At 35.0% G+C, this 72,089-nt stretch overlaps 1 protein-coding gene, 1 long non-coding RNA gene and 1 pseudogene across 2 annotated transcripts in view; 2 read left to right on the top strand and 1 right to left on the bottom strand.

Moving 5' to 3' along the window:
* The window catches only part of LOC143245280 (innexin shaking-B pseudogene), a 5,952-nt pseudogene extending 2,293 nt beyond the window's left edge, over positions 1 to 3,659 (top strand).
* A 19,181-nt stretch (positions 3,660 to 22,840) lies between these two features.
* On the bottom strand, positions 22,841 to 54,011 carry LOC143245277 (uncharacterized). The gene is made up of 3 exons (XR_013025548.1): positions 53,859 to 54,011; positions 52,445 to 52,516; positions 22,841 to 23,401 (listed from the first exon to the last, which is right to left on the bottom strand). It is a non-coding gene; the product is annotated as an uncharacterized LOC143245277 (long non-coding RNA).
* Positions 54,012 to 59,666: 5,655 nt separating this feature from the next.
* The window catches only part of LOC143245275 (uncharacterized), a 13,086-nt gene continuing 663 nt past the window's right edge, over positions 59,667 to 72,089 (top strand). The window contains exons 1-3 of the mRNA XM_076491438.1: positions 59,667 to 59,924; positions 65,042 to 65,141; positions 67,324 to 67,493. Coding sequence (XP_076347553.1) covers positions 59,877 to 59,924; positions 65,042 to 65,141; positions 67,324 to 67,493 — 318 coding nt within the window. The 5' untranslated portion in view covers positions 59,667 to 59,876. The remainder of the gene's footprint in view (positions 59,925 to 65,041; positions 65,142 to 67,323; positions 67,494 to 72,089) is intronic.

The raw sequence follows: 72,089 nt of genomic DNA, 5'->3' as shown, positions 1-72,089 counted from the left end.
TCAGTCTTAGGTTAGATATAAACGGTGTTGTGTTTTTTTAATTTTAAAATATATATATATGCTAAGAGAAAATACGTTCTGATCGAACCAGTTTCGCACTTTAACTGTTAATGCAAGAACTACTTTTATGCCATTATTAAACTGGAATTAACCGTTTTAATTAAGACACACTATCCAGGCGTTAGAAATGTTTAGACTAAACTATTTTATGTGTTAATGTCATAACATATACCAGAAATAATTAGTTCAATTCTTCGTCAAAGGTATGTGAAATGAAACAACGGATTGGTATGTATTTCGTTTCATGATAAACCAGCAGTCGTATTGCATTCAAGTTTCAAAAATATAATATCTTGTTCCATGACCCGTAATTCTTAATTAATTGATAAGTGTACTGACTTATGTTTTGTCCTTTTGTTGTGGAAAGTACTCTTTGCAATAACTAAAACAGTTTTAATGCGATATACAATATATATATATATATATATATTGTTTAAAGTTCAATATAACATGCGTTATTGAATAAACACCGTTAAATTAATACTAATATTAATAAATGTTAAAAATACGGTGAAACTAAAACATCTTTAATTATGGACTTTTTCAGAATCGCTTCAGTTTTCTCGCACCATCAAAATTTTAGAAACTTGTGAGAGTTTTATCGACAGAAAACACTTTTGATTCAATCCAGACGTCCTTCCATTAATAGGTACAATGCCTGACCCCTTTAACATTTTATTATTATTAATTACGATTTTGTCTGTTTTATCTTATTATCATCAAAGACTCAAAACTGTTCGACTATACTTCTGTCAATGGCTGAATAATATATATATCCCGTTTTTACTAACTAGTATTCTACAAGTGATATTTTACTGTTATTTCAAAACAGTTTCAAACCAGACTTCAAACACAACCTTATTGTAAATCTTCCAAACAGAATATGTAACATTCATTCTGTCTTCACTGAGAAATTTCAGAAATTCTCAACATATTACGAAATAATGGTTATCCCTTTAAGTTCATACACTATCACATGAAAACTGTTAACAAATGAAGTTAGAGCAGCTAAAAAGTTACCCACTGTCTCAAAGTATCCACTAGTTCATAGTCTTCTTTCACTGGCAAGCAAAGTTTTCAACTTAGGTTCTAAATATAAAACATATTACCCAGAAATTAATCAGTGTTTAGTATTTACGTCATTAGTTGAAAATTTTTAAAAAAATTGTTTAAAATCAATGACATTGCCTATACCTATGCATACGTGGGTTGTATATAAATAAATACGCTTGTAGCAGCTGTAAAGTTACCTAAATAGGTAAAAATATACGTCACGTACAAACACGGGCACGTGTGAATTTTAGCAAGAAAGCGATATTTAAGCTAACTAATCCACCGGAGACTTGTACTCGATTTGCCGTGAGAATAACCACTACCCATACTTCTAGAAGAATTTAAAACTGTCGACTCCAGAACCATAGATTAGGAACTCTATTAAAGAAAGCGTCTCCATTTTGAGTGACAACCAAACACTAAATAATAACATTAACTGTTATTCCCCGTTGTTGTTAATGTAGTAAATTCCGGATTCTCGGTGATTTATTTGATATTATTATTTTAAAGGTGGAGTGTTTGTACTTTTAGTTAAGCCTTTCTGTACAATGTTTTCTCTTTTTGTGTTTACGTACTGATTATAAGCATTATTTTATTATAAGTTATAATAACTTTTGTAGTAAAGAAAAATATTTAAAAAACAGGTACAACGCTTCGATCACTGGACTGCAAGCATTCTCAATGTCCGTTGGTGTTCGACGAATTTATTTTTATTAAGTTATTGGTTAAAGTATTTGCTATAAAAAACGTTTTACAACTGGAATAACAAAAAGGGTGGCCCGGCATGGCCAAGCGCGTTAAGGCGTGCAACTCGTAATCCGAGGGTCGCGGGTTCGCGCCCGCGTCGCGCTAAACATGCTCGCCCTCCCAGCCGTGGGGGTGTATAATGTGACGATCAATCCCACTATTCGTTGGTAAAAGAGTAGCCCAAGAGTTGGCGGTGGGTGGTGATGACTAGTTGCCTTCCCTCTAGTCTTACACTGCTAAATTAGGGACGGCTAGCACAGATAGCCCTCGAGTAGCTTTGTGCGAAATTCCCAAACAAACAAAATAACAAAAAGGCGGGAAAAGGTTTGGTGTTTTATGGACGTCAAGAACATAATTGTTAATTTATCATAAACATTAAATACATACCAACAATTGAAACGTTAAATCGTGTACCTTTAAAATGTACTTTATAATGATCGCACCAGTGTTCGAAACGTCCTACCTTTTCTAAAAACTGTTTTTCCCCCACTGTAAAAACAGTAACTTATAATAAAACAACTGCTGTTACAGATGAAAAAAAAGGCCTACGTTTATGTAATACGTTTTAAACAACAGTTAAATTATTTCTTTAAAAGAGGTGTTGAAAAAACGTTTTGTGGGATTAAATATGTGTGTGTGTGTTTCGTATAGCCACAAAGGGCTATCTGCTCAGCCCACCGAGGGGGAATCAAACCCCTGATTTTAGCGTTGTAAATCCGGAGATATACCGCTGGATTAAATATGTAAATCGATAATGTGATGAAACTGGTGTTGTTAAACATGGACCGGTTTTTGTTTTTAGTATTCTAATTTGAAACAGTTCACTGCAGTCATGTTTTGTTCGTGTTTTATTTTAAATTATAAGGTAGCTCTCTTTCTTCTGTGTTGTACAGCGGTAAGTTACGGATTTTCAACACTAAAATCAGAGGTTCGATTCTTCTCGGTGGAATCAGCTGATAGCCCGATGTGGCTTTGCTATAAAACACACACACACACATTTTTGTGTAACGTATATTCCCGAGTTACCCGAGCAGTTTACGCTAACCGACATTGTATTTAGAATAACTTAGTTAAATGTTAACTGAGTTTACGTTTAATCTGGTTTATATATATATATAACATAAATTCTACACTCACTATAGTTCCGAATTTCACGAGTGGAATAATATATTGTATTAGCTGTTGCAGTAATTAATTTGTATAGGATAAGTTGTGTTCGAGTTAGTTTCATTTTAAGCCTAACATACTATCGTGTTATTCTCGCGTACATTGAAGGCACATAAATTAAAAAGTGATTTGGTATTAGTTTTGTTTAGATTTTACGCTCTTTTCTTGTATTTACAACTGATATTTTCTTATTTATAATTAAAACAACTTAACGTGTGATAAAATAAACTTAGAGAAATTGCAAAACTATGGAGTACAGATCACATTTGCAGTAAACGAAATATTTTGCAAATCTTACAATTTGAATATTTTTATGTAGCAGGAGAGAGGTTTTAACTGGTTCACAGTTAAAGTGTGTAATTAGTTTAAAATCTGGGTGTTGAAGTCTTACTGAATATAATTATTTCAAATATATTTTCTTATTTTTTGTGATAAAAAGTTAGTTGTCGTTAGAAACGTAACTACTGAAATGCGTTTTTTGTTACTGTAACGAGTTTTACTTATTTAAGCAGTCATGTGTACTATTATATAGTTACTGTTAGTGTAGATAAGTTATCCATTTCAAATTTCATGTAATAATCGATACATTTACATCTGTGCTTTTCTTTCCAATAAAGATTTATTTGTTAACAATTTTTGAAAACAAAGGTTATCGTGTTATTTTATCAGGTTGTCAGAAGTGTGTCTCATGGAGAAAGGATATTATTTTGAGAGATTTGAAACTTTTGGTGGGTGTGGGAAGCGATATGTATTATATGTACAGTTTCTTAAGATATATATACATGTAAGTGGAAAGGGTTAATACACGAGAGAGAGCGAGTGTCGTTCGAGAAATATATATCAGTGCAAAAACGCCATTCATAACTAGGAACAGTAGGAAGAATGATATATATGTAAAAAAACTGCTTGTTTGGGTTGAGAAAATATTTTACGTAGAGGAGCGAACAACGTTTCGACCATCTTCGTCAGGTTCACAAAGAAAGGAAGAGGTAACTGACCGGAAGCTGACCACATGTTTGAAAGGGGTTGTGTAACTGAGTGTCGGAATGTAGAGGGCGTGCTTAGATGTTTGAATATATAATTTTATATTATTATTATTTATTATATTATTTTTAATATAGGAATAAAGTTGTTCCTTTGTATTGGTTTATTTTGGGCTTGAGTTGTTGTTTTAGTAAGGCTTCTTTAATTTTGCGTTTGTTTATGTTTGTTTCTTTATTTAGTATTTGAGTGTTTTCTATGGTTATGTTGTGTTTATTTGACTTGCAGTGTTCGAAAACGTGTGAAGATGACTTTTTATGTTCTTTGAATCTGGTTTCTATTTTTCTACTTGTTTCTCCAATACAGAAGTCGTGGCAGTTATCACATTGTATTTTATAAATAATGTTGGTGTGGTCTTTGTCAGTGTAGTTTTTACATAGTATAGATCTCAGTTTTGTGCCTGGTTTTTGAATAAATTTGGTATTAACTGGAATGTCATATTTTGTTACTAGTTTTTGCCAAATGTTGGTTATTTGTCTGCTGATGTCAGGAATATATGGTATGCAGCAGTATATGGTTTCGTGATTTTTTGATTCGTGAGATGTATTTACTTTAGTTGGTTGATTTTGCTTTCTGTCTAGGTGTGTGCGTATAATGTTTTCTACGGTTTGTGGGGGGAAACTTATTGATGTTGATGAAGTATTGTTTTATTTTGTCTAATTCATCGTTAATTTTATCTGATGAGCATAGTTTTATGGCTCTGTTTATTTGGTTTCTTAGTATGTTGAGTTTTTGTTTTGTTTCATGTGCTGAGTCCCAAGGAATGTATAGTCCAGTATGGGTGATTTTTCGGTGGATTTCTGTTTTAAATTGTGTGTCGGTTCTTGTAATTTTGAGGTTAAGAAATGATATTTGATTGCTTTCTTCCTGTTCACATGTGAAGTTAATGTTGGGATGTATAGAGTTAATGTGATTGAAAAAATTAAGTATGTGTTCTGTAGATCTGAATCCCGCAACCGTGTCGTTTACATATCTGTACCAGTATAGTAATGCTGTGTTAATTGCTTGTGTTTCAATTTGTGTCATAAAAATATTGGCTAGAACTGGTGATACTGGGTTGCTCATGCTTAGGCCATTTGTTTGTATATAGTTGTGGTTGTTGAACATGAAGTTCGTCTTTATCGTGGTGAATTCTATGAGGGTTGCTAATTGGTTGCTCAACCCAAACAAGCCGTTTTTTACAAATATATTTCTCTACAAGTGGGTTTTCTTGACATCACTGAGTAGGAAGAATGTTACTACTCGAGGGTTACACGTTATATGTACAATTTATACACAAATACACGAAGAAGGACAGAGTACACTAGTCTTAGTTACCGTACCCTGGACGAAAGTTACGTAACTTCATTATTAATGTCTTAAAATTGCTTCCTTTATATGTAATTGTAAAAAAAAAAAAAAGTTTATAAATGTAGCAAAACACAAAACGTGAAACGGCGTGTATATTCCCATGGGTCCAACAAACATTCATGGCCAAGTTTGTTGGACATCTATCAATAGGGGGCAAAGTAGTGGTAAATATCACCCATAAAAGCCACAAAATGTAAAACTAATAGACTTCCACACAAGTTTTGGCGAAGGTACATCCACATTCTGTGAGGTACTTACTTGAACAGGCAATAGACAGCACTATTATATTAATAATGATATACAGTTCTGAATTTTAAACAATAGACAATTTGTTCTTTGAGCAATGCATGTTGCATTGTGCTCGAGCCCAATTCTCCTCCAAAAAATAAATGTTAAATATTAAAAATGATGCAGGACGAAAATAGACTAGTGTTAGAGAAATATATTATAGATCTATAAATTACCTTTACAATATCGTTCGTAATCTGAGGATCGCGGGTTCGAAACCTCATCGCAACAAACATGCTCGCCCTTTCAGCCGTGGGGGCGTTATAATGTGACGGTCAATCCCACTATTCGTTGGTAAAACAGTAGCCCAAGAGTTGGCAGTGGGTGGTGATGACTAGCTGCCTTCCCTCTAGTGTTACACTGCTAACTTAGGGACTAGAATATCGAAAATATCCGTCTTCGCACGTGCTACTAAACTAATATATTTTAGCAAGTGCATAAAATGTATCATGAAAACATCGATTCAAGTTTACAATTATTTGTTTGTTTTGTTTTGAATTTCGCGCAAAGCTACACGAGGGCTATCTGTGCTAGCCGTTCCTAATTTTTTACCAATGAATAGTGGGATTAACTGTCATACATATTATGACGTCCCCACGGCTGAAAGGGCGAGCATGTTTAATGTGACGGGGATGCGAACCCGAGACCCTCGGATTACGAGTCGAATGCCTTAACCACCTGGCCATGCCGGGCCGGATCTTAATGTGTAACGTCATACGCGATTCAGAAACCAGAACTGAAATGCTGTAATTATTTTAAGACGAGAGAAACATCTTCAAAGATTGGTGTCAGTACATTTTAATACAGCAGTAGATATGCGAACCTTCCAATAACCCGATGAACTCTTCTCCATACAGCTTTTCTGTTTTAAGTGCCAGGGTTTGTTAAATGAGTTTATTTTTAAGTTAACTGAATCTACGCTCAAAACACAAGTGTTTCTAATCCAAGCCCTCTCCACGATGTGAGCATGTTCAGCTATATGGAGCAGCTAATATATATATGTGTGTGTGGGCTAATAAATAATTTAGAGCACGAGCACCAAAACCTGCGAAAACAAATCATTACAACTGAATAAATTATTAATGAATACTTCAATTATCTCAGATATGTTTATCTGTATTTTAACAGAAAGTTTCGGGTTTCCTGTGTATAGTTTTCCTATAATTATTCCGTGAGTAAATATACTGCATAAGATAAACAAAATTATATATATGTGGATATTGTGCTCTTTCAGTTTCTCGCCTTATTTTTGTATGTATTTATACTATTCACAATAGAAGCAGTTATCACATGTGTGTGTGTGTGAGTGAGTGTAGTAATTCCAATAACTAGAGGAGAAATTACTTCCTCTTGTAGCAATCAAAGTTGAGACAACTTTTGTAATAACAATACTTCGTTATTTCGCTTTTCATTAGTTAAATATTATTCAAAATTGAATAACATTTTACAAAAGAAACGTTACGTCTCACATTTTACCTAAAACTGTACAGTTTTTTTTTTATGTCAGAAATTTCATATTAAAGTCTCTGAGAAGACGGTTTCTGATCTTTCCAACACCTCACATAAATTACATTGTCTGTGTAGTTCATTTGTAGTTCTTGGTAGATGATGTTTCCAATCAAAGAATGCATTAGGCCTCTACAGTACAGACGATTTCAAACCGTGAAATAGGAAGATGGTTGTTGCACCGTTTTCTTTACTGCTTGTGGAATGTTTTTCTATTATATTAAATTATTTTCAACCCTACAACACGCATATGTGAAAAAACGATTACATCTCACGAATGATATTTTTTGTTATATTTTAATAAAATATTTTTTAATTTTGTGAAAGAACAATCGCCATTTAACAGTTACATATAGAGTAACAAGTACTAATGATATGTTCCAGTTCCTTGAAATGATATACAATACTTAGAGTTACATACATTCTCAAATGACACCACCAAAGGTTGCTCTAAGCTACTGGGAATCCATCTGCAGAGAAGAAAATAATCTTTCTTCACAACCGTTTCCAAATAGCAGGGTGTATGAATATCAGACCATTATACTTTAGGAAGAAATAGAGAATGTCACTTGTTAGAACTTTAAACTGGGAAGAAATAGAGAATGTCACTTGTTAGAACTTTAAACTGGGAAGAAATAGAGAATGTCACTTGTTAGAACTTTAAACTGGGAAGAAATAGAGAATGTCACTTGTTAGAACTTTAAACTGGGAAGAAATACAGAATGTCACTTGTTAGAACTTTAAACTGGGAAGACATAGAGAATGTCACTTATTGGACCTTTAAACTATGGGAAGAAATAGAAAATGTCACTTGTTAGAACTTTAAACTGGGAAGAAATAGAGAATGTCACTTATTAGAGCTTTAAAGTTTGGGAAGAAATAGAGAATGTCACTTATTAGAGCTTTAAACTTTGGGAAGAAATAGAGAATGTCACTTGTTAGAACTTTAAACTGGGAAGAAATAGAGAATGTCACTTCTTAGAAATTTAAACTTTGGGAAGAAATTAAAAATTCCTCTCCTTAAACCTTTGAGGCAAAAATAAAACTACATTGAGTAGGTTTTGAATATTTAGTTTAAATTATATTAGCAAACTCGTTGTTTTTCTATCATAACGTTTTCCCTAGACAAAGTTAAAGCATGAAGACAAGTCGTAAAACTGGATGCTAAGATAGTCAGCCCTAGAATTACAGTAAATTAAAATGTGTTAACATTACATTCATAAAAAGATACAATAATATGAATAAATTTTCTTTAAACGTTTTTAGTAGTACACACAGGTTGTTATTTTAGTAGTGCACACAGGTTGTTATTTTAGTAGTACACACAGGTTGTTATTTTAGTAGTACACACAAGTTATTATTTTAGTAGTACACACAGGTTGTTATTTTAGTAGTACACACAGGTCGTTATTTTAGTAGTACACACAGGTCGTTATTTTAGTAGTACACACAGGTTGTTATTTTAGTAGTACACACAGGTTGTTATTTTAGTAGAACACACAGGTTGTTATTCTAGTAGTACACACAGGTTGTTATTTTAGTAGTACACACAGGTTGTTATTTTAGTAGTACACACAGGTTGTTATTTTAGTAGTACACACAGGTTGTTATTTTAGTAGTACACACAGGTTGTTATTTTAGTAGTACACACAGGTTGTTATTTTAGTAGTACACACAGGTTGTTATTTTAGTAGTACACACAGGTCGTTATTTTAGTAGTACACACAGGTTGTTATTTTAGTAGTACACACAGGTCGTTATTTTAGTGGTACACACAAGTTGTTATTTTAGTAGTACACACAGGTCGTTATTTTAGTAGTATTTATTATTTTAGTAGAACACACAGGTTGTTATTTTAGTAGAACACACAGGTTGTTATTTTAGTAGTACACACAGGTTGTTATTTTAGTAGAACACACAGGTTGTTATTTTAGTAGTACACACAGGTTGTTATTTTAGTAGTACACACAGGTCGTTATTTTAGTAGTACACACAGGTCGTTATTTTAGTAGTACACACAGGTTATTATTTTAGTAGAACACACAGGTTGTTATTTTAGTAGAACACACAGGTTGTTATTTTAGTAGTACACACAGGTTGTTATTTTAGTAGTACACACAGGTTGTTATTTTAGTAGTACACACAGGTTGTTATTTTAGTAGTACACACAGGTCGTTATTTTAGTAGTACACACAGGTTGTTATTTTAGTAGTACACACAGGTTGTTATTTTAGTAGTACACACGTTGTTATTTTAGTAGTACACACAGGTTGTTATTTTAGTAGTACACACAGGTCGTTATTTTAGTAGTACACACAGGTTGTTATTTTAGTAGTACACACAGGTTGTTATTTTAGTAGTACACACGTTGTTATTTTAGTAGTACACACAGGTTGTTATTTTAGTAGTACACACAGGTTGTTATTCTAGTAGTACACACAGGTTGTTATTTTAGTAGTACACACAGGTTGTTATTTTAGTAGTGCACACAGGTTATTATTTTAGTAGTACACACAAGTTGTTATTTTAGTAGTACACACAGGTTATTATTTTAGTAGTACACACAAGTTGTTATTTTAGTAGTACACACAGGTTGTTATTTTAGTAGTACACACAGGTTGTTATTTTAGTAGTACACACAGGTTATTATTTTAGTAGTACACACAGGTTGTTATTTTAGTAGTACACACAGGTTGTTATTTTAGTAGTACACACAGGTTGTTATTTTAGTAGTACACACAGGTTGTTATTTTAGTAGTGCACACAAGTTGTTATTTTAGTAGTACACACAGGTTGTTATTTTAGTAGTACACACAAGTTGTTATTTTAGTAGTACACACAGGTTGTTATTTTAGTAGTACACACAGGTTGTTATTTTAGTAGTGCACACAGGTTATTATTTTAGTAGTACACACAAGTTGTTATTTTAGTAGTACACACAGGTTGTTATTTTAGTAGTACACACAGGTTGTTATTTTAGTAGTACACACAGGTTATTATTTTAGTAGTACACACAGGTTGTTATTTTAGTAGTACACACAGGTTGTTATTTTAGTAGTACACACAGGTTGTTATTTTAGTAGTACACACAGGTTGTTATTTTAGTAGTACACACAGGTTGTTATTTTAGTAGTGCACACAGGTTGTTATTTTAGTAGTACACACAGGTTGTTATTTTAGTAGTACACACAGGTTGTTATTTTAGTAGTGCACACAGGTTGTTATTTTAGTAGTACACACAGGTTGTTATTTTAGTAGTGCACACAGGTTGTTATTTTAGTAGTACACACAGGTTGTTATTTTAGTAGTACATACAGGTTGTTATTTTAGTAGTGCACACACGTTGTTATTTTAGTAGTACACACAGGTTGTTATTTTAGTAGTACACACAGGTTGTTATTTTAGTAGTACACACAGGTTGTTATTTTAGTAGTGCACACAAGTTGTTATTTTAGTAGTACACACATGTTGTTATTTTAGTAGTACACACAGGTTGTTATTTTAGTAGTGCACACAGGTTGTTATTTTAGTAGTACACATAGGTTGTTATTTTAGTAGTGCACACAGGTTGTTATTTTAGTAGTACACACAGGTTGTTATTTTAGTAGTACACACAGGTTGTTATTTTAGTAGTGCACACACGTTGTTATTTTAGTAGTACACACAGGTTGTTATTTTAGTAGTACACACAGGTTGTTATTTTAGTAGTGCACACAAGTTGTTATTTTAGTAGTACACACAGGTTGTTATTTTAGTAGTACACACAGGTTGTTATTTTAGTAGTACACATAGGTTGTTATTTTAGTAGTGCACACAGGTTGTTATTTTAGTAGTACACACAGGTTGTTATTTTAGTAGTACACACAGGTTGTTATTTTAGTAGTGCACACAGGTTGTTATTTTAGTAGTACACACAGGTTGTTATTTTAGTAGTACACACAGGTTGTTATTTTAGTAGTACACACAGGTTGTTATTTTAGTGGTACACACAGGTTGTTATTTTAGTAGTACACACAGGTTATTATTTTAGTAGTACACACAGGTTATTATTTTAGTAGTACACACAGGTTGTTATTTTAGTAGTACACACAGGTTATTATTTTAGTAGTACACACATGTTGTTATTTTAGTAGTACACACAGGTTGTTATTTTAGTAGTGCACACAGGTTGTTATTTTAGTAGTACACACAGGTTGTTATTTTAGTAGTACACACAGGTTGTTATTTTAGTAGTACACACAGGTTGTTATTTTAGTTAGTTTTACACAGGTTGTTATTTTAGTAGTACACACAGGTTATTATTTTAGTAGTACACACAGGTTATTATTTTAGTAGTACACACAGGTTGTTATTTTAGTAGTACACACAGGTTATTATTTTAGTAGTACACACAGGTTATTATTTTAGTAGTACACACAGGTTGTTATTTTAGTAGTACACACAGGTTATTATTTTAGTAGTACACACAGGTTGTTATTTTAGTAGTGCACACAGGTTGTTATTTTAGTAGTGCACACAGGTTGTTATTTTAGTAGTACACACAGGTTGTTATTTTAGTAGTACACACAGGTTGTTATTTTAGTAGTGCACACAGGTTGTTATTTTAGTGGTACACACAGATTGTTATTTTAGTAGTACACACAGGTTATTATTTTAGTAGTGCACACAGATTGTTATTTTAATAGTAGACACAGGTTGTTATTTTAGTAGTACTCACAGGTTGTTATTTTAGTAGTGCACACAGGTTGTTATTTTAGTAGTACACACAGGTTGTTATTTTAGTAGTACACACATGTTGTTATTTTTAGTAGTACACACAGGTTGTTATTTTAGTAGTACACAGGGTTATTATTTTAGTAGTACACACAGGTTATTATTTTAGTAGTACACACAGGTTGTTATTTTAGTAGTACACACAGGTTGTTATTTTAGTAGTACACACAGGTTATTATTTTAGTAGTACACACAGGTTATTATTTTAGTAGTACACACAGGTTGTTATTTTAGTAGTACACACAGGTTATTATTTTAGTAGTACACACAGGTTGTTATTTTAGTAGTGCACACAGGTTGTTATTTTAGTAGTGCACACAGGTTGTTATTTTAGTAGTACACACAGGTTGTTATTTTAGTAGTACACACAGGTTGTTATTTTAGTAGTGCACACAGGTTGTTATTTTAGTGGTACACACAGATTGTTATTTTAGTAGTACACACAGGTTATTATTTTAGTAGTGCACACAGATTGTTATTTTAATAGTAGACACAGGTTGTTATTTTAGTAGTACTCACAGGTTGTTATTTTAGTAGTGCACACAGGTTGTTATTTTAGTAGTACACACAGGTTGTTATTTTAGTGGTACACACATGTTGTTATTTTAGTAGTACACACAGGTTGTTATTTTAGTAGTACACACAGGTTATTATTTTAGTAGTACACACATTTTGTTATTTTAGTAATACACACAGGTTGTTATTTTTCACTTCTTGTAAAATTATTTGTTTACTGAAATATTATAAACTTCACTGAACTTTATCACAATACTGACAGGACGAATGAAAGGCATAACGTAGTTTCATAAAGTAACCAACAGTGAAACTTAAGTAAAAGAGAATGTCACTTGTTAGAACTTTAAACTTCAGGAAGAAATTAAAAATTCCTCTCATTAAATCTTTGAGACAAAATAAAACTACATTGAGTAGGATTTGAGAATTTAGTTTAAACTAGTTTATTCTACCATAAAGTTTTATCTAGGCAAAGTTTATAGCTATAAAAAGTCTTTTGTATATGCCTGAAAAGCGCTAACACTTAGTTTGTGTAATTCTAATTTACTCAGGAACCGTAAGTTGTGATCGGTAGTTGGTTAAAAGAAATAAACTGTTAGCACGTGTTTCTCAGAAACCAAGAATAAATAAGATTAACAATATTTGATTGTTTACTAGTTGGAGTACCCGTATGTTAAACAGGTGAACAAAGAAACAACAATAAACACTAAAAATACACAAAGGTACCAATGATGAAAATAAAAACACTGTTTTCAATAATTCTAACAATAGTGGTAACGTAGTGTATTCAAATACTGAGGGATGTACTGTAGTGGTAGTTTTACCGAATTAGATTTATCTATTTTCTTTAATTTGTTTAAATCTTTATATATACATAATAAAACTGACATAAGCTTTACCTCTGATTGTCTTTGGAAAAACCTCGTTTAGAAAAGTTTTTTTTTTATGCATACGTTTGTTTGTTTCAAAAATTTGCGCAAAGTGAATATGGGTAAACAGTTTCAGATACTAACTAAGAAATCACGCCAGGATAGTAATTGTACGCATATATTTTTTGTTTTCTTTTCAATTTCGCGCCAAGCTACTCGAGGGCTATCTGCGCTCGCCGTCCATAATTTATCAGTGTAAGACTAAAGGGAAGTCAGCTAGTTATCACCGCCCACCGCCAACTCTTGGGCTACTCTTTTACCAACGAATAGTAGGATTGACCGTCATATTACAACGCCCCCACGGCTAAAAGGGTGAGCATCTTTGATGTGAAGGGGATTTGAACCCGGGATCCTTGGATTACTAGTCGAGTACCTTAACGACCTGGCCATGCCAGGCAGCTCAGGGATTTGAAGGAACCTTTGAATGAATTTGTTTCGCTCAACGAATGAAGAAGAAAACAGGAATCGCGAAGCTTAGCGGACGTCATCAAGTCAATTTCACTACTTATGTAATCGACGACCAATATCTACTCTTTGTTATGTTGTCATTTTAATGCAAATATACTGTATATCCATAAAAACATATTTGATGAGAACTGCGTTTCATTTTCATTCTGATTTTTCCTGCTTCATCTTACCGTGTGAAAAGCAAAAATTTAAAGAATAAATGTAACTCTTTCATTTACGTTATAATGGTTCAAAGCAAAAACGCTTCTAAATGTTTCCCGCTCTAACTCAGAAAACAAGAAAATAGATAAAACTACAACATGATCGCTTTGAAGGTTAACCCTCTTTCTTCATGATTTCAGAATCTATGGAAATCGAGAGTTTTCAAATCGTCAAACGTCCCTACTTTTAAGGGTTTCAGAAACCCGATAATGTGAATCCCTTTGATTTCCAAAAGTTAAATAATCTGATATAACTTTCAACACTTCAAGGGGTCGTGAAATCGTTATAACTCTGAAGCTTTTCCCAAGAACTGGAAACTGATATCAGTTATTACAACTGGAAACTGATATCAGTTATTAAAATTCACTTTTCCTTCTTGTCGTTTTTCGTCACAAAATAACAGAATAACTTCTACCGCTTAGAACGTGAACTACAAACGTACGTCATGAGTTTGTTTGTTTTTGAATTTTGCACAAAGGTACTCGAGGGCTATCTGCGCTAGCTGTCCCTAATTTAGCAGTGGAAGACAAGAGGGAAGGCAGCTAGTCATCACCACCCACAGCCAACTCTTGGGATACTCTTTTACCAACGAATAGTGGAATTGAACGTAACATTATAACGCCCCCACGGCTGAAAGGGCGAGCATGTTTGGTGCGACTGGGCTTCGAACCCGCGACCCTCGGATTACGAGTCGAATGCTTTAACACGCTTGGTCATGCCGGGCCACGACATGAATTAAAGAACCGTTAAAGTCTGAATTTTACCTGTATTAATTTAAGACTTAAATCTCTTAACGAATGACACTTATATGAGACGTTTCATTGTACGTTTATTGTTCTGTTGTGTTCCTGTAATTAAAATAACAAAAAATAAGTTCTTGATAGCGAGGAATATTTAATATTTAAATATATATCTTGCGAAATACAGTTGCTGGAAACTTCAGTTAAATAGAAGTATGAATTAATTATTGATTAATAAAATAAAAGTATGTTATCCACTCTTGGGTATAACAGCAACACATCTTTTCTAGATACCTGATAGAGAGTTTTTGTTATATGAACACAAAACTATTTTATCCTGTTTCACTCTATCACTGTCACTGCAAAGCTACTACAATAGGCTGTTTGTGTTGTGCCAACTACGGGTATTGAAAAACCGGTTTATAGGGTTATAAGCCTTCAGACTTTACCGCTGTGCCACTGGAGGAGTTGTGATCATTGTCAGAACACAATTCATCCTTTTCACGCTAATACTATGTTTCTTAGTACGTGCGTGGCAGCTGTAAGTTTACGAGATGGCAAATATCGAGTTCAGTTGAAATGTGAGCGCCGAGAAGAAAGTGTGGTAAGTCTAGACAAATTCAGTTATTTTCAATACCTACGGTCTCTGTAAATGACAAGTTTATTTTTAGTTTGATGACAGGAGAAGAGAAGATAACGGTATATTTTTTACGTTATGTTTGAGTACAAGCCAATCATATGAAACGCTCAGTTCAACGAGAGTATATTCACATATGTATGTTTCATAAAACTGCAAGCAAAACGTCAGCATAATTTTATAATTATATAATGTGAATTTCCACCGAATAACAACTTAATGTCGAACTTCTATTGTGAAAGTAATACCCACGCACAACTATTGCTTTGAACAATATCATGGACGATTGCCACCTGTCTTGAATTATCAGGTTATTGTGTATAAAAGTCAGAAGTTACTTGTAAGCAAAACAGATGTCATATAGATATATGAAAATGCTATCTCCAAATAATCATATCTCAGTAGATCTGATGAACTGTGGTATTTGACGGAAGACCTCATTGGCTTTATATATGGTAGATACAGCTTGTTTGTTTCAGTCCAAAGCTGCGTAACGGATTATCTTTTCACTGTCCACTACGTGGAATCGAACCTCGGGTTTAAGTGTTCAAAGTCCGTAAATTTACCTGTCAACCACCAGAATGCAGACAAATACAGAATGGTTGACGTATTGTTTTGCATATTTTCAATGATAACTTCTTTGTAAGTATTAATGCAATCGCCCGTTGACGCGATGGTTACTTTACCAACTCCTTTCAAAATAAAGCTAGTTTGCTAGTTCACTAGTTCTGTCCCTCGCTAGTGCAGCAGTAAGTCTACGAATTTACAACGCTAAAATCAGGGATTCGATTCCCCTCGGTGGGCTCAGAAGATAGCCCGATGTGGCTTTGGTATAAGAAAACACACACACTCATTAATTCTAGATGATGGCTCCTCGGTGGTTTAGCGTTAAGTCTGAAGACTTATACCGCTAAAATTGAGTTTTGATACCCGCTGCGGGTAGAGCACGTGTCTAGATAGGCCTATGTAACTTTGTGCTTGACACCCGAATAGAAGAATATTTTCAAGAGGCATACATTGTTAACACGAAGAAACAGACACTTTAATATTAAAAAGAAAAGACAGAACAAAACTCTTGACATACGAAGTGCGACATGAAATCTACAACTGACCGACCACAAACTGTTTTAGTTTCCCGTTAGCGCTACGAAAAAGAAAGCTTCGTTTGTTGACTGACGCCTTTAAAAACAGCTTCTCTGTATAACACATCACTATCACATTAGGCCTAACTACGTTTTGGTTCCCAGGAATCTATATCTGGTTGTCGTTTGTTTGATGATTTCTAATAACCGAAACTTGACACTTCAGTTGAGTCATTATTTTATTTATTTAAATACGCTTTACTTGGATTATGTCCACGATTCCACTGGTCTGATCACGAGATGTCTCTAGTGTCGCGATTCACTTAGCTGAGACAACACCAGGGAAACACCACGTCTTCCTTTCCTTCATCCAACCTGCTAGATAGATAGAACGAGGACTTTTGGAAGCAAAACACAATTAAAAACTACCCAATGTTTTAATTAGATACTTTTATGTTTTTAAAGCTTTTTAATGTATATATATTATTGACATTTGTAACGACAAATTTATAAACAATTTTTTTTTGCTGATGAGTACAGAGCTGCATGATAGAATTTTTGTGCTTCGCCCACGACGTGTATATCAAATCTAAGAGACTTCCAGCATTATAAAATCCCAGATTTACCGGTTCGACACCTGGGGAGCAAAACAATTAATATTTAGCGTGTTTATCTCGGTATTTGTAATTATTGAATAATTAACTTTATATAACTTTGATATTTTATAAATTGTTTAAAACTCTGAGATTAAACAATATTTTACAATGCACGTATGTCCTGATTCGTTACCTTATTCTTCCCCACCATTCACCCACCTAGTATAGGGTTGTTCCATTTTTCGCTGCGACAGAAACAAAATCTGGACTTGGTGTGACATGGACTACACAAGATGCTGAAAAATTTTCTGTTCAGTTACCGTCCATTTGGTAGAGAGTGTGTGATCTGATGTTGGAAAATCATTAGATGGCGAATGTGTGAATCCAAAAGATAAGTAATTATACTGGGATCCGATGCTTCTGCTGGTACCTTGATATAATTTCGGATCACACAAGTACCAAATCTTGTTCCATTATCGTTGGGATCCGATGCTTCTGCTGGTACCTTGATATAATTTCGGATCACACAAGTACCAAATCTTGTTCCATTATCGTTGGGATCCGATGCTTCTGCTGGTACCTTGATATAATTTCGAATCACACAAGTACCAAATCTTGTTCCATTATCGTTGGGATCCGATGCTTCTGCTGGTACCTTGATATAATTTCGGATCACACAAGTACCAAATCTTGTTCCATTATCGTTGGGATCCGATGCTTCTGCTGGTACCTTGATATAATTTCGGATCACACAAGTACCAAATCTTGTTCCATTATCGTTGGGATCCGATGCTTCTGCTGGTACCTTGATATAATTTCGGATCACACAAGTACCAAATCTTGTTCCATTATCGTTGGAATCCGATGCTTCTGCTAGTACCTTGATATAATTTCGGATCACACAAGTACCAAATCTTGTTCCATTATCGTTGGGATCCGATGCTTCTGCTGGTACCTTGATATAATTTCGGATCACACAAGTACCAAATCTTGTTCCATTATCGTCTGGGTAATACAGTATTGAGAGATGGATCCTAGAAGTTAAAACCTTTTGGAAAAAGATAGTAACCCTAAAATCTGTCGATATTGGTTATCTGACGTCATTATGTAAACAATAAGACACTACTAATGAGACGATATCACATGCGTTGACCCAATTTTTGTCACAGTCTTGTCTTTTATCTTCGCTTGTGAGATAGGACTTTTCTGATTGGTTGTTTTATTTGTTGAATTTTACGCAAAGCTACTCGAGGACTATTTTCGCTTATCGTCCATAACTTGGAAGTGATAGACTAAAAGGAAAAACAGCAAGTCATCACCATCCGCTGGTAACTCGTGGGCTAGTCTTTACCAACAAATAGTGGAGCTGACCGTCACATTTTAACGTTGTAGGGTGAACATGTTTGATGGCTCACAGAGTGCTACAATAACCAGGCCTAGCTACTCATGAACACTTTGTTTGGGGCCCGGCATAGCCAGGCGATTATGGGGCTAGACTCGTAATCTGAGGGTCGTCACACCAAAATGCTTACCCTTTCAGCCGTGAGAGCGTTATAATGCCACGGTCAGTTTCACTATTGGTTGGTAAAAGAACAGTCCAAGCGTTGTCAGTGAGTGGTGATGACTTCCCTCTTGTGTTATACTGCTAAATTAGGGATGGACCGCAGGTAGCCCTCTTTGCCCAAAATTCAAAACAAACAAAAACTTCTTTTTTGTAACGTCCTTTACAGCGTAAGGTTACAAATAGCCGAATTCTGTTCATTATTCAAACAGTCGATCAATCGATACACGACTGACTGTTATTAACGAGCCTGTTCGTCTTTTGTCTCGGTGTTGTAGTTGGAGACATATCTCCTCGTGATGAATACATGCTCCATCCATTGACAGTTTGACAGATTGTGACGACAGAGGCCTTCGAAGAAAGCCACGGAAGAAGTTTACTGTCTTTACATTACGTTACGTCAAAGAAAAGATCCATCATCTGTAAAGTCCTGGCCCGTTAGCTTTCAAATACAAGCCTTTATTATGTTTCAAATAATTTGTTGTACTTAAGACATCACTTTCTCATATTTTGATTATTGGGTTGCAAATCTCAGACCCATGTTTAACAAAAGTGAAAGTTTTAAAACCCAGTAATATCGATATCCTCTGGATCGTATACCTTATACACATTCAGCTAGGCCTGCTATTGTTGATGTCCTCTGGATCGTATACCTTATACACATTCAGCTAGGCCTGCTATTGTTGATGTCACCTGAATCGTATACCTTATACACATTCAGCTAGGCCTGCTATTGTTGATGTCCTCTGGATCGTATACCTTATACACATTCAGCTAGGCCTACTATTGTTGATGTCATCTGGATCGTATACCTTATCCACATTCAGCTAGGCCTACTATTGTTAATGTCATCTGGATCGTATACCTTATACGCATTCAGCTAGGCCTACTATTGTTGATGTCCTCTGGATCGTATACCTTATACACATTCAGCTAGGCCTGCTATTGTTGATGTCCTCTGGATCGTATACCTTATACACATTCAGCTAGGCCTACTATTGTGGATGTCATCTGGATCGTATACCTTATCCACATTCAGCTAGGCCTACTATTGTTGATGTCACCTGGATCATATACCTAATACACATTCAGCTACGCCTACTATTGTTGATGTCATCTGGATCGTATATCTTATACACATTCAGCTAGGCCTGCTATTCTTGATGTCCTGTGGATCGTATACCTTATACACATTCAGCTAGGCCTACTATTGTTGATGTCATCTGGATCGTATACCTTATCCACATTCAGCTAGGCCTACTATTGTTGATGTCACCTGGATCGTATACCTTATACACATTCAGCTAGGCCTACTATTGTTGATGTCATCTGGATCGTATACCTTATACACATTCAGCTAGGCCTGCTATTGTTGATGTCATCTGGATCGTATACCTTATACACATTCAGCTAGGCCTACTATTGTTGATGTCACCTGGATCGTATACCTTATACACATTCAGCTAGGCCTGCTATTGTTAATGTCACCTGGATCGTATACCTTATACACATTCAGCTAGGCCTGCTATTGTTGATGTCACCTGGATTGTATACCTTATACACATTCAGCTAGGCCTGCTATTGTTGATGTCACCTGGATCGTATACCTTATACACATTCAGCTAGGCCTGCTATTGTTGATGTCACCTGGATCGTATACCTAAAACACATTCAGCTAGGCCTGCTATTGTTGATGTCATCTGGATCGTATACCTTATACACATTCAGCTAGGCCTGCTATTGTTGATGTCACCTGGATCGTATACCTTATACACATTCAGCTAGGCCTGCTATTGTTGATGTCATCTGGATTGTATACCTTATACACATTCAGCTAGGCCTACTATTGTTGATGTCACCTGGATCGTATACCTTATACACATTCAGCTAGGCCTGCTATTGTTAATGTCACCTGGATCGTATACCTTATACACATTCAGCTAGGCCTGCTATTGTTGATGTCACCTGGATCGTATACCTTATACACATTCAGCTAGGCCTGCTATTGTTGATGTCACCTGGATCGTATACCTTATACACATTCAGCTAGGCCTGCTATTGTTGATGTCATCTGGATCCTATACCTTATACACATTCAGCTAGGCCTACTATTGTTGATGTCATCTGGATCGTATACCTTATACACATTCAGCTAGGCCTGCTATTGTTGATGTCATCTGGATCGTATACCTTATACACATTCAGCTAGGCCTGCTATTGTTGATGTCACCTGGATCGTATACCTTATACACATTCAGCTAGGCTTACTATTGTTAATGTCACCTGGATCGTATACCTTATACACATTCAGCTAGGCCTGCTATTGTTGATGTCACCTGGATCGTATACCTAAAACACATTCAGCTAGGCCTGCTATTGTTGATGTCATCTGGATCGTATACCTTATACACATTCAGCTAGGCCTGCTATTGTTGATGTCACCTGGATCGTATACCTTATACACATTCAGCTAGGCCTGCTATTGTTGATGTCATCTGGATTGTATACCTTATACACATTCAGCTAGGCCTACTATTGTTGATGTCACCTGGATCGTATACCTTATACACATTCAGCTAGGCCTGCTATTGTTAATGTCACCTGGATCGTATACTTTATACACATTCAGCTAGGCCTGCTATTGTTAATGTCACCTGGATCGTATACCTTATACACATTCAGCTAGGCCTGCTATTGTTGATGTCACCTGGATCGTATACCTTATACACATTCAGCTAGGCCTGCTATTGTTGATGTCACCTGGATCGTATACCTTATACACATTCAGCTAGGCCTGCTATTGTTGATGTCATCTGGATCCTATACCTTATACACATTCAGCTAGGCCTACTATTGTTGATGTCATCTGGATCGTATACCTTATACACATTCAGCTAGGCCTGCTATTGTTGATGTCATCTGGATCGTATACCTTATACACATTCAGCTAGGCCTGCAATTGTTGATGTCACCTGGATCGTATACCTTATACACATTCAGCTAGGCTTGCTATTGTTAATGTCACCTGGATCGTATACCTTATACACATTCAGCTAGGCCTGCTATTGTTGATGCCACCTGGATCGTATACCTTATACACATTCAGCTAGGCCTGCTATTGTTGATGTCACCTGGATCGTATACCTTATACACATTCAGCTAGGCCTGCTATTGTTGATGTCATCTGGACGGTATACATTATACACATTCAGCTAGACCTGCTATTGTTAATGTCACCTGGATCGTATACCTTATACACATTCAGCTAGGCCTGCTATTGTTGGTGTCACCTGGATCGTATACCTTATACACATTCAGCTAGGCCTGCTATTGTTGATGTCACCTGGATCGTATACCTTATACACATTCAGCTAGGCCTGCTATTGTTGATGTCATCTGGATCGTATACCTTATACACATTCAGCTAGGCCTGCTATTGTTGATGTCATCTGGATCGTATACCTTATACACATTCAGTTAGCCCTGCCAGGAAATCATTCACTTATACAGAGACTTAACATCCAATTATAAAGTTGAGTTATCGGACTCTTTTAGGAAGTTAATTAAATGTAATAAAGTCGTACTTGTGAACAGAATACACGTGTTACCACCACAAACCTTTCGTGATCTGAGTTGGCGAGCAGTGACACTGAGCGACTATGCAACTACAACATAGTTACTGATAAATGTATATGTTTTATATCTAATGGTTACATAGACACGTAGCATCAGCCAATTCATTACACGTTACAGTACTCGTATTTTTCACCTTTCTAATAAAGTTGAAAAGTTCGAATTAGATCGACAAGGCTGAAACGTTAAGTTTTTACCATGGGTAATGTCTTTGCTATGACGCATATATGATATAATAATATTGAAGTATCAAAAACAGCTGTGATAAAGAAGGTATATTGATACTGTAAGTACCCGAGGTTAGACGAAACTGTCGTTTCCTCAACATAAAACTCTCAAACATTGCTCTAATAATATTTTACTTAAAATCGCTGCAGTAGTTTCAGTCAGAACATTGCCTTGACTTTATATACAACGGGCCAAGTCTGGGGTGTTTCTACAGCTGTTATAACTGTTTGGAATGCCACTATTTGTGTTTCTAAACAGAACTGAAAAGTATTTTAAATTTTTATCTTTGTTGAAGAGAGAACATACATCGACAGAAAGGGTTTGACAGTTACAACTTATACATTGATATTTTCACGAATATTCCTGAATAATTCTATTGGTGGTTTAATAGTGTAAGGTCACTAGGTTAAAAACTGATGATTTAGAAGCCTAGGGGGAATGTGGAAAATCTGACATCAGAAATGTATATCACGATCCAGGGCGCTGCATCTCCAGCCTTGTCTTGTAGTTGGGGCTCGAATGGAAACATTAAGTTCAAATATTTCTTAAGTTACACGAAAATCAAACTTAATACCTAATTTTCGAAACCGTATTTTACTATTTCCAGCTCCTAAAACACTAAAGAACTGTGTTTGTTTTTGTCAGTTTTTGTTGTTGTTCAGAAGAGGGTTTGATCTCTTTCGGTCCAGGCTTTCAGGCCTAGCATTCCTCTACATCCACGTGTCTAATGTCACGTCAAAGTGAAGAAGTGACCTGGAATCCGATGACACGTACACTATCAGGAAAATACAGACTTCCACACATAGCCGAGGAAACACCACTTGTTACCTGGAAAAGATATTAGCTTTACTTATCACTCGTTGTAGTATGTACTAACACGAAACTGCCGAAATATATGATAAACAATAACACAAGACTACTGAAACGTATAACACATCTGTAGGCACCATTAATAAGGAGAAATAGAGAAAAATATACTTTTCGAAAATAGAAAAACTTAACAAGATAGTTTAAATAGCACCAAACATTAATGGTTGCGAGCCCGTCGAAAATGATTAAAACAGCTGTACTGTATGATAAAAAAATAACACTTTAATTCCTTAATTAAACACCAGGATTCCCCTGTATTTTTCTTAAATGATTACTAAAAACTACATATGTTTCTTTGTTTGTTTTTAATTTCGCGCAAAGCCACACGAGGGCTATTTGCGCTAGTCGTCCCTAATTTAGCAGTGTAAGACTAGAGGGAAGGCAACGAGTCAACTCTTGGACTATTCTTTTAACAACGAACAGTGGGACTGGCAATAACTTTATAACGCCCTCATGAATAAAAGAGTGAGCATGTTTGGTGTTACGGGAATTCGAACCTACGACCCTCAGGTTACGATTCGATCACTCCCTAAATATATGGCCATGCCGGGTCAGAATGTATGTTTTATTTAACTAATCTTTAAACTTAGAAAGATTCATCGAATAATTGGTGTTCGATACGACCTCAAAAGATTTTTTCTTCAGAAATGAGTGCCGAGATAATAAATAAAAATGTGAGTACCATTAGTATTACTTTTATAACGTTATATCATAATAAGTACCAGTCAGTATCACTGATGATAAATAAAAATGTGAGTACCATTAGTATTACTTTTATAACGTTATATCATAATAAGTACCAGTCAGTATCACTGATGATAAATAAAAATGTGAGTACCATTAGTATTACTTTTATAATGTTATATCATAATAAATACCAGTCAGTATCACTGATGATCAATAAAAATGTGAGTACCATTAGTATTACTTTCATAACGTTATATCATAATAAGTACCAGTTAGTATCACTGATGATCAATAAAAATGTGAGTACCATTAGTATTACTTTCATAACGTTATATCATAATAAGTACCAGTTAGTATCACTGATGATAAATAAAAATGTGAGTACCATTAGTATTACTTTTATAACGTTATATCATAATAAGTACCAGTTAGTATCACTGATGATAAATAAAAATGTGAGTACCATTAGTATTACTTTTATAACGTTATATCATAATAAGTACCAGTTAGTATCACTGATTATAAATAAAAAATGTGAGTACCATTAGTATTACTTTCATAACGTTATATCATAATAAGTACCAGTTAGTATCACTGATTATAAATAAAAAATGTGAGTACCATTAGTATTACTTTCATAACGTTATATCATAATAAGTACTAGTTAGTATCACTGATGATAAATAAAAATGTGAGTACCATTAGTATTACTTTCATAACGTTATATCATAATAAGTACCAGTTAGTATCATTGCATCGTCAACATAGGCGTCAAACACTTTAAGACTTACTGTTTTATAAACAATTCATATAAACAACGTTTTCACTGAATTTCTGTGTTTAAAATTCCAGCCAGTTTGATTTGATGATTGAACTTTTTGAAAGTAAAAGTAAAACTTATTAAGCGACAACAAAGTGTAGTTAAAATATTACTATGCATTTTTCCTTGGCTAACATGACCAGGTGGTTAGGGGGTGCTGAACTCGAAATACGAGAGTCGCGGGCTCGGATCACTGTCACTGAGAAATGTTTGTCCTGAAGATTTGCAATGGGGTCATAATTTTCCCATTTCCCGTCACGGAGAACTTTATTTTCCTCTATTTTCAGGGTACAGGCATGACGTCATGTGTACGTCACACATAGATTTAATGCACTGGCGCACGTTTAATCGGTTAGTTATTGTAAATACTCAGTCACCATGGTTTTTACGACATTAACCCCTGAATGAACCATTCACCCAGTTGAGAAGAACTGCTCCAGACAACAGAAATAACAGTAAAATTGGAGAGTTATTCTGTCTAGGTTAAAATGTCAATGAATGTTCGCTGGGCCCGCCATGGCCAGTAGAGTTAAGGCGTTCGACTCGTAATCTCAGGATCGCGAGTTCCAATCCCCGTCATACCAAACATGCTCCCCCTTTCAGCCGTGGGTCCGTTGTAATGTGACGGTTAATCTCAATATTCGTTTGAAAAGAGTAGTCCAAGAGTTGGCGGTGGGTGGTGATTACTAGCTGCCTTCCCTCTAGTCTTACACTGCTAAATTAGGGATGCCTAGCGCAGATAGCCCTTGAGTAGCTTTGCGCGAAATTCAAAAACAAACAAAAATGTTCGCTGTGGGCAGAGCCTTATTTAAACGTCAAGTAGTTCTTTCCTTCTAAGTTTACTTTAATTTTTAATTCAAGGCTGTGAGTGGCCTAATATGATCATTCTGAATCTCAACGACATTTTGGCATCGACTTACTGACTGACAGACAACATATTACTATATAGTGGTGCGAGTCGTTAACTTCTTCAAGCGGCCTTCGGAACCCTTTAGGGGGAATTAGGAATACGGTTCAGGAAGTGAGTTTAAGGCCAATGAACTACATCTTCACATACAAAGTACACAGAAATCCGAATAAGTTGAGAGATTTATATTGTACAAAACTTGTTTTAAAACAAGTTTCAGAAAATCTAATGTTTTCATGAACGAGAATAGAAACTTTTCTATATTCGAATGTGTAAATATATGTTCACATAGTTCGTTCTCTTAGCTTCTAGAAACTGCATAAACCATTCTGTTTTTCTCTTATTCTTCAAACAGCGAGTTTTAATTATGATACTGGTAATTAGGCTTAACGAAACTCTCAACAATTCAAATAAAACTTTTCTATATTCGAATGTGTAAATATATGTTCACGTAGTTCGTTCTCTTAGCTTCTAGAAACTGCTTAAACCATTCTGTTTTTCTCTTATTCTTCAAACAGCGAGTTTCAATTATGATACTGGTAATAAGGCTTAACGAAACTCTCAACAATTCAAATGACGTAATCATGAAATATCAGTTCGCCGCAGGGACTGACTGTTAACAGAAGCTAATTCCAGAATCTCTAGAAACGGTCGTTTACCACAATATCGTTTGTTATTCTTTGTTCAAATATACAGGTAATTTTCTTTTGTTCTCTTAACAGAAATTAATTATTTCAGGAGAGTCCTACATGTGATTTGCTTTACTTACCTTAAAGAGTGCCGAAGACCGCCTGGAGGAGTCACTTGCATTAATCACTCACAACATAATATAATAGTGTATTGTCTGTCAGTCACGCAATAGGTACTAAAATAACGCTCCTAAACGATATTTAATGTTGAAATCTTTACTGTCGTGACGTCGGTAAAACGTGCGTATGCAGTGAATCACGAGAAAAATTGTATACTCTGTAGGCTACAACACAGCATGACATATGAACATCAAAAGCAAAATATAAAAAGAATGTTTCTCTTAACTTTGGTACCTGGCATAGATAGGTGATTACGGCACACCACTCACAGTCTGCCGCTCGTCGATTTAAAGTGACCATCAATCCCACTATTCGTTCGTGAAAGAATATCCTAAGAGTTGACAGTGAGTGGTGATAACTATCTGTCTTTCTTTCACTACTAAAATAGTGACAGTTAGAGCAGCTAGTTCTCATGTAGTTTTGCGCGAAATTCATAATAAGCAAAACTCAATTTTAGTTTTATTTACTCTTTAAAGACAACACTCTCAGTGAGCCTGCTGAAATACATTTTAGTCTAATCTTTAATGAAAATGTGAAAACTACCACTATTGCCATCTATTGAACATTCCAAGAAGTTGAATATCATTCCAGCAATAATGAGGAAATATAGTTACTTTGAACTGTTCTTCGTTATCTGATCACGTCTGCCTCAGCATGCTGGTTTCTTTGAAGTTCCATCTCAGAGGATAAACTTTGTTTCTATGTGTTTCAACGTATAAATATCCTTCAAATTAATTCTATTTGAGGATTCAGAAAGTGAGGAACAACAATTGTTCTTGAGCTATTTGTTGGGCTATTTGTTCAATAGAATAAAAATAATACCAACTAAATATATAGTTTATCAAAATAAAAATAACAGAAACTTCAGCATCCAACATTAATAAAGAATAGTTCATCTGAATAGAAATAACACAAACTTCAGTATCCAACATTAATAAAGAATAGTTCATCTGAATAGAAATAACACAAACTTCAGTATCCAACATTAATAAAGAATAGTTCATCAAAATAAAAATAACACAAGCTTCAGCATCCAACATTAATAAAGAATAGTTCATCAGAATAAAAATAACACAAACTTCAGCATCCAACATTAATAAAGAATAGTTCATCAGAATAAAAATAACACAAACTTCAGTATCCGACATTAATAAAGAATAGTTCATCAGAATAAAAATAACACAAACTTCAGTATCCAACATTAATAAAGAATAGTTCATCAGAATAAAAATAACACAAACTTCAGTATCCAACATTAATAAAGAATAGTTCATCAGAATAAAAATAACACAAACTTCAATATCCAACATTAATAAAGAATAGTTCATCAGAATAAAAACAGCACAAACTTCAGTATCCAACATTAATAAAGAATAGTTCATCAGAATAAAAATAACACAAACTTCTGTATTCAACATTAATAAAGAATAGTTCATCAGAATAAAAATAACACAAACTTCAGTATCCAACATTAATAAAGAATAGTTCATCATAATAAAAATAACACAAACTTCAGTATCCAACATTAATAAAGAATAGTTCATCAGAATAAAAATAACACAAACTTCAGCATCCTACATTAATAAAGAATAGTTCATCATAATAAAAATAACTCAAACTTCAGTATCCAACATTAATAAAGAATAGTTCATCAAAATAAAAATAACACAAACTTCAGTATCCAACATTAATAAAGAATAGTTCATCATAATAAAAATAACACAAACTTCAGTATCCAACATTAATAAAGAATAGTTCATCAGAATAAAAATAACACAAACTTCAATATCCAACATTAATAAAGAATAGTTCATCAGAATAAAAATAACACAACTTCAGTATCCAACATTAATAAAGAATAGTTCATCAGAATAAAAATAACACAAACTTCAGTATCCAACATTAATAAAGAATAGTTCATCAGAATAAAAATAACACAACTTCAGTATCCAACATTAATAAAAAATAGTTCATCAGAATAAAAATAACACAACTTCAGTATCCAACATTAATAAAGAATAGTTCATCAGAATAAAAATAACACAAACTTCAATATCCAACATTAATAAAGAATAGTTCATCAGAATAAAAATAACACAAACTTCAGCATCCAACATTAATAAAGAATAGTTCATCAGAATAAAAATAACACAAACTTCAGTATCTAACATTAATAAAGAATAGTTCATCAGAATAAAAATAACACAAACTTCAGCATCCAACATTAATAAAGAATAGTTCATCAGAATAAAAATAACACAAACTTCAGTATCCAACATTAATAAAGAAAAGTTCATCAGAATAAAAATAACACAAACTTCAGTATCCAACATTAATAAAGAATAGTTCATCAAAATAAAAATAACACAAACTTCAGCATCCTACATTAATAAAGAATAGTTCATCAGAATAAAAACAGCACAAACTTCAGTATCCAACATTAATAAAGAATAGTTCATCAGAATAAAAATAACACAAACTTCAGTATCCGACATTAATAAAGAATAGTTCATCAGAATAAAAATAACACAAACTTCAGTATCCAACATTAATAAAGAATAGTTCATCAGAATAAAAATAACACAAACTTCAGTATCCAACATTAATAAAGAATAGTTCATCATAATAAAAATAACACAAACTTCAATATCCAACATTAATAAATAATAGTTCATCAAAATAAAAATAACACAAACTTCTGTATTCAACATTAATAAAGAATAGTTCATCAGAATAAAAATAGCACAAACTTCAGTATCCAACATTAATAAAGAATAGTTCATCAGAATAAAAATAACTCAAACTTCAGTATCCAACATTAATAAAGAATAGTTCATCAGAATAAAAATAACACAAACTTCAGTATCCAACATTAATAAAGAATAGTTCATCATAATAAAAATAACACAAACTTCAGTATCCAACATTAATAAAGAATAGTTCATCAGAATAAAAATAACACAAACTTCAGCATCCTACATTAATAAAGAATAGTTCATCATAATAAAAATAACTCAAACTTCAGTATCCAACATTAATAAAGAATAGTTCATCAAAATAAAAATAACACAAACTTCAGTATCCAACATTAATAAAGAATAGTTCATCATAATAAAAATAACACAAACTTCAGTATCCAACATTAATAAAGAATAGTTCATCAGAATAAAAATAACACAAACTTCAATATCCAACATTAATAAAGAATAGTTCATCAGAATAAAAATAACACAACTTCAGTATCCAACATTAATAAAGAATAGTTCATCAGAATAAAAATAACACAAACTTCAGTATCCAACATTAATAAAGAATAGTTCATCAGAATAAAAATAACACAACTTCAGTATCCAACATTAATAAAAATTAGTTTTTAGAATAAAAATAACACAACTTCAGTATCCAACATTAATAAAGAATAGTTCATCAGAATAAAAATAACACAAACTTCAATATCCAACATTAATAAAGAATAGTTCATCAGAATAAAAATAACACAAACTTCAGCATCCAACATTAATAAAGAATAGTTCATCAGAATAAAAATAACACAAACTTCAGTATCGAACATTAATAAAGAATAGTTCATCAGAATAAAAATAACACAAACTTCAGCATCCTACATTAATAAAGAATAGTTCATCAGAATAAAAATAACACAAACTTCAGTATCCAACATTAATAAAGAATAGTTCATCAGAATAAAAATAACACAAACTTCAGCATCCAACATTAATAAAGAATAGTTCATCAGAATAAAAATAACACAAACTTCAGTATCCAACATTAATAAAAAAAATAATTCCACGAAGTAAAAATAAATTGTCATTAAATTCCTTTTGTATAAACAGGTTGACTTGTTGTGAGCGTTAAGCTACACTTAATATGATTTTGGAAATTCTCCAAAGAAAAGAATATGACTAAAGGCTTCCGTTTTAGACGTTCTTAGAAATCCACATGTAGAGTTCTCATTAACTGAATGATTTCATTGGGATTTCAGCTTTTCGGCAGATGTTGCTACAGTTCTAACTGGTTGAAGATTACTTGAAAATAAAACTCTTGGCTTATAGTATGACACATATTTAACGATATATGAATATTTGTATATCATATACCAGCCTTTAAAACTGATTATATAAACTTTACAATCAATGTTTTCTGGTATAGCGTAGAATAAACGCAAAAAAAGCATATTTAACTGACTGTTTTTAGCAGTTTACTGCTTACATTATTTTCTTTGTGTAAGCAAAGTTATTAAAGCAATTTTAAACTCATTGAAAATACAATATTGCGAATTTTATTATTGATAAAGTTGTTCTGTAGGCTCAATATCAACCATATGTATTCGTGACACAGATGCTGGTCTGTCGTTGTCTTTAATTTTGAACTACTGTCCAGAAGGAAATCTGTGAGTCACCATCTGTTATTTCTATAACGCCCTAAAAACTTAAACTGTGAAGAATATTTTTCGATACTGCACGAATTTGGACGTTGTTCGCCTGGCGTGGAATCAGATTTTTTACTACAGGACCCAACCTTGGCCTATAATAGACTGGTTGTTTACGGTTTTTTTAGCGCGAAGCTACACAATGGGATATCTACCTTCTCTCTGTCTCGGAGGAAGTGAACCCAAGAAGTTAGTTCGAAATTTAAACGCTGTTCCTTTATAACCTTTACACTTTAAACTTTCTTATAGATTTACAATCACAACCCAAACAGGAAATATTTTGCCATGACTTCAGTAAAAGTAAATAGGAAATTTTATAAGAAGAAGAAAATGTAAGGACGGCCAATAATAAAAGTCATTTAAAAACAATGGAAACAAGAGACTAGCAACAAGAGAATGGCATTTGCATCATCTCTACATGAGAGACCAGGGATGGCATTTGCATCATCTCTACATAAGAGACCAGGGATGGCATTTGCATCATCTCTACCTAAGAGTTCAGGGATGGCATTTCCATCATCTCTATAAAGAGACCAGGGATGGCATTTGCATCATCTCTACATAAGAGACCAGGGATGGCATTTGCATCATCTCTACCTAAGAGACCAGGGATGGCATTTGCATCATCTCTACATAAGAGACCAGGGATGGCATTTGCATCATCTCTACCTAAGAGTTCAGGGATGGCATTTGCATCATCTCTATAAAGAGACCATGGATGGCATTTCCATCATCTCTATAAAGAGACCAGGGATGGCATTTGCATCATCTCTACATAAGAGACCAGGGATGGCATTTGCATCATCTCTACCTAAGAGTTCAGGGATGGCATTTGCATCATCTCTATAAAGAGACCAGGGATGACATTTGCATCATCTCTACATAAGAGACCAGGGATGGTATTTGCATAATCTCTACATAAGAGACCAGGGATGGCTTTTGCATCATCTCTACCTAAGAGACCAGGGATGGCATTTGCATCATCTCTACATAAGAGACCAGGGATGGCATTTGCTTCATCTCTACATAAGAGACCAGGAAGAGAACGTAGTAGAATGATAACAAACAAAATCAGGATACATTAAACTAAACTGTGATTGGATAGTTATATATGGTGCCGTATGTTAAATATTGCCTGCTCTATATATTAAAGATGGTACAAATGACATCCCTACTATCTTGTTTGTATGGTTTTTGAACGGTTGATATTATTGGCTATCTCTGCTTTTACTTCATTAAAAAAAACAACTTTCATTACTGTTTTTAACACAGTGTTTCAATAAACACAGGTAGGTTGTGTTGATAACCAAGTTCGAAATAGACATTACTGTTTTTAACACAGTGTTTCAATAAACACAGGTAGGTTGTGTTGATAACCAAGTTCGAAATAGACATTACTGTTTTTAACACAATGTTTCAATAAACACAGGTAGGTTGTGTTGATAACCAAGTTCGAAATACACATTACTGTTTTTAATACATTGTTTCAATAGACACAGGTAGGTTGTGTTGATAACCAAGTTCGAAATACACATTACTGTTTTTAACACAATGTTTCAATAAACACAGGTAGGTTGTGTTGATAACCAAGTTCGAAATAGACATTACTGTTTTTAACACAGTGTTTCTTTGTTTCTTTGTTTGTTTTTCGGAATTTCGCACAAAGCTACTCGAGGGCTATCTGTGCTAACCGTCCCTAATTTAGCAGTGTAAGACTAGAGGGAAGGCAGCTAGTCATCACCACCCACCGCCAACTCTTGGGGTACTCTTTTACCAACGAATAGTGGGATTGACCGTCACATTATAACGCCCCCACGGCTGGGAGGGCGAGCATGTTTGACGCGACTCAGGCGCGAACCCGCGACCCTCAGATTACGCGCTAGGCCATGCCAGGCCCCACAGTATTTCAATAGACATAGGTAGGTTGTGTTGATAACCAAGTTCGAAACAGAATAAGGAAGGTTCTGATGACTCTATTGATAAGATATTTAAAATATCATTTCGATGAACAATCAGAGCAACCTTTCCATAGACAGTGCTGACACCTTCCTGAATCCTTTGCTGATTTAATAAAAAACTAACAAAAGAAAATTCTTCAGAATAATTAGGCGTCCAATCTCTGAGCACCCGAAGTGCAGTCCTCGCAATATTCGATCTTTGAGAACAAAAAGTATTTGTTTTAAATTATTTATATACAGAATTAATTAATTAATTGTAAATCTTTTCTGACGGTATTTGGAATTCAATCATCTCTTCCATAAGAATTCAGTCTTCTTATTACTTAAAGATAATTCTATTGTCTTTTATGTAGTTGTAATATAACAAATACAGACGAGTAGATAACACCTACTAGCTCACAGATCAAGTGGTCAGAGCTCAGAAGAGCTTCTATAGTTTTAACTGTAGAATAATCTTGGAAAAGTAACAGCTAGTGTTGTTATTTGATTTAAAGAGCAAGACAACGCCCTCATATGATGGATTATGTTTGCTAGCTGTTCTCCCTCTGGTGGGTAGTACAAGGTTAGAAACAGTCACACCTTATCAAGGTTAGAAACAGTCACACCTTAACTATATAGGGGTTTTCGGATCTGGCCGTTTGTCCACTTGCGTGTGAAACATGTCACATCAGTTACCAGAATAACTCGTCCTAACTGCTGTTGTTGTGCTATGGTATCAGTTATAGAAAAGCTCACTCTAACTGTCGTTGTTGTGGGGTGGTATCAACTACAGACGAACTCACCTTAGTTGTTGTTGTCGTCGTGTGGTATCAGTTATAGAAGAACTCACCCTAATTGTTGTTGTCGTGTGGTATTACATATCGTAAGAACTCACACTAATTGTTGGTGTAGTGTGGTTCCATTTACCAAAAGACCTCACCCTAATTGTTGGTGTGATGTGGTGACAATCACCTGAAGAACTCACCCTAATTGTTGGTGTGATGTGGTAACAATCACCTGAAGAACTCACTGTAATTGTTGGTGTGATGTGGTAACAATCACCTGAAGAACTCACTTTAAATGTTGGTGTGATGTGGTAACAATCACCTGAAGAACTCACCCTAATTGTTGGTGTGATGTGGTAACAATCACCTGAAGAACTCACCCTAATTGTTGGTGTGATGTGGTAACAATCAGAACTCACCCTCATTGTTGTTGTGGTGTGGTATTAGATATCATAAGAACTCACTCTAATTGTTGGTGTGATGTGGTGCCATTTACCAGAAGACCTCACCCTAATTGTTGGTGTGATATGGTGCCATTTACCAGAAGACCTCACCCTAATTGTTGGTGTGGTATGGTACCAGTTGGTCCGACGATTAGAGCGTTCGACTCGCAATCTGCAGGTTGCGCGTTCACATCCTGTCACCAAACATATCATTTCATCCATGTGGTCTCTATCATGTGATGATCAATCCTACCTGTCGTTGGAAAAAGGATAGCTTAAGATTTGGTAGTAGGGGATATTCACTAGCTCTCTTCCTTCTGTTATACCACTTTTAACTCGGAGACGGCTAAACCTTCCCTCTGTTATACTACTTTTAACTCGGAGACGGCTAAACCTTCCCTCTGTTATACCACTTTCAACTCAGAAACAGCTAAACCTTCCCTCTGTTATACCACTTTCAACTCAGAAACAGCTAAACCTTCCCTCTGTTATACCACTTTCAACTCAGAAACAGCTAAACCTTCCCTCTGTTATACCACTTTCAACTCAGAAACAGCTAAACCTTCCTTCTGTTATACCACTTTCAACTCAGAGACAGCTAAACCTTCCCTCTGTTATACTACTTTCAACTCAAAAACAGCTAAACCTTCCCTCTGTTATACCACTTTCAACTCAGAAACAGCTAAACCTTCCCTCTGTTATACCACTTTTAACTTGGAGACAGCTAAACCTTCCCTCTGTTATACCACTTTCAACTTGGAGACAGCTAAACCTTCCTTCTGTTATACCACTTTCAACTTGGAGACAGCTAAACCTTCCCTCTGTTATACCACTTTCAACCCAGAAACAGCTAAACCTTCCCTCTGTTATACCACTTTCAACTCAGAGACAGCTAAACCTTCCCTCTGTTATACCACTTTCAACTCAGAGACAGCTAAACCTTCCTTCTGTTATACCACTTTGAACTCAGAGACAGCTAAACCTTCCCTCTGTTATACCACTTTCAACTCAGAGACAGCTAAACCTTCCCTCTGTTATACCACTTTCAACTCAGAGACAGCTAAACCTTCCCTCTGTTATACCACTTTCAACTCAGAGACAGCTAAACCTTCCTTCTGTTATACCACTTTCAACTCAGAGACAGCTAAACCTTCCCTCTGTTATACCACTTTCAACTCAGAAACAGCTAAACCTTCCCTCTGTTATACCACTTTCAAACAGCTAAACCTTCCCTCTGTTATCTACCTCTATTTGATTGGTAGAACAAAGGTTGAAAAGACCTCGTAGAAAATACTATTTCAAAGCCGCATATCTCACTAGAGCAACAGACCCAAGTATATATGTATGTATCGATAATTAATATTTAAACAGTCAAACAAAAATGAATGTCAACAGGAAGGACTGCCTTAAAAACATAAGGATAACATTATATTGAGCGAAACAGAATAAGGATAACATTACACTGAACGAAACAGAATAAGGATAACATTACACTGAACCCAACAGAATAAGGATAACATTACACTGAACGAAACAGAATAAGGATAACATTACACTGAACGAAACAGAATAAGGATAACATTACACTGAACCCAACAGAATAAGGATAACATTACACTGAACTCAACAGAATAAGGATAACATTACACTGAACGAAACAGAATAAGGATAACATTACACTGAACGAAACAGAATAAGGATAACATTACACTGAACGAAACAGAATAAGGATAACATTACACTGAACGAAACAGAATAAGGATAACATTACACTGAACCACACAGAATAAGGATAACATTACACTGAACGAAACAGAATAAGGATAACATTACACTGAACCCCACAGAATAAGGATAACATTACACTGAACTCAACAGAATAAGGATAACATTACACTGAACTCAACAGAATAAAGATAACATTACACTGAACGAAACAGAATAAGGATAACATTACACTGAACTCAACAGAATAAGGACAGCATTACACTGAACGAAAGAGAATAAGAATAACATTACACTGAACTCAACAGAATAAGGATAGCATTATACTGAACGAAACAGAATAAGGATAACATTACACTGAACGAAACAGAATAAGGATAACATTATACTGAACAAAACAGAATAAGGATAACATTATACTGAACAAAACAGAATAAGGATAACATTACACTGAACGAAACAGAATAAGGATAACATTACACTGAACCCAACAGAATAAGGATAACATTACACTGAACTCAACAGAATAAGGATAACATTACACTGAACTCAACAGAATAAGGATAACATTACACTGAACGAAACAGAATAAGGATAACATTACACTGAACTCAACAGAATAAGGACAGCATTACACTGAACGAAAGAGAATAAGGACAGCATTACACTGAACGAAAGAGAATAAGAATAACATTACACTGAACTCAACAGAATAAAGATAACATTACACTGAACGAAACAGAATAAGGATAACATTACACTGAACTCAACAGAATAAGGACAGCATTACACTGAACGAAAGAGAATAAGAATAACATTACACTGAACTCAACAGAATAAGGATAGCATTATACTGAACGAAACAGAATAAGGATAACATTACACTGAACGAAACAGAATAAGGATAACATTATACTGAACAAAACAGAATAAGGATAACATTACACTGAACGAAACAGAAGAAGGATAACATTATACTGAACGAAACAGAAGAAGGATAACATTATACTGAACGAAACAGAATAAGGATAACATTATACTGAACAAAACAGAATAAGGATAACATTACACTGAACGAAACAGAATAAGGATAACATTACACTGAACGAAACAGAATAAGGATAACATTACACTGAACTCAACAGAATAAGGACAGCATTACACTGAACGAAAGAGAATAAGAATAACATAACACTGAACTCAACAGAATAAAGATAACATTACACTGAACTCAACAGAATAAGGATAACATTACACTGAACGAAACAGAATAAGGATAGCATTATACTGAACGAAACAGAATAAGGATAACATTACACTGAACGAAACAGAATAAGGATAACATTACACTGAACTCAACAGAATAAGGACAGCATTACACTGAACGAAAGAGAATAAGAATAACATTACACTGAACTCAACAGAAGAAGGATAACATTACACTGAAGGAAACAGAATAAGGATAACATTACACTGAAGGAAACAGAATAAGGATAGCATTATACTGAACGAAACAGAATAAGGATAACATTATACTGAACAAAACAGAATAAGGATAACATTACACTGAACGAAACAGAATAAGGATAACATTACACTGAACGAAACAGAATAAGGATAACATTATACTGAACAAAACAGAATAAGGATAACATTACACTGAACGAAACAGAATAAGGATAGCATTATACTGAACGAAACAGAATAAGGATAACATTACACTGAACGAAACAGAATAAGGATAACATTATACTGAACAAAACAGAATAAGGATAACATTACACTGAACGAAACAGAAGAAGGATAACATTATACTGAACGAAACAGAATAAGGATAACATTACACTGAACGAAACAGAAGAAGGATAACATTACACTGAACTCAACAGAATAAGGATAGCATTATACTGAACGAAACAGAATAAGGATAACATTACACTGAACGAAACAGAATAAGGATAACATTATACTGAACAAAACAGAATAAGGATAACATTACACTGAACGAAACAGAAGAAGGATAACATTATACTGAACGAAACAGAATAAGGATAACATTACACTGAACGAAACAGAAGAAGGATAACATTACACTAAACGAAAGGGAATAAGAATAACATTACACTGAACTCAACAGAATAAGGATAACATTACACTGAACGAAACAGAATAAGGATAACATTACACTGAACTCAACAGAATAAGGACAGCATTACACTGAACGAAAGAGAATAAGAATAACATTACACTGAACTCAACAGAATAAAGATAACATTACACTGAAGGAAACAGAATAAGGATAACATTACACTGAAGGAAACAGAATAAGGATAGCATTATACTGAACGAAACAGAATAAGGATAACATTATACTGAACAAAACAGAATAAGGATAACATTACACTGAACGAAACAGAATAAGGATAACATTACACTGAACGAAACAGAATAAGGATAACATTATACTGAACAAAACAGAATAAGGATAACATTACACTGAACGAAACAGAAGAAGGATAACATTATACTGAACGAAACAGAATAAGGATACCATTACACTGAACGAAACAGAAGAAGGATAACATTACACTAAACGAAAGGGAATAAGAATAACATTACACTGAACTCAACAGAATAAAGATAACATTACACTGAAGGAAACAGAATAAGGATAACATTACACTGAACGAAACAGAATAAGGATAACATTACACTGAACGAAACAGAAGAAGGATAACATTATACTGAACGAAACAGAAAACTAAATTAAAGACATTACGTAAACTAAGAGAATCCTCAGGGTACAGGCTATAACGCGGGATATAAAATGTGCTCTGGGTTTTGTGAGTAGTTACTGTTTTACTGTAGGGATATATCGTCTGTCAGTATTAACCTTTGTTTATCAATAGTACTTAATAATCAAACCAAAATTATTAAAAACATAATAGAATACACATACTAAACGATCATCAAAGGTATAAGTTAGGAGAGAAAGATCTTTGTGTTTTATTTATCATTTCTTTCATTCTTTCTCTCTCTCTCTCTTATTTGAGAATTGGCAGATATTTAACTAGAAACTTAAGATAATTTATAAACATAATACCTGACGGGAACTATAACTGTGGCTTTAACTAATTACCATCTAAAACTCACTGCGGCCCGACATGGCCAGGTGGGTTAAGGCGTTTGGCTCGTAATCCGAGGGTCGCGGGTTCGAATCCCGTAACACCAAACACGCTCACCATTTCACCTGTGGGGCGTTATAATGTTACGGTCAATCTAATTATTCGTTGGTAAAAAAAAGTAGCTCAAGAGTTGGCGGCGGGTGGTGATAATTAGCTGCCTTCCCTCTAGTCTTACACTGCTAAACTACCGCAAATAGCTTTGCGCGAAATAAAAAAAAAAAACCAACTAAAATGCACTGTATATGTAAAAGATGAAACATGCTCACCGTTGTTTGGCATTCTTTCAGATATATTTCATATCTTCGTGTATTTTGGCGCAGTAATATATTACCTCAACGTGGACTTGTGTTTGGCGGGTTACTTACTTAAGATTACGATAATTCCGCATCCCTAACATGCCTAATGGGTGAGTCAGTATATCCTTCATTAACCCTACTTTGTCTTCGTAGATAATACCATTTCAGAGCCGTGTACCTCGCCAAACGTAGAGTGTCCATAATCTGAGTGCCTCAGTTCATAAACAGCACTTTTAGAACGACAAAAATAGGTTGTTTTTCTCATCCTTCGCGTTTTTGAGGTTAATTAACTTAAATATAGACTCCTTACGTGAAAATAATTTGTTCTGATAAACTGTTTGCTGTTTTATGTAGCATGGGCAATGTAAGGACTAATTAGGTAATTTATTGTAGCTTTTTTAATTTCGCGCAAAGCAACACGAGGGCTATCTGCGCTAGCCGTCACTAATTTAGCAGTATAAGACTAGAGGGAAGGCAGCTAGTCATTACCACCCACCGCCAACTCTTGGACTACTCTTTTACCAACGAATAGTGAGATTGACCGTCACATTATGACACCCCCACGGCTGAAGGGGCGAGCATGTTTGGTGCGACGGGATTCGAACCCGCGACCCTCGTATTACGAGTCGAGTGCCTTAATCCGTAAAACCAGACCCCGTAAAAAAAAAAGACCGAGTGGGTTTCCAGTCTGGGTTACTGCTAACAAATCAAACATACGTCAAGTCAACCAAAGTTTATTTTAAGGGAGGGAACAGAAATTGAATAGACTTAAACAAATTTGTTTTAAATATTTGGCTACGAAGTCAGACCAGCACAAAATAAAACCTTCCACGTGGTACCAACACTAACCAGAAATTGATGTTGGCTAACATCCTAAAGATAACTAAATAACCAAACTTGATTTCAGATTCTCCAGGGATTACATGGTGGTCTAAAACATGTCGTATTAGAAAGTAAGATGATTTAACTTCATCGTCTGCTTAGTATCCGTTCATTCGAAACACAAAAAACAACAACAACTAAACAATACGCGCCTTTTAAAATCGCAAACGTCTGTATGAGCGCTCATTTTAATCAAATTATTTTCGTAAAATACGCAACGATATCTCGTTTAGTTAACTTATAAAACTACTACAATCCATAATCAGAGCTTATGAAGATAAAATTCGAGGTTCGATCCTTACGGTGACACAGTACAGTTAGTCTATTGTGTGGTAGAAATTGTTCTAAATATTGTTCTCATTACATTTTTTTATGCAACGATGTTATTGTTCTATTCAAGAGATATTTCGTTATTTTTATTGGTTAGTATAATTTATGTTCGTATTAAAGTGTAGAATTGCATAAAACATTGCCCAGATAATTGTTTGTTTGTTTAGAATTAAGCACAAAGCTACACAATGGGTTATCTGTGCTTTGCCCACCACAGGTATCGAAACCCGGTGTTTAGTATTTAAGTCCGCAGACATACCACTGTGCCATTGGGGAGGGCATTGCCCAGATAAATAGGCTAAACGCAACTGCACTTTTCATAATTAGAAATGACAATATTTGGCCTTTACTTGACTAACTTCTGGCAGGTTTATGTGTAGGTCTAGTTTTCTGTGTCCGTTCGAAACTTGAATTATATTGTTAAACAGGTCTTGTTCTCTGTGTCCGTTCGAAACTTGAATTATACTGTTAAACAGGTCTAATTTTCTGTGTTTATTAGAAACGTGAATTATACTGTTAAATAGGTCTAGTTTTCTGTGTCTGTTAGAAACTTTAATTATGCTGCACAGTTTATTTATAAATTCAATTTATCACTTTATTAACATTTTAAAAAGTAAACACTGTCATTATCATAAACATTTAGTTGCAAAAATGTTCACTAGGTTTTGTTTGTTTTTACATTTCGCGCAAATCTACTCGAGGGCTATCTGAGCTAGCCGTCCCTAATTTAGAAGTGTAAGACTAGAGAGAAGACAGCTAGGCATCACCGTCACATTATGACGCCACCCGGTTGAAGGGCGAGCATGTTTGATGTGACCAGGATTCGAACCCGCGACTCTCGTATTAGGAGTCGAGTGCCCCTAACCACTTGGCCATGCTGGGCCCCACTAGGTTTTGAACATTCTTAAAGTCTATCTATACTCATTTTTTTCTCACTATAACTCCCTTAAGTCTTTCTGCAAGGGTCACCGTCTGTCTGAGCATCTGCCATTCGTGTCTATACTTCAAGGTCATCTATTCTTAAGTTCTAACCGTACCCCTCTATAGTAATCCCCTGAGTCACATATATGTAGTTCCCGTTCTATTCTATTAGTCTTCGCAAAACTTCGAAAATTCTGGCCTTCGGATCAATTTAACCCGCTTCATGTCACCCTCACGTGGCTCCTGTTTGTCTCGAATATTGTCAACAACTTTGTAAGATATATCAGTTGTACAGTGTTAGGTTAATTGTTTGTATATTCTTTACTTTGAACAGCCACTTTGCTACAACTGGCAACTCTTGTGGGGTTCAACACCCACAACTGTGTTCACAACTGGTAATTCCTGTTACATTTCAACACAACATCTGTTTCAACAACTGGTAACTGTTGTGAAATTCAACACCCACATCCGTTTTCACAACTGATAACAAAAGTAAAATTTAACGCCCAAGTCTGCACTTAAGGCTTTGTAACCTATTTATTTTATTTCCTATATAATACATGAATCGTTCAGATTGACACGCAATCTGATAAGTTGTGTGTTTTCAGTGATGTGTCTTACGTATTACGATCTAAAATAGCCTGAAACTGAGTAGAATTGTAATTTAAATTTAGAAATACGGAGATGTATCAAATCTTCTAGATTTGCGAAGAAGATTGATACGCATGGTTACTTTTTAATACAAATACATTTTAATATACAAACAGCAATACATTTTTTAAAAACGGTTATCACAGGTAATGATTATTTTCAAAAGTTTTAGAAACTTACAAACAATACTGAGTCTAATATCTGGTCGAAAATTGACTATCTTATGGAGGGTTCACTATGAATGAACCAATTTCGAGTTGATATCAGTATTATTCACTTAATCTGGAGTTAGGTAGCTCTTCGCTGATCACACGTGAGTTTTTCACCCCTGGAGTTATATATAATATCTTCGTCAAAATACTAACGTTCGATGTTAATTTGCTGAAATTAAACTGTTTGTAGTGTTCGAAAGCTATAAACGTTCCTGGTAAATCTGAAGCTCCCTGATTAATAAGCATTAATCATAATTATAACTTCTCAGGTTTGTAGTATACAGCAAACCAACAAGGGCCCGGCATGGCCAAGTGTGTTAAGGTACTTGACTCGTAATCTGAGGGTCGCGGGTTCCAATCCCCGTCGCAACAAATATGCTCGCCCTTTCAGCCGTGTGGGCGTTATAATGTGACGGTCAATCCCACTATTCGTTGGTAAAAGAATAGCCCAAGATTTGGCGGTGGGTAATAATGACTAGCTGCCTTCCTTCTAGTCGTACTATGTTACATTAGGGACGGCTAGCGCAGATAACCCTCGAGTAGGTATGCGCGATATTCAAAAACAAACAAGCAAACCAACAATATATACTGTCTCTCCGCGTGTTTTATAACTGTTAGCTAGGTTCTATAAATTTCAGCTAAAATAACAGTACATGTAAAGAACGTTGTGAATTCTCACACTCAGCAACTTTCTATAACTTTAATAAGTGGGTAGGAATTTTACCGATCTTACAGTTTGAGTTGCACGCATTTCTAAATATATATAAGTGAAACAAATGCTGATATTAAAATAAACATATGATAGTAAATCCATGACGTGTTAAAGTAAGAAACTGTTTCATTGAGTAAAATGTTACATAAAACAACGTGAAAATATTCTGTAAAAAATATGTCATATACCTTTCGTAAACGTAAATAATTACTATATGAATAAGCCAAAGAGATATAACATTATAACATGTGGGTTTATTCACATATGTTGATCCATGCTAAGTTGAAAAATCGACCTGTATTAGCCACATAATCAGTAAGTCTGACAAAGAAATGGATAACGTAAATAACAACAACAAAAAACTATGAAATTATCGTTAGCACACGTTTGATGCGAGTGCCATCTATTGGAGGTTGGCAAACATTTTAGTTTTATTTATATGTATTTTATTCTTTCTCAAATCGCAATGGGAAGTTTTACAACTCAACAACAACCAAACCCAACTTAACGTTAACCATACTCAACTCAACAACAACCAAACCCAACTTATTTTCAGTGGGTTTCTATTAAAACATCCATTAATGTCATACCCTTAGTATCTCTCTCTGCAGTATAGCCAAAGGTCAAAGGTCAACACCACGCTTTATGTTTCTCTCTGCAGTCTCATACAGTAATCTCTTACCCAATTTCGTTTATCCTACAAGTGAGCCAATCAACAAAAATCCCATCCTCTCTCTTTACCAACTAACAAACACAGTGTTTCACTTCCTTCATTTCACTTCCACATGACTTGCAGCCCTTCAACCACTCCGCTTCCTTTACTTTACTCTTCCATTTCCACCTGACATAAAGGAAAGCAACTTGATGAACGCTACACTACTCTTTCTGTCTCTTTCTCTCACTCATCTCTATTTTCCATTCTTTGCGAGACATCACTCATTCACCGTATAAAAAGGGAAAGAAAAACAATGACTAGCTGTTGGTCGTATTTATGGAAACACAAAGTGAGAATAAACTACTTTAGTTTTACCATTATCCGCCCACTGACATTCTCCTGGCCGATAAACAGACCAAGTTGTCATGGAAGAAATGTTAGTGTGAGTAAAAAATAATCTCTCTCTTGACACCCAAACACATACTATCCTTTCTTAAACTTGAATAGATCTGAAAATAAACAAATAAACGACAGTCTTTGCAATGTAGCTTCAATGAGATAGATTTATTTAAAATAAATATGACCTTTTCAGTAACCATGGTTTTGACTCTGTGTTTTATTTTTGAAATATATTCTTAGTTTAAAACAAGTTTCTAGTTACAGATAACCAGGTTCATAACATGTCATCTTTATTTGTTTCCTATGTGTTGTCGCTTTCCTTGTATTTTAAATTTATTTCGCGATTTTATCAGGTAATTCCACGTGCCTTGTAAGATTTCACTTGGAAAAAACAACAAATGTAATGTCCTCATGTGTCGTATTACACAACTCGTGTGCATAAAAGACATAACTAATTTGATGTGTTCTTGTATTCTAAAGATGGCCGATGTTGGTATTAAAACTTTAATTAAACTGAAATACAGAACAAAGCTTCGACCTTCTTAGGTCAACTCCAGGTTAACAAAAACTCCATGATTGAAGCTTCTTTGTCAAGACCGACGTTTATTTATTTAATTTCAAGTGTATTGAAGTTTAGGAAGGAATAACGTGGGTGTTTGTGTGTGACAAGAGAGAGTGAAAATTCGCATGACAGCTATTCCAACTCTTTAATAATACTGTACAACAAAGGTTTTGTTTCTTGAATACTGTTGGGTGATCCTTATAGATTTTTGGCTGCTGATCACGAAAATCACATCCAAATTTGCCCATCACGTACCGTTTCATCGAAATCTTCAGTTTTGCTACAATGGAAAAACGATATCAGGGCAACTGGAATCCGTCAATGCTTGGTGACTACTGATGGACACTGCAACGTGATGCACCGAACATTGAATACAAACGAAAATCAGGAGCAAAAACACTTTTAATTATGTTGAACTTAATAGCGTGTTAGAAACATAAACGCAATTAAATACGTTATTGCCGGTAAACAGTTAACTGTCTATTTCTCAAAGTTCCTACGTGATGAAGCAAAACCAAAACTATATTTGTGCATACCCACCAGGTACGTGTCACAATCAGCAAAAACTTTTCAGGAAGCAAAATTTTTCAAAAAAACTGTTGTGCAGTGTTACCTGAAGATAACCCAGGAATGTCTAAACGTTGTTGTAAACATTTAATGTAATATTTCCTTTCCTAAACAAAACGACACATTTCTACAAACGTATTTGTTTTCCGTATAATAGAAGTGACAATAAGTTACGACTGGAAAAAAAGAAGATACAACAATATATCATTACATCTGGAACATCCAGCAAAAGTAAAGGAGAATAATACATCAACCAAACTATACCTTGCACATCCAATACCAGGAAACTCAGTAAGAGATTTAATGGGATATACGACAAGCACAATAGTGGTTTAGATGCTATTTCTTATTCAGTTGTTCGAACAACAACTGCTGTAGTGTGAACCAGATTAAACTGGTGAAGGATATCGTTATTTAGAATAAGAGTATTTCATCACTATTTATTCGTTGTTACTTCAATTAAATTAGTCACCCATCACTCAGAAGAAAGGCGAACCAGCTGGCTGGCTTTCGTGATCAGGGAGCATATATATATCAACATAAGACTAAATTGTTTGTTTTTAATTCCGTGCAAAGATCTTTGAGAACTAACCGCACTACTCGTCCCTAATCCCAATTTCGAAATGACAGATTAGGTCGACAACACCCGCCGCCCATTCTCTGGTAACTCTTTTACCAACGAAAAGTGGAATTGATCCATAACATTATAACGCCCTTACGGCTAAACCGGTAGGTCTGTTCGGTGACGGGATTCGAACCAACGACCCGCGGATTGCGAGTGGAGTGATATAATCATTAGGTCATGCGAGGTCTAACTTCGTTACTAATCAGATATTAATTCAGCTTGTAGTTTTGTATGTATATTAATGTCCATCTAACTACTCTTACAGTTTTGGAGCTAGCAGGACACAAACTTGACAAACGAATTCGGTGTCATTATCTGTTTGGTGTAACCACTATCACTCTTACTTGGGGGGGGGGTTCGCTTAGGCACATTGCTGGTTAAATAGTGTATGTTTTCAGGGTCACTAAATTCCAACAAAGTACTTGGAGACGAACTTGTTCGATACAACTGGGTCTCTGTGAATCACGAAGGGGTCTTTGTACCCCACAGGGGAAGCACGAGCATTTTAAACAAATTATAAGAACTTACAAGAGAAAGTAACGAATAAATTATTCATTATATCCAGTGTTGAAGGTTAAAGGTCACGACATTTCTGATGCTTACATTCAGACAGCAAGCTTTACTACGTGTACAAATTATCCACGTCTGTCCTGTCTTCAGTAATACAGCACAAAGTTAAACGTCTCATACAACTGTAATAAGGCCAGTTTTTAAGTTGTTAGTGTTAGTAGAGTAATTATATCTTACATTATTTTACCCTACTTGTGTAATTCTGCATCAATGGAACATTTTTTTAAACCCTATATCTTTCAGACTGGGATTATTTTGTGTTTGTGTTTATTCTTCATACCTGAAACACGTTTATCACAGCTTTTACTACATCCGTTGTTTATTCAAGTATTTTTAATTGTTTTTCACGACAGAAAAGTCAGTATGGTAAAGATACAGCGTATTTTAGTAATTAAAGAGTCAGTAGAGTAAAGATACAGCGTATTTTAGTAATTAAAGCGTCAGTAGAATTAAGTTACAGTGTATTTTGTGACAAAGCATTAGTAGGATAAAGATACAGTGTACTTTGTAACAAAAGCATTAGTAGGATAAAGATACAGTGTACTTTGTAACAAAAGCTTTAGTACGATAGAGATACAGTGTATTTTAGGAACCAAAGAGCTAATAGGGCAAAAAAAAACAACTGTTTCTTCAGTGATCGAAGTGTCAGTAAGGTACAAATACAATGTAGTTTGGCGAACAAATCGCCAGTAGGGTAAAAATTTAGTGTATTTTAGTGAAGCGCCAGTAGGGTAAAAATTTAGTGTATTTTAGTGAAGCGCCAGTAGGGTAAAAACTTAGTGTATTTTAGTGAAGCGCCAGTAGGGTAAAAATTTAGTGTATTTTAGTGAAGCGCCAGTAGGGTAAAAATTTAGTGTATTTTAGTGAAGTGCCAGTAGGGTAAAATTTAGTGTATTTTAGTGAAGTGCCAGTAGGGTAAAAATTTAGTGTATTTTAGTGAAGCGCCAGTAGGGCAAAAAACTTAGTGTATTTTAGTGAAGTGCCAGTGGGGTAAAAACTTAGTGTATTTTAGTGAAGTGCCAGTAGGGTAAAAATTTAGTGTATTTTAGTGAAGCGCCAGTAGGGTAAAATTTAGTGTATTTTAGTGAAGCCCAGTAGGGTAAAATTTAGTGTATTTTAGTGAAGCGCCAGTGGGGTAACAATTTCATGTATTTTAGTGAAGCCCAGTAGGGCAAAAAATTTAGTATATTTTAGTGAAGCGCCAGTAGGGCAAAAATTTCGTGTATTTTAGTGAAGCGCCAGTAGGGTAAAATTTAGTGTATTTTAGTTGAAGAAGCGCCAGTAGGAAGTAAAAAACCTAGTGTATTTTAGTGAAGTGCCAGTAGGGTAAAAATTTAGTGTATTTTAGTGAAGCGCCAGTAGGGTAAAAATTTAGTGTATTTTAGTGAAGCGCCAGTAGGGTAAAAATTTAGTGTATTTTAGTGAAGCGCCAGTAGGGTAAAAATTTAGTGTATTTTAGTGAAGCGCCAGTAGGGTAAAATTTAGTGTATTTTAGTGAAGCCAGCAGGGGTAAAATTTAGTGTATTTTAGTGAAGCGCCAGTAGGGTAAAAAACCAGTGTATTTTAGTGAAGTGCCAGTAGGGTAAAAAAATTAGTGTATTTTAGTGAAGTGCCAGTAGGGCAAAAAACTTAGTGTATTTTAGTGAAGTGCCAGTAGGGTAAAAATTTAGTGTATTTTAGTGAAGCGCCAGTAGGGTAAAAATTTAGTGTATTTTAGTGAAGTGCCAGAAGGGTAACAATTTCGTGTATTTTAGTGAAGCGCCAGTAGGGTAAAAATTTAGTGTATTTTAGTGAAGAAGTGTCAGTAGGGTAAAAATTTAGTATATTTTAGTGAAGCGCCAGTAGGGCAAAAAAACCTAGTGTATTTTAGTGAAGCCAGTAGAGTAAAATTTAGTATATTTTAGTGAAGCCCAGTAGGGCAAAAAACCTTAGTGTATTTTAGTGAAGTGCCAGTAGGGCAAAAAACTAGTGTATTTTAGTGAAGTGCCAGTAGGGTAAAATCTTAGTGTATTTTAGTGAAGCGCCAGTAGGGTAAAATTTAGTGTATTTTAGTGAAGTGCCAGTAGGGTAAAATTTAGTGTATTTTAGTGAAGCGCCAGTAGGGCAAAATTTAGTGTATTTTAGTGAAGTGCCAGTAGGGCAAAAAACCTAGTGTATTTTAGTGAAGTGCCAGTAGGGCAAAAACTTAGTGTATTTTAGTGAAGTGCCAGTAGGGGTAAAATTTAGTGTATTTTAGTGAAGCGCCAGTAGGGCAAAAAACCTTAGTGTATTTTAGTGAAGTGCCAGAAGGGTAACAATTTCGTGTATTTTAGTGAAGCGCCAGTAGGGCAAAATTTAGTGTATTTTAGTGAAGTGTCAGTAGGGTAAAAATTAGTATATTTTAGTGAAGCGCCAGTAGGGTAAAACTTAGTGTATTTTAGTGAAGCCCAGTAGGGCAAAATTTAGTATATTTTAGTGAAGCCCAGTAGGGCAAAAATTTAGTGTATTTTAGTGAAGTGCCAGTAGGGTAAAAACCTTAGTGTATTTTAGTGAAGCCCAGTAGGGCAAACAATTTCATGTATATTTTAGTGAAGCCAGTAGGGTAAAATTTAGTATATTTTAGTGAAGCGCCAGTAGGGCAAAATTTAGTGTATTTTAGTGAAGTGCCAGTAGGGTAAAACTTAGTGTATTTTAGTGAAGTGCCGGTAGGGTAAAATCTTAGTGTATTTTAGTGAAGCGCCAGTAGGGTAAAAATTTAGTGTATTTTAGTGAAGTGCCAGTAGGGTAAAAATTTAGTGTATTTTAGTGAAGCGCCAGTAGGGTAAAAATTTAGTGTATTTTAGTGAAGTGCCAGTAGGGTAAAAATTTAGTGTATTTTAGTGAAGTGCCGGTAGGGTAAAAACTTAGTGTATTTTAGTGAAGTGCCAGTAGGGCAAAAATTTAGTGTATTTTAGTGAAGCGCCAGTAGGGTAAAAATTTAGTGTATTTTAGTGAAGCGCCAGAAGGGTAAAAATTTCGTGTATTTTAGTGAAGCGCCAGTAGGGTAAAAATTTAGTGTATTTTAGTGAAGTGCCAGTAGGGTAAAAATTTAGTATATTTTAGTGAAGCGCCAGTAGGGTAAAAACTTAGTGTATTTTAGTGAAGCGCCAGTAGAGTAAAAATTTAGTATATTTTAGTGAAGCGCCAGTAGGGTAAAAATTTAGTGTATTTTAGTGAAGTGCCGGTAGGGTAAAAACTTAGTGTATTTTAGTGAAGTGCCGGTAGGGTAAAATCTTAGTGTATTTTAGTGAAGTGCCGGTAGGGTAAAATCTTAGTGTATTTTAGTAAGCGCCAGTAGGGTAAAAACTTAGTGTATTTTAGTGAAGCGCCAGTAGAGTAAAAATTTAGTGTATTTTTGCGCGAAATTAAGAAAAAACAAACATAAAAAATTCTTACATTTTAGTCTTAATTATATTTTATATGATGAGAATATTAATTACAAAATTATCAGAAATATTTGATAGCTGTAACCACTGATAACTGTAACCATTGATAGCTGTAACCACTGATAGCTGTAACCACTGATAGCTGTAACCACTGATAACTGTAACCACTGATAGCTGTAACCATTGATAGCTGTAACCACTGATAGCTGTAACCACTGATAACTGTAACCACTGATAGCTGTAACCATTGATAGCTGTAACCACTGATAACTGTAACCACTGATAGCTGTAACCACTGAAAACTGTAACCACTGATAGCTGTAACCATTGACAGCTGTAACCACTGATAGCTGTAACCATTGACAGCTGTAACCACTGAAAACTGTAACCATTGATAGCTGTAACCATTGATAGCTGTAACCACTGAAAACTGTAACCATTGACAGCTGTAACCACTGATAGCTGTAACCATTGACAGCTGTAACCACTGATAGCTGTAACCATTGACAGCTGTAACCACTGAAAACTGTAACCATTGATAGCTGTAACCACTGAAAACTGTAACCATTGACAGCTGTAACCACTGATAGCTGTAACCATTGACAGCTGTAACCACTGAAAACTTTAACCATTGATAGCTGTAACCACTGAAAACTGTAACCATTGATAGCTGTAACCACTGATAACTGTAACCATTGATAGCTGTAACCACTGATAGCTGTACCCACTGAAAACTGTAACCATTGATAGCTGTAACCACTGAAAACTGTAACCATTGATAGCTGTAACCACTGAAAACTGTAACCATTGATAGCTGTAACAACTGAAAACTGTAACCATTGACAGCTGTAACCACTGATAGCTGTAACCATTGACAGCTGTAACCACTGATAGCTGTAACCATTGATAGCTTTAACCACTGATAGCTGTAACCATTCTCTTTCACCGAGTACAATATGTTAGAAACGAACGAAACATGAGACTGAACTTTGAGCTCGCAAGAATATTCTTAGCCGGAAACATTATCGATACTTTGAGGTAAATATCCGGAAAGAAACATATCATATAAACACGTTCTCTTCTTTAAAACAATGCCAACAGTTAAACACGAAAAACAAAAAGTAAGAAAGAAAAAAGGCCGCCAGGGGGAAATGATCTGTAAAAAAAAAAATATTTGTTTTTACCTAGTTTGGTTAACTGATGTTGGTTAGATAAACTATACTTTTGTTAACATTTATAACTTTAGTTTTACTACAGTCTCTAAATATTAATCCGATTGTCTTCGGTTATTTATGTTCTATATTTCTTCAGCTTTAGTTACATGATGTTAACTTTCATATTTTCAGGAGTTGTTTGGTTTGAATTTCGCGCGAAGCTACACGAGGGTTGTCTGCGCTAGCTGTCCCTAATTTCGTAGTGTAAGACTAGAGGAAAGGCAGCTGGTCATCACCACCCACCGCTAACTCGTGGGCTATTCTTTTACCAACGAATAGTGGGATATACCGTAAAATTATAATACCTCCCGGTTGAAAGAGCGAGCATGTTTGGTGTGACGAGGATTTGAACACGCGACCCTCGGATTACGAGTCGAGTGCTCTAACCACCTGGCCATGTCAGGGCCAACAGGAAATATATTAGGAATGACTTCTGTTACTTACAGTTGATAAAGTGTTTAACCCATTACTTCAGGTAACGAACATAGTTAAGATAAGAGTGATTTTATAACACCAAGTTATTTTGTCACAGAAGTGGAATATTCAGGTAATCAAAAGTTACAGTGTATTCGTTAGAATCGAAATCCTTTTTAAGAACGTAATATAGCATGCGGACAATAAGAGATCGCTTGGTTCTTTAAGGTTGTCCTTGAACACCAGTCCCCGAGAGAACTAAAAATAGAAAATAATTCTCTAGTTTTCAGACAACTAAATCTTAACTGGAGTCCAGTCTGACCTCACCAAATGTTGTCAAAATTACAAAATAGCCCTCTATTTTCAAACAACTAAATCTTTCTTAACTTGAATCCGGTGTGAGCTTCCACAATGTTGTCAAAACCAGAGAATGACTCTTTAGTGTTCAGACAACGTAATCTGTCTTAACGTTGTGTTCTCGTCCTTCTGTGTTCAGAATAAAACACACATAAACCAAAATCGTTAACGACTTCCCAATAGTCTTGTAAACATCGATAAGACCACTTCTTATCATTTTTTTTCAAGATAAAATAAGTTAACAGATCTTAATTTATCGATCTAAGATAACCCTTCTATCCTGGTAGGTTCTCTGAACATTCCAATTCCCTTACTTAGATAACGAGACCGATGGAATAAACTGTATTTTAAGTGAGACCTAACAAGTGACTTTTGCAGAGAAGTAATTACTTTAAAAATATATAATAATTATATTTATAAATATTCCAAATATTTTATTACCTGTACTACTAGTTATAGACTACTTTCCAGATGGCGTGACTTACCTGCTATGTCAGAATGAGGAAGGCTCGCTGGTTCATATCGAAAAGTATGTTGGCGCTATTTTAACACCAACCCTACAAATATAGAACAGTAAAAAGAAAAGACATTAGCTTTAGGCGTCTCGTTTTATTAAAACGTCAGATCGTGCCAATGGTCTGTTAGCTGTGAACACGTTGTTAACCACTAACCACTGTCGTGCCAGACAATGCCTGACTATTGTTTGATCCTTCAAATGAGCATACATCGCCGCATATTTTAATTAATTTACAACACATAATTTAACGAAATTCATTTTTAATTGTTTATCTTCTTAGAAACACCGAATCTCTTGTAATAATATTCAGTTTTGTCTGTCCTGAAAACGCACGTGCGTCTTACTATCTAAATGTTTTGTACAACAATATATTAAAAGTTTATCAAAGTTTCTAAAAAGGCTAACGTTACGTCGTAGAATAAAACTATTAGTTTACTTAGTAAGTACGGTAAAATTTAACAAAAACGCGTACAAGTTACTGTGTTAATGTATCTCTTTATCGCAAACATGCCATATTTAATAAAGACTTAAATAACGTTAAGCCTAAAACAAGTGAACTTATACATTTCGGTTTATGCGATTACAATTATTTTGTATTATATAATACTCAAGGCTTGAATACCGTAAGCAAATTTTAGTAATTTACAAATTACACACCTATCAATTTTATTAATGTAACATTAAAATAAGAAAAGGAAAAAGGTCAATCGTTGACTCTTGAAGCATCCCACAAGTAAAAATGGTTCAACTGGACTGGACTCCACTAATACCTCTCTTTTGCATTATCTTATCCAACCATCCAATAATCTACTTAAGTATCAACTATTCTTTCTCCAACTCCTATAAACTGCCTTAACTAATGTTTTACGCGGTACCTTATCGAAGTTTTTTTAAAAAACATAATGTACACCAAGGACCTACATCCACCCCATTGTCCAGATAACATGTAATATCGTCGCTAAAAGACGTCAACATATTATAAGAATAAGGCGATTTTATCTTATGGTACCCTATTTAATTTGATGAGTTTCTATAGCTTCTTTTATCGTATCCTCTAGAGTGTTTCTTACAACAGATGTAAAATTAACTGGGGCCCGGCATGGCCAAGCGTGTTAAGACGTGTGACTCGTAATCTGAGGGTAGCGGGTTTGCATACCCGTCGCGCCAAACATGCTCGCCCTTTCAGCCGTGAGGGCGTTCTAATGTTACGGTCAATCCCACTACTCGTTGGTAAAAGAGTAGTCCAAGAGTTGGCGGTGGGTGGTAATGACTAGCTACCTTCTCTCTAGTCTTACACTGCTAAATTAGGGACGGCTAGCACAGATAACCCTCGAGTAGCTTTGCGCGAAATTGAAAAACAAAACAAACAAAAATTAACTGACCTATAAATCCCTGGACAATTCCTGATACTTCCTTAATAGTAGAAGGTAATATTACCATATAAACGGTCGTCTCGCCCATTGATTATTAAAACCAGTGAACTTTTGACAATTAAACATTTTGAACAACGTTATTACGAGTTGCCATTTGAAACTTTCGTGCATTTTAAGACTTTAACTGAATAATATTTCAGTCACTACATGAATCGTGACAATTTGCTTGGTGAGTCACTAGAATGTTAGTCATGTTTAATTCTATGCTAAGAAATCGATCGGTGAGTTTTTGAGAAATCGATTTATGCTTATAGTATTGATGCAATATATTCTTGTTAATGGTGCCTGGCCATCAGAAAGTGAGTTATTCCTACGTCACACACCAAAATTGAGTCATGTTTATGGCTTTTATATGGAAAATGAATCATGCTAATGTTACTAATGAATTTTCAGGAACTCTAAATTTATCGGTTTTGATGTCGTACGTAATGGTATATTATTTTTGTTCAATACATGCTTTGATGTGAGAACGAAAATTCGATGTTATAACTAAACAAATCGCAGCAATTCTGTGTTGAGGATAAATAAACACACAACACTTCCAAATTTACCACTTCGTAGCGTCACCTTGTGATATTTCCTTGAAGGTCACATTTACCAAGGTCGTTACATTCTTGGTGCCTAACAGAACAGTAGAGCAACATGCGAAATAATACACTAAACTAAATATCAAAGTATAATTAGAATAAGCATGTATTTGAACTACTGAGAAAAGGGAAGACAGCCAATCAACAGAAACTATAAATGCTCACTATATTCCCAAACAAATCTCCATGACAACCTCTGACTGCAGTTTAACATTTTGCATCTCGAACTAATATGGTCAATTAGTCAACAGCTACAGTAAATCATCACGTACTGTATCGGCTAGCTACAAGCTATGTTTATTGCAACGGACAAGAAAAGTGAAAAATTGGAAATTTAAAAAGCTGTCAATAGGGGGCGAAAAAGTAATGGAACAAGATTGTACATGTAATTTACTTGAACCCAAATCCCTTCTTTGATTTCACTAAATATAATTTTAGGTAACAGCATGGACCAAAAATAGGGATTTGTAGTTTGAGTAAATAATGTCTACTGTATTTCTAGTCTTGATTACCAAAAATAAGGATTTGTAGTTTGAGTAAATAATGTCTACTGTATTTCTAGTCTTGATTACCAAAAATACGGATTTGTAGTTTGAGTAAATAATGTCTACTGTATTTCTAGTCTTGATTAGCAAAAATAGGGATTTGTAGTTTGAGTAAATAATGTCTACTGTATTTCTAGTCTTGATTACCAAAAATATGGATTTGTAGTTTGAGTAAATAATGTCTACTGTATTTCTAGTCTTGATTACCAAAAATAATGATTTGTAGTTTGAGTAAATAATGTCTACTGTATTTCTAGTCTTGATTACCAAAAATAAGGATTTGTAGTTTGAGTAAATAATGTCTACTGTATTTCTAGTCTTGATTACCAAAAATAATGATTTGTAGTTTGAGTAAATAATGTCTACTGTATTTCTAGTCTTGATTAGCAAAAATACGGATTTGTAGTTTGAGTAAATAATGTCTACTGTATTTCTAGTCTTGATTACCAAAAATAGGGATTTGTAGTTTGAGTAAATAATGTCTACTGTATTTCTAGTCTTGATTACCACAAATAATGATTTGTAGTTTGAGTAAATAATGTCTACTGTATTTCTAGTCTTGATTACCAAAAATAATGATTTGTAGTTTGAGTAAATAATGTCTACTGTATTTCTAGTCTTGATTAGCAAAAATACGGATTTGTAGTTTGAGTAAATAATGTCTACTGTATTTCTAGTCTTGATTACCAAAAATAGGGATTTGTAGTTTGAGTAAATAATGTCTACTGTATTTCTAGTCTTGATTACCACAAATAATGATTTGTAGTTTGAGTAAATAATGTCTACTGTATTTCTAGTCTTGATTACCAAAAATATGGATTTGTAGTTCGAGTAAATAATGTCTACTGTATTTCTAGTCTTGATTATCAAAAATATGGATTTGTAGTTTGAGTAAATAATGTCTACTGTATTTCTAGTCTTGATTACCAAAAATACGGATTTGTAGTTCGAGTAAATAATGTCTACTGTATTTCTAGTCTTGATTACCAAAAATAGGGATTTGTAGTTTGAGTAAATAATGTCTACTGTATTTCTAGTCTTGATTACCAAAAATACGGATTTGTAGTTTGAGTAAATAATGTCTACTGTATTTCTAGTCTTGATTACCAAAAATAAGGATTTGTAGTTTGAGTAAATAATGTCTACTGTATTTCTAGTCTTGATTACCAAAAATATGGATTTGTAGTTTGAGTAAATAATGTCTACTGTATTTCTAGTCTTGATTACCAAAAATATGGATTTGTAGTTCGAGTAAATAATGTCTACTGTATTTCTAGTCTTGATTACCAAAAATAGGGATTTGTAGTTTGAGTAAATAATGTCTACTGTATTTCTAGTCTTGATTACCAAAAATATGGATTTGTAGTTTGAGTAAATAATGTCTACTGTATTTCTAGTCTTGATTACCAAAAATATGGATTTGTAGTTTGAGTAAATAATGTCTACTGTATTTCTAGTCATGATTACCAAAAATATGGATTTGTAGTTTGAGTAAATAATGTCTACTGTATTTCTAGTCTTGATTACCAAAAATAATGATTTGTAGTTTGAGTAAATAATGTCTACTGTATTTCTAGTCTTGATTACCAAAAATAGGGATTTGTAGTTTGAGTAAATAATGTCTACTGTATTTCTAGTCTTGATTACCAAAAATAGTGATTTGTAGTTTGAGTAAATAATGTCTACTGTATTTCTAGTCTTGATTACCAAAAATAGGATTTGTAGTTTGAGTAAATAATGTCTACTGTATTTCTAGTCTTGATTACCAAAAATAGTGATTTGTAGTTTGAGTAAATAATGTCTACTGTATTTCTAGTCTTGATTAGCAAAAATAGGGATTTGTAGTTTGAGTAAATAATGTCTACTGTATTTCTAGTCTTGATTACCAAAAATAAAGATTTGTAGTTTGAGTAAATAATGTCTACTATATTTCTAGTCTTGATTACCAAAAATATGGATTTGTAGTTTGAGTAAATAATGTCTACTGTATTTCTAGTCTTGATTACCAAAAATACGGATTTGTAGTTTGAGTAAATAATGTCTACTGTATTTCTAGTCTTGATTAGCAAAAATAGGGATTTGTAGTTTGAGTAAATAATGTCTACTGTATTTCTAGTCTTGATTACCAAAAATAGTGATTTGTAGTTTGAGTAAATAATGTCTACTGTATTTCTAGTCTTGATTACCAAAAATACGGATTTGTAGTTTGAGTAAATAATGTCTACTGTATTTCTAGTCTTGATTAGCAAAAATAGGGGTTTGTAGTTTGAGTAAATAATGTTTACTGTATTTCTAGTCTTGATTACCAAAAATACGGATTTGTAGTTTGAGTAAATAATGTCTACTGTATTTCTAGTCTTGATTACCTAATTTTCTTTACGATCCTCATCGTGGGGGCGATATAATGTTGCAGACAATCCAACTATTCGTTGGATAACCGAAAAGTGGTTGGTGATAACTAGCTGCTTTTTTTACTGCCAAATTAGGGAAGGCTAGCGTAGTTAGGCCTTGTGTAGCGTTGCACAAAATTCCAAACCAAACTCGAATGAGTTTCCAACCAGAATAATATAATAATACGTTGTGTGTTGTAATACCCTTTCTGACGCCACCAACCGGATTAGTTCTGGAAAAGTACAGCAGCCTTGAAGTTGCTCGTTGATGTCTGCTTGTTTAATAATATGTTAACAATCAAAGAATGTAACTCAGAATCTCATTGGTCTGCTTCAATCAAAGAGTGTAACTCAGAATCTCATTGGTCTGCTTGTTACCAATTAGCAACGACAATAATTATTTCGAGTCGGTGATTTTATAGTACGAAAACCGATTTGGAATGAAAGTTTGAATTATGGGCTTACAATGCTAAAATCCGAGGTTCGCGTCCCCATAGCAAACAGCGAGCAGGCGGTTCGTTATATTGTTATTGTTTGTAACTAAACCAGAAAGCTACACAATGGACTATCTGTTCTACAGGGTGGCCCGTAAGTCCCTACTCATCCATATATCTTGTGTATCTGTGTGCTGTCCCTCATTCTCGCTGCATACGACATGCGACGCCATGTTCTGTGAGACATTCTCCTCAATATAGCAGGGGTTATTGTTCCAAATGCCGCTGTAACAGATGCCTTCAACTCATCATTAGTATTATAACGTTGTTTACAATAACATATGGATGGGTAGGGGCTTTCGGGCCACCCTGTATGCCCACCGCTGTATTCTCGTGTTGTAAGCCATTGGGGGGAGCGGCCCATTATGTATCTTTACATTAAAAAACAAACTTACTGAATAACAAAAGTAATCGTATGATAAATCGTGATATTATCATTATTCATGGGTCTGGCATGGCCAAGCTCGTAAGGCGTGCGACTCGTAATCTGAGGGTCGCGGGTTCGCGCCCGCGTCGCGCTAAACATGCTCACCCTCCCAGCCGTGGGGGTGTATAATGTGACGGTCAATCCCACTATTCGTTGGTAAAAGAGTAGCCCAAGAGTTGGCGGTGGGTGGTGATGACTAACTGCCTTCCCTCTAGTCTTACACTGCTAAATTAGGGATGGCTAGCACAGATAGCCCTCGAATAGCTTTGTGCGAAATTCTAAAACAAACAAACAAACAAACAATCATTATTCATTGTTGACAACAAACCTGATTTGATTTGCTTTGTCGTGGTAACATCGTTTTAACGAAAAAACAACAACATAAACATATGTTATTTAACCCCTAATTTTAGGGCCTATTAATTAAACACTGTTCCTGAATTTTAGGCATTCGTTTAGAGAGCTCGACTACTTTTGAAGTGCTGATAAATAACAACAACAAAATTAATGGGGCAGGATTGATACGGCTACGAAATAGACGGTATTGGGCGTGTCGTGCATCATCCAAGGATACGTAACGGCTCGTGGACGCCAACAACTTTTGGGTTTCATCACACCCCTACTTCGTATTGGCGTGCCCTTGTAAACTGTCACGTAGTGACCCGGTTTGAAAAGGAAATAGCACGACCTGCATCTTCTCCAAAGTCACGATTCACAGAAATTGAAGAAAGAACTTGGTTTATGTAAATATATTTACATATCCCTTCGCAAAATTACGTGATTTGGTTTTCATCACAACAAAGCTTTAGAATACGTGTAAAATTTCAAACTTTCTCTTTTACAATATTTGTGTATTTAATGCAGTTAGTGTATTATTGTTAAATACAGAGTTAAATAATGGGTTATCTTTATCAATCACGGGTATCGAAACCCGAAATCTGGTGTTGTAAGCCCTCAAAATGTACCGTTGAGCCACTGGAGGGGCTATATATTTAATAAACATCGAAGCTTTTGTAGAAAATTAAAATTTACTTTCAATTTCAGTGTTTTACAAACTTCTTGCATTACAAGGGAGTCTGTCATGACATATTAGAAAGCGCATGCGTGACTTCTATTGTACCAATAGAATGGATTGACGTACAAAAATAATGCATGAAAACTTGTAATTTATCATGAGTTTCTTAGAGTGACTAGTTACAACTGCTAATTTATAGACGAAATAAATTCCATCATGATAGATAGACAGTTACAATACATAGACTTGTATTATTGTTCAGACAAAATCTGAAACATTAATCGAGACTTTCGCTCGTGAGCCGAACCTCCCCGATGTCAACAACAGCGCCTGTGAGTGGCTAAGAGACACCTACTGCTTTTGTATTGGAGATGTGGCCAGATTTCAGGAACAGGCTCTAGGTCACATGACCAGTGCTCTAAGCCGCACCTATTATTCGACTTGTCAGAAACCCATTCCACAAGTTGGTACGCCAGACCTAACAGGCCAGACGAAGGCTCGGAACGAAAATGGTTAACTTGTACAAAAGGAGACTTTTAGGCTTAGCAACAGGGTTGGTAAGTAAAACTGGTATGTGGCGAGAATAGGTTTCATATCTGAATAATGCAAATTAAAGGGGAAATAGTGTTTATTTGATTAAAATTATAACGACAGTAATTAAACAGAAATGTAATTATCATAACTAGTGACAAAGTACTGATTTTTTTTTAATTATAAAATAATATATTCTGAGACAGAAGTATTCGTTGCTTCAATGATAACAACGTATTATGGAACGTAGAAAAAATTCAGATGAGTTACTTTTACAGGGTTCTGAAAGAATAAAAATGTGGCTATCAATCGATGTAGTTAATCCTTCAGTTTATTGTTCGTCTCAGCGGGAAACAGTTATAAGCTTAACTATTATTATATCCTTGTAGCTCCTGACACAGCAGAACCGAGCCCTGATTTAAAAAATAATATACTTTTTTTCTGATAGCAAAGTTGAAATAAAACAACTAATACTCAACAGGTGTTCATAATTATTTCCACCCCTCCCTTCCTCCCGATGCATCCCGTAAGTATTTTTTCCACAGAAATGAAATAGAAACCTTATGAACCGAGCGCTTATGAAAGGTGGACCTTTCTTCTTCAGGGGTAATTTGTATTTCTTCCACAGTACTGTTTGATACTGATTACATTATTATTTAGAATTTTTTGGGCTCTGCGCCACCTATAATTCTGTGCAATTATTATAGCTTATACGTCACGTTACTACTTTAACGTCAGCTTTGTTGTCACAGATGATAATCTAGTGGAGTAACCATTTTTTACTCGGTTGTTACTTCCACCAGTAATATTCCAGTTTTACTGAGATTTTGGACGTATCGATTATTATGAAAATGATTAACCACTTTTGGCATAGGTTTCAAACGCTTTTGTTTCCTTTATCAAAACGCACAATTTGATTGTATAGTTTTTTTGTTGTTTTTTAATTGCATATTTAAAATTAAAATCGCACGATATTCAATTAAATGTGGGGTCAGCGACTTTTAAATATAAATGTAGAAGTTGATAAAAAACCATTTTTTTTTAATTTATTTCGATAAGAAAGGCCCTGAAGGTCTTTCCAGTGTGTTTCTTTTGAAATTATCGCAGAATTAGCTACCCGAGGGCGACCTGCACTAGCCATCCCTAATTTAGTAATGTAAGACTAGATAAAAGATGGCTAGTTATCAACACCCACCGCAAACTCTTGGCTACCGTTTTACCAACGAATAGTGGGAGTGATCGTAATGTTATAACGCCCCACAGCTGAAGAGGCGGGCACGGCATTGCCGGTTAGGGCGTTCAACAAGTAATCCCCGTCACAGCAAACATGCTTGCCCTTTCAGTCGTGGGGGCGTTATAATGTCACACTCAGTCCCATTGTTCGTTGGTAAGAGTACCCCTAGAGTTTGCAGTTGACGGTGATGACTAGCTGCCCTTTCTCTGGTCTTACAGTAATAACTAAATTAGGAACGGCTAGCGTGAGAAAAGCCCTCGTGTAGGCTTACGCGAAATTATAAACAAGCTGTAATTTTTGGTGTGATGGATATTTGATCCTGTGACCCTCAGATTGCGAGTCAAGTGCTCCAGGTCATATGGGGCCTAGTCATTTTAAAACGAAACATAAATTATTATTGTTATTACTGTTGAGCCCAAATGATTTTCTTTGCTTTTGTTTCGAACACTGACGAATCTTATCCATATCGAACGCGACAAGTCGTAAGTTTGTGTGTTTTGAATTTCGCGCAAAGCTACTCGAGGATTATCTGCGCTCGTCGTCCCTAACTTAACAGTGTAAGACTAGAGGGAAGGCAGCTAGTCATCACCACCCACCGCCAACTCTTGGGCTACTTTTTTACCAACGAATAGTGGGATTGATCGTCACCTTATAACGCCCCCACGGCATGTTTGGTGCGACGGGGATGCGAACCCGCGACTCTCGGATTACGAGTCGCACGCCTTAACCCATCTGGCCATGCCGGGCATGTCGTAAGTTTCAGCCATTTTAAATTGCATATATATATATATATATATATATATGTTTAGTTATCACTTCATCCTTAATTGAATAATCACATGTGTGCCCTTTAAAAAAAACACCTTACTTAAGATAAAGTTTATCAATTTTTTGTTTAAGCACAAAGCCACAAAATGAGTATCTATGCTACGCCCACCCCGAGTGCCCCTCCCCATTGTAACAGCGATATGTCTGCAGATTTACGACCCTAGAATCTGGATTTCGATACATGTGGTGGGCAGAGCAGAAATTGCCCGTTGTATTGTTCTGTGCTTAACTTCAAACAATCAAAGAAACATATCCACTGTAAATATAAAACTTTTTTTTTGGCGTTATAAGATCTGTGTTAACTCTGAACCACTGGTAACTTTATTAAATAACGTTATCCTGCTAGCAGTGAATATTACAATAGCTTCGTAGTTGTTGAGTCAGCTGCAAGAAATTTGAAATTATTTGAATTCTTCGATGTTTGTTCACCTTTAAGTTCAAATATTTCTTTTATTAGAACAAGTACCACGTAGTCGTGACGGCCACGTGCACCGTCTGTTCTCTCAAAATTAAGTGTATACAAAGAGAACTGTACTATGTATTGTTAACACTCATTGCTTTCATTTTTCCCTAACCTTTAAGAACTGTACGGCTAGAGGCAACACTTAACAATAAGCTGTGCGTCTCAACCGGGTTGCCCGAGATTCGCGGCATCAGAGACAGTGGAAAAGTCTGAGTGCGTGTGTGTGTGTTGCTCATTCGCCTCAGGTTAAAGGTCTACATGTCGTCAATGGTCTATTACTTAAAACGACGTTTCTCAGAAAAAGACCCATTGTTAGATAAAATAGATTCCAGGGTTCACGTGATTGTCTGTAAGGCGTTTTTAGGAGTTACGACTTAACTGAGAAAAACGAAAACTAGATTCCAAACATAGTCTCGCGATGTTAATTACGCAATGTAAAGAAAAGATTCAAAATGACTCTATTAAAATAGTTATTAGAAGTTTCATTCAATACAAAAGGGAGTCTTCAATAGCTACGGCATTTGAAATTCTTTTAGGCAGGATTAGAGTAATCTGTAACACCTTCCACATCATTTTTTTTAATTAGCTTTATTTTAGTGCATTAACAACACCAAGCGTGGGACGTGCGTATACCTGACTCCATTTTATCGGGCAAAATCTCTACCAACTTGAAACTGAAATTCATTTAGGTGGGACTAAGGTAGATTAATGTGAGACCTTGGGCGTGTCAAGTTCCTCCAGAGTTTAAAACTGTGATTAGATCTGAAATCGGTCAAGTTATGACAGCGCCACAAGCTAAACGTTTGTAGTTTTAAAACAACAACAAAACAAACTCGGAGCCATTGTACGAGTCATTAAAAGTGTGGATTCTCTTATATTGTTTCAATTTATGAGTTGGTGACTCTATGATAGTTGTAAACGTGACTTGCCCCCCTCCCAATAACACAACTGTATGTCTATGGACTTAAAACGCTAGAAACCGAGTTTCGATACTTGTGGTGGGCAGAGAACAGATAACACATTGTTTAGCTTTGTGCTTAAGTTCAAATAAAGTTTTATTTAACAATTTGTAAGTTTTGTTTCATAAGTTAAGGGTTAACATAGTATATTAATGATCTAAGGTAGAAACAAACAAGATTTAGTAAAAACCATAACTGATCAAGAAAGTTTACGATTTTGACCTGTACGTATGAAGTAAAATTTGAATAACTCGCGCGTATACGTACAAAGTTGTTTTAAGCAATATTCTAACATTTTAATTGTGATATTAACTAGAGGGCGCTGATGTTAGGATCAAGCAAGTTTGTGGGAGTAGGCCTAAAAATTTTAAACTTGACGTCACGAAGATCTCGTACATTCGAGAAATATTAAGAGGCAAGAGTAGATCATAAATATTGCATTGTTTTTCTTTCTTCGAGCAGTGAAAGACTTGGATCAGTGTTAGTTACCACGGATATCCAGTTACCAGATTGACTAGCCGTGAAATTGTACAAATGTATTGTTTTGTGATAGTCCTGGTATTTCCGTTTGTTCAATCACACAAACCTACGAGTAAAGGTAACCTGAAGGAAGAAATGAAGTCACTTGTGTGTGCGTGATCTAAAGTTCCATTAGTGGTAACAATTAGGTTTCACGTTACATTTCTTATCATACTTGTATATTTTCAGGTTGTCCTGTAGCTATATTGTAAAGTTTCATTCTGTTTAAGTACTGTGGTTTCAAATTTAGCGAATCATTAAAAACCTATAATTAATGTTTAATAAACATTTGTCAGGTGCAAGTGGATTCTCCACTGTTACAATCCCTATTAAAAATATTATTCTGTCACAACAGACTTAATAAATTTACCAGTAGGTGTCCAGCTGGGATATATGACAAATAATCAGTTTACATTTCTGGTTTTATTTCTCTCGAAATGCTTACTTTTCTGGAGGTTATGTCTATAACCTTCAAGCATACGAAATTGACGTTACCTTTTAACCGACAGTTTACCAGTTTAGTCAAATTGACAAACGTTCCGTTTTCAAATATAAACGCAAATTACACATCAATATTATTAACCAATTTTTGTGTATTAAATAAAACTGTTTATTCTGTTATTTACTTCTAAAGCTCTAGTTTGTTTACAACGTATTTTTCTGCATAACTATCTAAAAATCAAGTGATAGCTGAAATATAAACGCCTTTTCCAGAGGCTGCGCAGTAGGTCTGAAGGCCTATATTGCTAAAAACTAGGCTCTGTGATGGACATAGTACAGATAGCCCCTTGTATAGCTGCTTAGCTATATGGATATTAACACTTTTACTAATAAAGCAGAGAACAACTTTTTCGACCTTCTGAGGTCATCTTCAGGTCGAAACGTTGTTCTCTGTTTTATTAGTATAAGTGTTAATACCCATACCAACCGTCCTGATATGTATTTTTCTTTTAAATGAGTTTCTCGTCATCACGTATGTATCGGATTACAGATCAGAAAAAACCTTGTATATTTTTGTAATGATATATTGGTAAAAATAATGTATGTGTTATAATTATAGTTTTTTTTAAAACATTTCTTATTGTTATTTATATCACTAAAACTGGAGTGTAAGTATATGGATTTATACTTTATGTACAGGTACTTGTAGCTTTATCGCACTGTCAGCCACTAGATGGAGACACTGCAGCAGTTAAACAAAAAAAATTTAAACCTGAGTTTGTCACACCGAAAGTTCAAGGTAAGTTCCACGTCGTTAAGAACGAAACTTTTAAGTGGATTCGAAACAAAGATTGTAGCCATTATTGTTATATATTTTTTCAAGAGTCTATAGTTTGTTTTTAAAAGCAATTACGAACATAATTGATAAGTGGTTGATTGTTATCGACAGTAGTTTACAAAGTATCACGAGAAAAGTTCTCGATTAATTTGTAGTGAATTAGAAATGAATCTGAAGGCTTGTTAACCCTAAAAATCGGAGGTTGGGACAGTATATATAATCCATTGTGTAGCTTGGTGTTTCATAAGAAAGATTGTTTGTTTTTGAATTTCGCACAAAGCTACTCAAGGGCTATCTGTGCTAACCGTCCCTAATTTAGAAGTGTAAGACAAGAGGGAAGGCAGCTAGTCATCACCACCCACCGCCAACTCTTGAGCTACTCTTTACCAAAGAATAGTGGGATTCACCGTAACATTATAACGCCCTCACGGCTGAAAGGGCGAGCATGTTTGGCGCGACGGGATGCGAACCCGCGACCTTAAAATTACGAATCGCACGCCTTAACACGCATGGTCACGCCGGGCCCCATAAGAAAGAAATGAACCAAATAACATATTATAGTGCACATGTACTAGTGTGTTGACATTTTTCTAAAGTTTGTTTTTCTCTTTTGAAAAACACTCCAAAAATCTTATTAACTCGATTATTTTAAACTAAAAATCTTAGATAAATTGGTTATATTCGAAATAACATTTCAAAATATATCACGTGTGTAAATATATGTCTTAACTTATTATAAAGTAATATCAAAATTTGTAAAAGCGTAAAGAAGTATTTAAATACCACTGGAGTAATAACACACACTGGTATGAAACCTAGTTTCATATTTTTACTCCTTGCAACAACAAACTCGCACGGATCGACTTCAACTAGAAATATGCTAATATACAGATACGCGCTCGACCTGAGATTGAATCAATATTGCATAAGCTAAACCTACGTCATAAAGGTCAAATATATACATAATCCAACTTCCTTTAGCATTAGATCGGTCTTGTAAGGAAGACGAATGTGAACATGAAATTGTTCTACTGGGACGTAACATTGGAGTTCGACTTGTAGGTTTTATGGAAATCACTAGGTTCATTGTTGTTAAACGCAGTCATACGAGTTATCTGTGCTCTACCCATTGCTGGTATCGAATTCAATTTTAGCGTTATGAGCCCTTTGTCTTAGCGCTGAGCAACCGAAGATAGACTAGGTTCCTGAAACTACGCCTTAAGATAGACATCACTTTTGTAGGAAATTAAAACTATCCTAGCTTAATGTTTCTTAGAAGCTTTAAATTTCTTATTTCTAAAACATTGTTGATGTAATCATAACTTTGAAATCTGTTATTCTTAAAACATTGTTTATGTAAGTGTACATTTCTAAATGTTCTGTAGTTATTTATGTATGGTCCCAGAGGACATTGTTATTTATCTCACGTATTATTAGAATCCAAAAGAACAGTTAAACAAAACTAATTTGGTGTATTCCAAACTGTGATAACACGTTGGACAGTCGTTGCATTTATTTTGTTGTCTCGCGATGGATCAACAGCAAGCCCATTCTCTATGGCAGGCACAGCACAGATAGCCCATTTTGTGGTTTTGCGCTAAAAACGTTTGGAATTAAACATGGGTATCTAAACCCGGTTTCAAGCGTGGTATGAGTCCGCAGGTATGCCGTTGTACCACAAGAGGTCTCTGAAAAGACGAAAGAAACATTTCTAGTCCACCAGTGGTAAAAAAACACCAAACATTTCGTGTTCATTAATACACTAAAAATAAACATTTCAAGTCCATTAGCGCGCTGAGAAGCACACATTTCACGTCTGTCGGAGCTGAAATATATATCATAATTAACGCCTGTTTGGAATTTCGCGCTCTTCGGATCGTCATATTAAAGAATTTAAAACGATATTTGAATGGTATTTTGTATTTTCATTTCTTAGAAGTATATAAAAAATATCTTGAATGTTTTACTCTTTCATAAACCAGTATATATAATTTTGTACGATTCGAGTACTTTTAATGTTTGCTCTTGCCAAGATCGGTACTGATATTTGTGCCTCGAGTACAATAGTTATGTTCTGAGTGAGTGATTCTTCTAAACAGCTTTTTTTGTTGTTGTTTTTCAATCTGTTCCAATTTCTCTGTAGTTTCTCTATCGTGCAAACCTGATGAAATCGTGGTGACCATGAACTTTACGGAACCTTTTAACGGGGTGGCGCACGCTGGCGACAAAGAAAGTCCGTGCAAACTGAGAGGCAGTGGAGACACAAACTACATTCTCAATGTACCATTGACATCATGTGGAACAAGACACGAGGTGAGCGAACTGCTGCATTCAGTAGAGCTTGTTCAGTTACTGGGGGACAAAGTTTGACTACACGTGAAATTAGGGGCGGGGGGCTAATTCAACTGAGGGCCTTACGCTAGAGCGTAACTTGGGTGTATGCATTAATCAAGTCTGGTTAGAAATGTCTCGTAGAAATTACCATTGGAAGCCCTCCTCCAAATTTAGTGGACGCCCCCCTTTCTTTTTCCCACCAGGGCGTGTCTGTGGTTACACTGATGGCAGTCAACAATTTGTAACGTTCTTGCTTGTTAATATCTTACTAGTGAGATTACTTATGATCTTGTTTCTTTTGAAAGTAGGTTTAATATCTGGTTTATTAGTAATAACGCTAGCCGCCTCTACTTTTTGACTTTTCACTTTAGAGGGAAGGCAACTAGTCAACACCGTCCTCCGTAAACTTTCGAGCTATTCTCATCAAATAGTGAAAAATTTCCTTCACTCTTATAACGCATCCACGGACCCATAGTGCGGAGTACATTTTAGTGGCAAAGAGACGCGAACCATGGGCTCTCGGATTTACAATCGGGCGTGTTAATCATTAGGCCATACCAGGTTCGTGCTAAGCAGAATCACTCAGCTTGCAAGGCATTTTATATACTTATTTATAAACTTATTTATATACTTATTTCCAAAAACTATTAAACTGTTTTGATAAAAGTGCATTTTTCTCGAACTTGTCTACTAATGTACGAGATTTATAGAAACCATTAATAGTTATAATGTTAATTACTAATGAAAAAATTGTATTTTGTCACCACCTAGTAGTTTAGGGTTAAAGTATAAATGTACTAAATGAGGGTGTGGTTGATCGCGAACGTAAAACTTACTAATTTGTTTATTTTGAATTTCGCGTAAAGCTACACTGTGCTGGCCGTCCCTATTTTAGCAGTGTAAGACTAGAGGGAAGGCAGCTAGTCATCACCATCCAGCGCTATTTCTTGGACTAATTTGTACCAACGAATAGTGGGATTGATCGAAACATTATAACGCCCCCCACGGCTGAAAGGGCGAGCACGTTTGGTGCGACCGGGATCTTACTAATTTTAGACAACTGGTTTGTTTGAAAAGTTTTTGTGGAAACGTATTCAAAAACACTGTGCTAGCCTTTCCTATATTTCAAGTGATACACTGAAAGGAAAAGGCAGTTAGTCATCACCACCCACCGCTATCTCTTGGGCTACTCTTTTACCAACGAATAATAAGGAATTATATACAAAAACCAGGTTTTGATACCCGTGGTGGGCAGAGCACAAATAGCCCATTGTGTAGCTTTGTGCATAATTACCAACAAGCAGTCCTACGTCACGGTCCCAGTGGGTCGACGGTAAGTCAACCGGTTTGCAACGCAAAAATTCTAGTTTTCATACCCGCAGTAAATAGAGCACAAATACCCCACTGTGTAGCTTTGTGCTTAAGAACCAAACTAATCAATCCTATATTGTAGTGGGTGTTATTTCCCTGACAACTTTTAGTTCTTCGCGACTCAGATCTGGAATTACTAAACTTTATATACAATTTTTGTTATAAGATATTAGTTACTTTAAAATAGTTTTAAACCAAGAAATTATATAACACATGTGCATTACTGTATCACACACACACTGAGTCTGAAAGAGTGCCATTAGAATATTGTAAACCGTCAAGCCAGTACTAGGCCTTAAAACCTTTCTGGTTTTCCTTATGTTTTCAATTTAAAATAAAGTTCTCATGATTCTAGGACTTTGTTTGCTTTTTCACACTTCTATTTGTAGATAATTCGAACTCACTATGGTATAAAATTGTTATATCCCTTTCAGGCTACAGTTCTCTTGCTGTGTTTAAAGTTTTTTATTGTTTATTGTCATATACTGTTTGTTTTAGAATATTTACCAAATAAGACAAAAGTTGAAACTGCCTGTCGTGGAGACACAAGTGTAATCCATTCTACATGGTTTCATCATGATTACTCTGCCTAAACAATCTCAAAGAAAGACAAAAGTTTGTGCATATAACCGTTATAATTTTGAACTGATAGCGAAGTAACTTCTGAGAGTTAACAAATAACATTGTTATAGTTAGTAAGTTTAAGCCTAACAGTGTAATGTAAACTGAATGAAATATTAAGTTGTTACACCAAGAAAGTCAACTGGGAAAAATGGGACATCTGGGAGGTAGAAGTTGTTGACACGTACACTTGTCATGGAAGTCTGTGTCATGAATCGCTTGGTAAGTCACAAATGCCGCTGTTATGATACTTAGAAAATACAGGGTGGCCCGTAAGTCCCTACCCATCCGTATATCTTATGTATCCAGTGTATCTGTGTGCTGTCACCAGTATTCTTGCGCTCATGTACCCACGTACTTGTCACAATACGCTCTACATCGGCCATATTTCTCTGAAGCAAAAAGAAACAAATTTATAATACATGCGTAATTTAATAATATATGGATGGGTAGGGACTTACGGGCCACCCTGTATATGTGCTATATCTTGTGGTCAGGATTTGTGTTTTAACAAAGAGTTTAAAGGTTAAAAGAAGTCTTAATCCATTTACCTCGACGTACGATTTATGTACAACAAACCAAGTGAAAACAAAACAAAAAAAAAAAAAATCTCTTAGGTGACGACAGGGAAAAGTGGAAAATTTTCATCTAGTTAGTTAGTTCTTAAGTAATACTATAGGTGGAGTCCCAAGTTGAAAAGAAATTATTAAGACTTTTCGTGATGACTAGAAACCTATTTGAAATAATAAAAAAATGTGTTATCAAGACGGCTGGTATGGCTATTAAAACTTTAATTAAAATAAGCATTATTTAATTAAAATTTTAATAGCCATACCAGTCGTCTTGATAACACATTTATTGTGGCATACAACGCTTTTTTTTTTTATAAATAAAACACCTGAAGTCGTTAGATTTTCATACTGATGAATTTGCGATTTGTTTTCGTAGTTTCATGAAACTCGGGGCTGATATGCGAGAATAATTTTAAAGTCACAATAAAATTTCAGATGTGATAATTCAAATCAAGATAAAATCTTGTCACCTGGTATTAACTATTGAATATTTTGACGCAAAGGTTATCACTTACTGGCTAATTTATGAAAGTAATTTTGTAAGAAAAACATCTCCAAGCACAAAGGTATGTTTAGATAATGTTAAAAGTTCAGAATATTACGTTATTCGGCTACTATCACTCGCCTCCATTACAACAGGTTTCAAACTCCTTCCAAGCGCCACTTGTGCATGTTTTATATTCAACTCTAATGAGCTGTTACACAGTCTAATATAAACGTTTGTATAAATGTATTTAATTTAAGGCAGTGAATTTCTAGAGTAAATGAAATTATAATTAAAGCAATTAGAAGTAGAAATGTACATATCATTAATGTGAATCTTTTCTTTGTAATGTGAGCAGTTTTACAACCCCCGTAGTAAGAATACCTTGAAGTGTCTTCAAATGTCGAAGGACATACCATTTCTGAATCCACAGGTAACTGACCTGGCTTATTGTTCTGAGGGTAATAACCGAATGCTAAGTCACAATTACCTGCTCTTGCTCGTTCCTCTGAGGGTAGTACCCTCATATTGACTGGTTCCTAAGCCTAATCTGCTTGCTATAGCTCCTAATTCTGAAGATGTCAGTTGGTTAATCTCCTTGAGCATGTAACAGATTTATTAAAGTGGAATATAAACATTATCAGGTGAAATACATTTCAGAAAATATTTGCTGCAATAATTCGAATGCTTGTTTGTTTTTGAATTTCGCGCAAAGCTGCACGAGAGCTATGTGTAAACCCTCACTGGTACCACGTGACGAAACGTAAGAATTTGGTGAATGTTGCCAAATTACTTCTATGTATTTGACTCGGAACTGATCCAGTTTGATTTTCCAAACAACAGTGCTATCTATACGAACAACGTAGAGTTCTGCTTTAAGTAATATCACTGTGAAAGGTCTTTATAACAGTTAAGAATGCGATATTATTGGACCACCTGTCCATTGTGTCATCAGGAGGAACAAAAACAGCTGTGTGATATTAATACACTTAATACATTATTTTGTATTCTCTGGGAAACAGACCTCAGATTTAGAAAAGTTAAAGATTACTAAATGTTACAGATAATTTGAGTAAAATGCTTCTTCTAACAACAATCATTTAGAAACAAAACACTGATGCACAGTTTGCTCAAGAAAGAGGATTCTTGAGGCGAAGTTATATTGCATTCAATACTCTCTAACGATATTTGCCACTTACTGTATTGGCAAGAATGTTTTTACAAGTTGAGGTTCAAGTAATCTGTTTTTGTTTTTTTTTTTACATACCTTTATATCCATAAGGTAACTTAAAGTTTACGCAAAAATACACATTAATGGAATGTTATATATATGTAATAATCCGGAGACGAACAGTAAAGGGGGAAGAAACACGAAAAAGTGGATTTCTTTGTTTATTTTTTTGAAATTCGCGCAAAGCTACACGAGGACTATCTGCGCTAGCCGCCCCTAATTTCACAGTGTAAGACTAGAGGAAAGGCAGCTATTCATTACTAATCACTGCCAACTCTTGGGCTACTCTTTTACCA

This window comes from Tachypleus tridentatus, chromosome 2, assembly GCF_004210375.1.
Source record: "Tachypleus tridentatus isolate NWPU-2018 chromosome 2, ASM421037v1, whole genome shotgun sequence".
Lineage (NCBI taxonomy): Eukaryota > Metazoa > Arthropoda > Merostomata > Xiphosura > Limulidae > Tachypleus > Tachypleus tridentatus.
Note: the sequence above shows the minus strand (reverse complement) of the source record. Positions and strands in the feature narration are given on the sequence as shown.